Genomic DNA, 72,089 nt, shown 5'->3' on the forward strand with positions numbered 1-72,089 from the left:
ATTTCCTCTGTACCATATTTCCTTTGACAGTCATTTATATGTTGTCTTTGGTGTTTAGTGCAAAATCCCTCCTCTGCTACTTTTTTCTTGGACAGAATTGTGATTTCCTTGGTGCGAGGACCTCCTGGTATGGATACTCTATATACTATAGCATATTGGCAATTGATGCAATTAGGCAACCCACACTCTTAGGTAGTATCCTGGGGTTCTAACAAGATAGTTAACTTATCTATAGTGAGATTGCATTTTTAATGGCAAGACAAGGCAAGACTGTCTTTCTGAATCCAAGTCTGCCATTTTAGCCAGTATAGCCCATTGTCTCTTTCCTTGTCTTTTAGAATTGAACAACAATGACTACAGTGATCCAACAGTGTAATTCTTCTCTGTGACTTCCAATAAAGGTAATAATTTGCCTAGCAGAAGGGCAGGTTTCCTTGATTTTATTCAAAGTATAAGCCTCTTCATATAATTCCCTAGAATAGTACACTGTACTTAGCTCTTTATCAATTCTCCTGTATCTAAAGTGAAGACTTGTCTAGTGAGTTGTAAAAGGGGAAAGGGGGGAAAAAAAACTTTCCCTAGGTGAACTAAGATGAAATGAAGCCCAATTTTCCCATTTTAAAATGTCTTCCAAGAGAGAAAAAATAATGGCTGGTAAAAAGCTGTAGTTTTACAAGGATGAAAATCAATGGCGTATCAGAATTTGGAAACTGGGACACCATGAAGAATTCAGAATCTTTTCTCAATCTTACTGTAGTCAAGATTTTCTGCTGCTGTGTACTTATATACTGTATTATCAATACCCTCTTTTTACTCCTAGATTCTTTTTTTTTTTGGCTTTTTGCTGAGGTAATCAGGGTTAAGTGACTTGCCCAGGGTCACACAGCTAGTAAGTGTTAAGTATCTGAGGCTGGATTTGAACTCAGGTCCTCCTGACTCCAAGGCCAGAGCTCTATTCACTGTGCCACCTAGCTGCCCCTTAATCCTATATTCTTAATATGCATTTTTGTTACTTTGAGAATACAAGATGTACTGTTCAATTCCTCCTGACAGTGTGAAAATCTTATAAAAACTGTAGGCACACTCAATCAAGCTGATGGATAATTTAGACAGCTAAACAATGAACGCAGCACACTTTCTTGGGCATCTGAAGGTATCTCTATGCAGTGAAGGAGTTAATTTAGACATATTGCATACTTTTAAGGTTGACATATATTGTGTCTTTTTTTTCCTAGTGAAGTTGATTTTCAGTCACACTCAAACCAACATGAATTATTTCTTTATTGTCTAGTGATTGGCTCTTGGCATTACATTGATTAGTTGATTAATTTGATTGATTTAGTTTGCATTGAGTACCCACAAGATGCTAAATATTCTACAAAATAACCTGCTGAATTATATCTCCAATCTTGTTTCATCTCTGGCTGCAACATTTAATTGCAAGATCTATTCCTTCCTTTTCATTTCCACAGCCAAAATTCTGATGTTGGTCTTAATCTCATTCCCAGAAGACACTGCATGTCTGTACATTTCTTTGCTAGTTTTCTTATTTTTCATCTAACTCCCAACCAATCAATTCAAAGTGCCGTGGGCTTCTCTGTTCTCTGTACCTTGAAATATTTTGTATTTATGAAAAGAAGGCTATTTCCCCTGCTATGGTGTCCCCCAGTTTGTCAACCACATATAATATTTCTCTCTTCTATGCCTAAAAACCCACTATTTTTTAATTCATAGTATGTTTTTCTGGATCTCCAAATAATATATTTGAAATGAATTTATGCTTTTCTTATTAGTAAATGAATGCTTTTAGCAATGGCTTCTAATATAATTTTTTGGGGGGAACAACATGGCATTTTGGGTTGAACACTAGACTTGAAGTAAGGAAAATTGGGTTCTAATCCTACCTTTGACATTTACTAGTTTATTATTATATCAGTCAGTTGCTTAATCATTCTGGGCCTCAGTTTCTTCATCTGAAAAATGGTGATGAGAATATCTTTAGTAGGTGCATGCCAGAGTTATGGTCAAATTCAAATGAGAAAATACATATAAAATACATTGCAAACTGCATAGTGTTATATAATCATTATTTGTTTGTATTTTCATGATGCCTCCACAACTAATGACCATTTTATTATAGATCTCTTTTGGTAATTTTTATAGATTATTGTTGATTTTCTTGTAATTTTCAATATACAAAAATTTGCCATATTTATTATTATGTAGCAGGTCATCAACAGGACTCTCTCTGTCCAAATTTTTCTTCCAATTAAGGACAAATATTTTTACTTTTCTTTGTGGGCTCCTGAATGATTCATTAATTTGTCCTGAAAGAGAAGTTAAGTTTTATAACTGATTTTGGTTCCAGATAACAAATAACAAAGGATAGCTCTCTTCTCAGCAAGGAAACACAGGAGTCTGAATGTTGCATATTTTTTCGGTCATGGTCACTATATGATTTATTTTTGCTTAACTGTTTTTCTTTGTTATAATAGAGAGTTCTATTCCTTGAGGAAAGAGGTGTTTACAAAAATTATTATAGTGTCAAAACAATAGCCATTAGTAACTCATTTTTTTTTACAATAGGAAGTAGAAACACTGGGTAGCAAATATATCAGATTCATCTTTTGGTTTTTTATGTTTAAAATTTTGAGAAAATTATATCTGATGTTTTATTTTTATATTAATACAAAATACACAAAGAACAAAAGAGAGAAGGCATGGAATCTCAGAAGAGAGTTCCTCTGAGGATACATCATGTTTCTTACATTACCTCATTCTTCCCTGAACTAGTATTTCCAATATGTGCAACATGATATGGGTCATGTTTCCAGAAACCATGAAGTAAACATTCTGATGCTCCTTGTAGCATCCGAATGCATCAGTCTAGGCTGGGAACCACCTGCTCTACCACTAGGCTCCCTCAGAATGTGAATGAGCCAGATGAGGATATCCCTATAATTAGTAGTTTATTGTTCATTAATACACATCCCAACTCTGCATACTGTAATAACAAACCTTTTGATGTGACTCAGGAGACATCTCATCTTTCAGAACAAATAGAGAAACATAATCTCTACCTGAGCAAGCCTTTCAGAGGATTCCAAGAAGCAGTGGGAGATCATCTGAGGAAGACCTGGCAGCTTAAGCCAAGGAGATCACCACATTAAAACTGCAGCATACCAGCAGGAAAATTTATCTAAGAAGGCAGTCCATTTTATTTTAGATTTTTTCAGATAAAAGGCATTTCAATATTGTTTAATGGAATCCAGATTATGTTCTCCTGTCTTCCTTAGGATCTTACTCCGTATTTCAAGGTAAGGTATAGGAACTATTCCAAACTCTTTAGGAAGTTGTGCCCAATTATTTTGGATAGAAATAGTCATGCCAACCCACCTCCCCAATTCCTCTAATCATATGTTCTAGGATAAAACATAGAGCAAGGAAAAGAGCAATGGATTTAGATTCAAGACCTGAATTCTTCCACTGATTCTTTGAAGCCTCAGTTTCCTCATTAGGGTTTTAGGTGAGATCATGACAAGGTGGTATGGTGGATAAAGCACTAGATCTAGAATCACAAAGGCGTGGGTTCAAAACTCTTGGATATTTACTATTTATGTAACCCTGGGCAAGTTGCTTAATCTGTTTGCCCAAGTTTTCTATAGATAAAACTCTAATAGAAACAGGGGCCACCAAATCATAATAAGGATCCCTGTGGGCCTCTTATTAACTTAGAAAATAAAATATTAATATTATCTGTGTCCTAGTGTATTGTTATTTATTTTGTTAAACATTTACTAATTATGTTTTAACCTGGTTCAGAACACATGGGGGATTGTTGCTGCCAGGAAATGTATTTGACGCCTTTGTCTTAAATGATCTAAAGCACATTTCAAATCAAAAATATTTTAAAAAGAAATTGCAACCTTTATCTCTCCCTCAAAACCCACCTTTTTCTGAACTTTTTGTTACTTTCTAGGCTACCATCATCCTCCTATCACCCAGATTAGCAACCTTGGTGTCATTCTTGATTCTTCATTGCCATTCACTCCATATATCCAATAAGTTATCAAATCATGCCACTTATATCTCCACAAGATATCTCACATATACATCATCTACTTTCCATGCCCACGTTCCTTACCCTAGTTCAGCTCTTCATCACTTCTCACTTAAATGATTACAATACCCCCTTTTATGCCTCTACAAAAGGTGATTTTTCAAATAATGTAGGTCTGATCACATCATGCCATTACTAAGAAACTCTAGTAGTTCCCTCTTACCTCTGGGATTACATATAAACAACTGAGTTTGATATTTAAAGCTTTAAACAACACCTCACTTTCCCATATGTATGGGTTTCTTACACACTACAACTCTACACATACTCTACAATCCAACCATACTAGTCTGTTTGAAAAACACATTGTCTCCTGCTCACTAGAGCTCAATGGCAGTAACTGACGGATGTTCACTAGGATGAATTCCACACATTTTCCTACCATGGCAGGTGCATACTCTCACACACCCAATACTACCCCTCTGTTTTCCACCTTAATAAAATGATTTTTTCTATAAAACTTGGATTCAATCAAAAGGCTGCACCCAAGAACATAGAGGGCCACATATGGCCTCAAGGCCACAAGTTGCCCATCCTTGTATCCAGACCAAAACTCCTTCCCTATTCACCACTCTGCTATGTGAATTATTCCTCCATTAAAATATAAACTCGGAGGCAGCTAGGTGGCGCAGCGGATAGACTGGCCCTGGAGCCAGGAGGGCCTGAGTTCAAATTTGGCCCCAGACACTTGACACTAGCTGTGTGACCCTGGGCAAGTCACTCAACTCCATTGCCTACTCAAATATATGTGTGTGTGTGTGTGTGTGTGTGTGTGTGTGTGTGTGTGTATGTGTGTGTGCGTGCGTGCATATATACATGTGTGTATATCTGCATTTGCATATGTGTGTGTATATCTGCGTGTATGTATATATGTGTGTGCATTATATGTGTGTGCATGTGTACACATACATACATATATATACATACATACATACATAAATATGCACATACATACACAAACTCCATCAGAGACAGAACCATCTTTCTTTACATATTTGTGTATTAGCATATAAGAAGTACTTAAATATTTCATTCATTCATTCTATGTATTTGCCTTAGTTCCCTTATGGCTGAATTTCATTTCTTTCTCTTTTGCTTATTGGAATTCCTAATTTCCTTCACAATTTAGCTCAAATACCAACTTTTCCATGAAATTTTTCCCTGTTTCCCCAGATCTTGTGCTCTCTCTTCCAAAACTATCTCATATCCATTTTGATCTATTTCTATATACTTATTTGACACTTACAACTGTTTTTGGGTCCAAGGAGTTGTGGTTCAATACCCTTTCTCTATTCATCAGGGGCACTCATTAGCTCTGAACCCATGTCCTGAGGAAACCTAGCCTCTAAGATCAAATCTCAGGCTCCTTTTTTTAACCCTCTTCAACTCTTTGCAGTTCAACCCAAGAATTTGAAGGAAGACTACTTAAAGTTTAGGTTTGGCTCAGAGCTAGAGTATTCCCAAAAAGAGGGGAGGAGAAAGGTACCTAGTACATATTCTAGAAAGAATAAGGCAAGTATTTATTTCATTTACATAAAAGAAATGTTTAACAAAAAAAAAATCATAAGAACAAATTATCAACAGACCTATAACAATCTACAGTAACTTTTGATTGCTCATTCTCCTTGAAAGTTGAGGCTAACAGGCAAAGCAGTTTGTGAGACTGCTAAATTGACATGGTATATTTTACCCTCACTCTTGTACTGTTTAAATAATCCCCTCCAACTCCAAATCTCCTTGAGATGTAGTCCTGGAGTTGAGCTCTTTTGTCAGGAGTCATCCTCTCCAATGAAGAAATTCCTTGACAAGTGGCTCTGACCAAAGGATGCAGGATCTCTGTATCAAGCTCATTAGACTGCCTCCAAGTTTGCATATATCCATTTTAGTATTGCTGCCCAATCAATTACAATCAGGAAAAGAAACTCAAAGCAGAAAAATCAGCTGGAGTCCCAGGCTCAAGCTTTCTAACCTAAGTTCTAATTCCAGGTGCCCCATGAACCATAGCTACTATGTTTTGGAAATAGATGAAAGGGTACCATTCATTCAATTCATTCAGTCCTCCATGAAGAAGCTCAAAGACCCCTGCCATATTGGGTGGATAGGAAAAGAAAGACCAAAAGTAGGCTGCTCTTTTTTAAAGATCCATTGAATTAGTGGCCTTCCTCCTCAGTAGCCAATAAGAGGATTGCTTCATCGTTCCAAAGCACTCAAATCCTTCAATATTGAGCTATTTTCCAGAGAGTGGCCAAGGTAAATATGTAGGGACATCTCTTTCCATGCAGTTGAAACCAGGCAGGCCAATAGATGCAAGGTGGAGTGATCTAAGAGTCCAGTTCCTGGCCTCAATACAGTAATATATTGGAAGTAGTTTGGTACTCCACCCCCCAGACCTATAGTCAGAGGGCAGAGGAGGCTGAGGGAGGTGGAATCAATCAAGGCCTGAATTAGCAGCATAGTGGTGGGTTTAGAAGTCATGGGCTTATCCTGGGAAGGGATTCTTGTTCCTTGGACTTGAAACCAAGCAAAGCAACATATGCAAAATAGAGTCATCCTGAAAGGATGAGTACCCAAGGTTAAATGAAGCAGTTCTCTTTCTAAAATCATAGCAAGTCTTTACTAGTGTACTTTTAATAATCACCAATAGGCAGAATCGACTCAAAGCAACAAATTATTCACACCACAGATTTGGAGAATATTTCTATATCCTTAGGGGAACATACATAGAAAACTAACATGGTTCAAACAACGCACACACCTAGAATTGCAGGGCATCGATATCATTTTCTTTCTCATACTTTCCTCATGGTCCCCTGGGCCTGTTCTTTTCAGCTCAATTTCCAAAGGCTCAGACTAACTCTCTCTTGACTCACAAAGTTCTGCTGATTTTCCTCTTTGGCTCATTTGCTCTGTTCCCTGCTGTGTTCAGTGTCTCCTATTGGGCAATTAACTACACTGCAAGTTGTCATGGAAAACAGAGAAGAGAAAAAGAGAAATTCTTCTTCACATCTCAAGCTACAAGGAATAATTCTCTTCCAAGACCTGAAATCTTCTTAATAAAAGTCTCACTTTTCTCCAGCTAGACCTCACATTCATCAGAGTTTTCTTCTGACTAGCTATTCCCTAAAGAAACTGTTTTTCTTTAAAATTTTTCATTATTTTAAAACAAACTTATTATTTATTTATTTTAACATTTAAAATTTAATATTTATTTCATTAAATATTTCCAAATTACACGTAAACTTTTTAACAATCATTTTTAAAAAAAATTTGAGTTCCAAGTTCTCTCCCTTCACCACTCCATCACCTTCCTTTTGAAGGAAATCAATTTGATACCTACTATATATATGAAGTAATGCAAAACATATTTGCATATTAGTCATATCATGAAAAAGCAAGAAACATGAGGAAAGTGAAAAATTATACTTCAATTTGTACTCAGAGTTCATTAATTCTCTCTCTGAATGTAGATAGCACTTTTTCATCATGAGTTTTTTGGAATTGTCTTGGATCATTGTATTGATCAGAACAGCTAACTCTTTCCAATTGATCAACATTACAATATTGTTGTTACTGTGTACAATATTCTCCTGGTTCTGTTCACTTCACTTTGCATCAGTTCATATAGGTCTTTCTGTTTTTTTTCTGAAACCATCAAAATTTTCATTTCTCATAATGCAATAGTACTACATCACAGTCATATACCATATCTTGTTCAGCCATTCTCCAGTCAATGGATATCTTCTCAGTGTCCAATTCTTTGCCACCACAAAAAGAGCTGCTGTAAGTATTTTTGTATATATAAGCCCTTTTCCTTCTTATTTGATCTATCTGGAACACAGACCTAGTAGTGGTATTTCTGGGTCAAAGATTATGCAGAGTTTTATAGCTCTTTGTGCATAGTTCCAAATTGTTCTTCAGAATGGTTGAACCAGTTCACAACTACACCAACAGCGCATTGATGTCCCAATTTTTCCACTTCTCTTATTGGTTTCCCTTTCGATCACGTCAGGTAGGTAGGTTAGTTTGATAGCTATGAGATGGTACCTCAGAATAGTTTTAATATTCATTTTTTAAACAATAATGGTTCAGAGAATTTTTTATATGTCAATTGATAGCTTTCATTTCTTCTAAAAACTGCCTGTTCATATCCTTTGACCATATATCAATTGGGGAATAACTCTTATTTTTATAAATTTGACTCAGTTTGTTATGTATTTGAGATATCAAATTTTTATCAGAGAAACTTGGTATAATTTATTTAATACTACTTCACTGTCCATGGTATCTTTTAGCAAAATATCATTTCCCTGATTATCTATTTTAATTAGGTCTATATATGCTGTTGCTTTGTCTAAGATCATGATTGTTACCTTTGCCTTTTTTTTTTACTTCAGTTGAAGCATAATAGAGTCTGCTTCAGCCCCTTATTTTAACTCTTGTATATGTCTTTCTGTTTCAAGTGTGTCTCTTGTAAACAATGCATTGTTTCTAGTTTCTACCTAGTTTCTAATCTATTCTGTGATCTACTTCTGTTTTATGGATAAGCTCATCATATGCATGTGCACAGTTATTATTATTGTGTATTTCCTTCCATCCCATTTTTTTCTGTTTATCCTTTTCAGTCTTTTAATCCCATCCCTCCTCAACAGTCTGTTTTGCTTCTGACCACTGCTTCCCTTAATCTGTACTCCCTTTTATCATTTCCCTTTTTTCTATTTCCCCTTTCCATTCTATTTCCCTATTGGATAAGATAGATTTCTATACTCAACTGAGTATATGTGTGTATGTGTGTGTGTGTATTCTTCCCTCTTTGGACTAATGCCCATGAGAATGAGGTTCAGGCATCACCTGCTACCTCCTCCCATTTGCCCCCAGCCATATTGTAAAAGCTCTTCATAGTACACTTCTTTTATATAAGAACCATTTCCCCATTCTACTTCTCCTTCCTCCTTCTCCTAGTGCTTCCCTCTTTCTCACTTCTTCATTTTTTTGGATATCATCTCAACATGATTGAGTCACAAACATGGTTTCTATAGACTCCTTCTAAGTGTCCTAATAATGAGAAAGATCTTAGGAGTTATATGTATCATTGTCCTATATTAGGAGTCCCATATTAAACAGTTTAACTTTATTGAGTCCCTTATGATTTCTCTTTCATGTTTACCTTTTTATACTTCTCTTGAGTCTCATGTTTGAATGGTAAGTTTTCTATTCAGTTCTGGCTTTTTCATCAAGAATACTTGAGAGTCTTCTATTTTATTAATCATTCATGTTTTTCCTGAAGGTTTATGCTCAGTTTTGCTGAGCAGGTTATTGTTGGTTGTAATTCTAGCTCCTTTGCCTTTCACAATATCATATTCCAACCCCTTAGCTCCTTTATTGTGGAAGATTCTAATTTTGTGTGACCCCCACTATGGTTCCATGAAATCTTAATTGTTTCTTTCTGGCTGCTTGCAATATTTTCTCCTTGACCTAGGAGTTCTGGAAATTGACTATAATATTCCTGGGAGTTTTCATTTTGTGTTCTCTTTCAGGAGGTGATTGGTGGTGTCTTTCAATTTCTATTTTACCTTCTGGATCTAAGATATTGAGGCAGTTTCCTTGATAACCTCTTGAAATGTAATGATCAGGGGGGCAGCTAGGTGGTGCAGTGAATAGAGCTCTGGCCTTGGAATCAGGAGGACCTAAGTTCAAATCTGACCTCAGACATATGACACTAGCTGTGTGAGCCTGGGCAAGTCACTTAACTCCCATTGCCTCACCAAAAGGAAAAAAAAATGTAATGCCCAGGCTCTTTTTTTTTTTAATCACAGCTTTCAGGTAATCCAGTAATTTTTAAAATTGTCTTTCCTTGATCTATTTTCCAAGGCAGTTTTTTTAATGAGATATTTCACAACTTTTCTGTTTTTTTTTTCAGTCATTTGCCTTTGTTTTATGGTTTCTTTATGTGTCATGAAGTCATTAATTTTCATTTTCCCAATTTGGACTTTTAAGGAATTATTTTCCTCAATGAGCTTTTGTACCTCATTTTCCATGTGAACAATTCCTCTTTCTAAGGAGGTCTTTTCTTCAATGATTTCATGTGCCTCTTTTACCATTAGGTCATTTCTGGGTTTTTTTGTTTGTTTATTTGGTTTTGGTTTTTGGTGTTATTTTCTTAAGGTTTTTTTTTTGGTGTCTCTTTTACCAAGCTATTGACCTTTTTTCATAATTTTCTTTCATCTCTCTCATTTTTTCCCCATTTTTTTTCTCTATTGCTCTTATGTTTTAAAAAACTCAAGAATTCTTGTTGAGTTTGTGTACGATTAGCATTTTTCCTTTAAGGCTTTGCTTGTAGCTGTTTTCTCCTTGTTTTCTTCTAAGTTTTTGTCTTTGTTTCCCTGCCTCCATATTAGCTTTTTATAGTCAAGTTCTTACTAATTTTCTTTGTTTGGTCATTTTTCCATCCTATTTCTTGACTTTGAACTTTAAGTTGCTCTCTGTTCACATTGGGATATGGAGAGCACTGTCCCAAGCTTCAGGCTTTTATGTGCTGCTGTTTTCAGGAGTAATTATGCAGGATATGAATGCTTTCAATGTTGTATAATTCAGAGAAAGCTGTTGTCACTACTCTCTTCATCTTCCCTCTGGTCTTCACTTAGGAAGGGCCCCTGTTTCCCTTCAGCCACAACAGTTAGAGCACCTTTTGGCCTTGGAACTGTCACCAGGGTCCTTGCTACCTTGTGACCAATCAATCATAAGCACCCTGCTTTGCCTTGAAACTGCAACCTAGAACTGTGTATGACAATAAAATTGGCAATCAGTGCCAGTTGCACCCAGTAACAGCAATGGTTCCTCTCTCATTTCTTTCTGAGCAATTGTTTGACTGTCCTGCTGTCTCATGGCTGAGAGCACCTAAAGCTGCAGTTGCTGCTATTGCAGCAAGGTGTGATACTGGTGCTGCTCCTGGGCTCCAGCTAGCTAGCTGTCACAGACATTTCCTGCCAACCTCCTAAGTTTTCTTAGTCTAGAAAAATGTCTTACCCCAAACTTGTCTTGTCTCTGTTGCACCAAAATTTGATTTGAGGTGTTATTTTAAAGTTGTTTGGAGAGGAAAGTAGGGAGAGTTCTACTGAGTTGCTGCCTCTCCTCAGCATTCTTTACTCTGCCCCCTGTTTTCTTTCTTTTTTTTTAAAGCTCACCAGATGTTTGTTCAATTCTTTGATCAAACAATGTCTAGCCAACATCCAATTCCATTAAACTTGATTGAAGAACATCAGACCTTTAAAAGGGTAACCAATTTAGATATTTCTTTTTTACCTTAAATCTTTAATGTGTTATTTACTCTTTTGTGTATCTCTGGCCTAATATAATTTCATTAACTGAACTGAAGGTAGGGGGAACAACTGAACTTAGAGTCCTGATCAACTCCTCCCCACTTACCCTATCTCCAAAGAAATATGCAAGATTCTATAAAAATTACTTTAATATTCCAAAGGATCTATAATTTCCTTGATAAAACAGCTGCCTTTAAAAATCCAATTTCAACCCATTCATGCCTGCCCATTCTTTGAGATTGTTATTGACCACTATATCTTCCAGGACACTCGCCCTTCCCTTGGTTTTCATGACAATGCTAACTCCAAATTATCCTCTTCCTTCCCTAGCTAGCTATGCCTTGGCTTCTTTTCTGAATCATAATCCACATTCTGTTTTGCACTATTGCATGGCTAGGTTTCAGGTATTTTAGAACCATGGGCCTTCAGATTCATAAAAGACTTTAGAATTTTCAATTAAATTCAATAAACATTTATTAATCTCCTACTGTGTTCCAGGCCCTGTGCTACATGTTGGGGATCCAAAAAGATGCAAAAGACAGTTCCTGCCCTTAAGGAATTTACAATCTAACAGGGAAGACACCATGCAAACAAACATGTGCAAAGCAAGTTACATACAGGATAAATATGAAATAATTAAAAGAAGATAATTTTGTCCAAACACCTCGATAGATGAGGAAATTAAAATTCCTGGAGATAAAGTTTTCCAATCAAGATCATATTAGTAGCTAATAGCAAGTTCAAGATTCAAAACTCATTTTTCTGAGTTCAAAGCTAGTGCTTTTCCAATACTCGTTCATTCATTCTTTCAAGTTTATTATATGTGAAATGTTCTATGCTAGACATTGAGAGAAAAAGACAATTTACTTGTATATAACATTTTTAACTACATTGTCTCAATGTCTTCTAACAACAACTTAGTGTAGTAGCCAGATATGGTGAATGTGTTTATCTCCATTGCACAGATGAAGAAAATGAGACTGATAAATAAGATGCTATCAGCCCAAAGTTTTACAGCTATTAAATATCAGATGCAATTATCTGAGTCCAACTCCAGTGTTCTTCCAATGCTGCCTTTCTTCATGGGGAGCCTAATTTACCAAAGATGGAGAGCCGCATTATGAAGTAAGACATGACAACCCAAAGACCATATTCTATGGCTCTAATCCAGTTCTTTATGTAGAACTTGAAAATGAACATGAAGTACTAAGAGAAATGAAAAAAAAAAGTAAAGAATCATAAGCTAAAGAAGGGCAACAATATATTATATAAATGGCTAACATCTATTGATTGGATCTATTTCCTGCTGTAGGTCACAAATGTATCATTGCACCATTATCCAGTATTTCCTGGAATGAAGAGGAATCATTCTGCTCAATCAATTCACTCAATACGTTGCATTACATGTTCCCAGAGCTAAAGCTGTTGTGGAGCTTTCATTCTTTACTGAAGATCTTCCTATTTTCTATCCTAAGCCTCATTAGTTTTCTGCTACAGAACATGGCAATTTTCAGCTAATGTTCTCCCTAGTTCATTCTCCCTCTATCTTTCAATACCTGTTTTACATTTGTATCATCTCTTCCAGGTTTTAATGTTGTAGGACCATAGATTTAGAACTGGAAAGGTCTTAGAGGCCATCTAGTTCAAACTCTTCATTTTACCAAAAAAAGAAACTGAGGTAGGAGGAATTATTAACTGATTTTTTTAAAGACATGTATTAGTAACTGACAAGGTTGGGATTTGGACTAAGGTCCTCTGAATGTAAGTCGAGAGTCCTTTCCACTGCATGATGCTACCTATTCTAAAAATTTCATATTTGTGTTTTCAACACACTTCTTTTTCCTTTTTTGTAATACCTTCTGTCACAATCTCGGTCTCCCAAGTAGCTTTCGACCATTATTGCTCAATACATAGCTTATTTAATGCTTTTAATATTCTTGAAAGATCTGGTCTAATAATTCCAATCAAAGGCTTTAACACTTAAAAAAAACCCAACAACTTTGCTTAGGGCAACCCCATGAAGTAAGCAATGCGAGTATTATTATCTCACTTTTAAAGATAAAGACACTTAGGCTCAGAAAAGTTAGGTGACTTATAAAATGTCACAGAGAAAATAAGTTATATAACTGAACTCCACCCAGGATATCATTTTATCCTTTCCAACTACTCCCAAAGTTTTTTCCAACATGCATTATTTCCTTTTCTTTCATTATTTTCTTTTGCTTAATTAACAGTGATGTTTTCTTTGCCTAAATTCTTTACATTTTTCTATTAAAACCCATGGCTATGACTCCAGGTTTCTTTTCATTGGAAGTTAGATAACCTCTTCTTGGCTGTTATGTTATGGATCCCTTTTGTGTATGAGTTGAATTGGAAGGCCACCAAAGACTCTTCTACTTCCTAAATTCTGTGATTCCAACTTTATCCTTATTTTCCACTATTGTAATATCTGGAATTTACATAATACTTTAGGATTTGCAATACACTTTACATGCATCACTTTATTAAATCCATCTAGCTCTCTAGACCTCATTTTTTTTCATGAGATCTTTAAGCTTCCTTCAAGCTCTGATGTTATAATAATATATTATCTTATGATCCTAATGTTTTTAAAATTTTCTTTGTCTTTTCTGAACTTGGCAATTCATTGGTAACATAATCTTACAGTTATGTGATGCACTGAGAAGATAGATGACTTGGCCAGGCACACATAAAAGTTAGACTTGAACCCAGGTCTTTCTGACTCAGATGCTGGCTTTCTTCACTATACAATACTATAGGACATTTGTGGTGTGTAAACTGTTACTTTGTATGCTTTTATTTTTTTGACCTGGGCCAGAACTGGACCAGAAGCCCATAGGATTAAGTATCTTTTTTGAGGTGGGAGAGTCAGAACTTTCAGACAAAGGAAAAGCTTAGTTATCTTCCTAGAGATGCTTGAAGTAAAGCAAGAAACAGGGAGCCTGCCAGTCATAGTAATAATGACAACAGTTTTGTAGATACACGTAGAGAGTAGGCCAGGTATACTTGAGTGTGCAGGCACACCCTGGGACAACCATTACGAGGCCTCATCTTCCATGGGAAGTGGAAGATACAGTGGTAATACTATCTCCAAGCATGCCTGACCTGCATCCACACCTTTGGGTATTATAACCAATTGATATTTAGATAGAACTTCATAGTTACTATATACTGTCATATCACTTTATGGTATGCTTACAACAAATGTGTATTTAAGGTAGATTGTTTTACTGGGAAACTATGCATTTTTTTAATATCTGCTTGAATAATGTTTTATACCCATATTCTTATGTGGTCAAAACAAGCTTCAAAAGTCCTATTATGTAAGCAAATACAAGTCACTTCTAATCTGGTCCAGATTGATTCAGTAAGCTAGAAGTTAAAACAAAACAAAACAAAAACTAACCCTGTTCAAGGTTAAGTTCAATTGCCCTAAAGTCTTTACTGATACCCTGAACTAGAAGCATTCTTTCAAACTAAAAGTCCTTGAAGTAGCTGATTCAAAGGTTGATGTATTCTCTCTGTCCCTCCAAAAGCAGAAATTCATTCTTTTTAATGATGCTTAGGTAATATAATTGAGGCAGCTAAGTAGCACAATGGATAGAACACTAAGCCTAAAGTCTCCAGGAAGACCTGAGTTCAAATCTGGCCTCAGACACTTACTAGCTGTGTGACCCTGAGCAAGTCACTTAATTCTGCCTCCGTTTCCTCATCTGTAAAAAGGGGCTGGAGAAGGAAATGGCAAACCACTCCAGTATCTTTGTCAAGAAAACTCCAAATGGGGTCGTGAAGAGTCAGACACAACCGAAATGACTAAACAAGGTAACAGAAGTACTGAATGTTAGATCCAGGACTATTAAGAGATCATCTATTCTAACCCAAATTCTTATTTAACACATGAGAAAACTGAAAGCTTTGCATTTAAGTGACTTGTACAAAGTCACTCAGCTAGTTTGTACCAGTATGAATGACTTCATTTAATATTTTTTTAATCACAGAGAAAAGTAAATAGGAAATGAAGACCTTAGAGAGACTGGTACTCTAAGAGGTCACACAGAGAACAGACTTTCTACAGTTTATATTTTCTTCCTAGACAAATTGAAATGAAAATATTATTAGCTATTAGAATAGAATCATAGAAGGCTAAAACTGGAAAGGAATGTAGAATTCCATCCCATCATTTTATTAACTAAAAAAAAATGAATGACAGAAGGGTTGAAAAGACTTGCCCAATGCCGCGTTGTCAATTGATGCCAGAACTAGGTCTCCAATATCTTTTTTAGATTCTGAAGTTTAACATGACAGTCTCAAAACACATATAAAATTGCATATGACTTGTTTGTAGCACACTGGTACATTGCACATCTTATACTTCAATTAAAATTTTTGATTAAAAAAAAACAGTAAGCATGCTTAACAGCTAAGACGTTCATATTCCTCAGAATAGAGTGAGGCTTTAGTAAGATGCAATGAACATGAATAGCAACAGCATGCTGATGAAAGGAGAAGGAAATATATTTAAATGGAAATGATGTTGATATTATGCTAATAGAGAATGTTAGCTATGATCTCATGTCAGCCTTTGTAGGCATCATCTTACATTGCACGTGACCATTTCATTTCTTCTGTGTAAGGAAGATATACCAAACTTTTATTAAATAAAGGTTGTAAATAATAGAATCACAGCAGATTTAAAAGAAGAGGACATATAGGTGTCCCAGCATGTGTCTCTAGCTAGATCAAAGGGATTAGATATTATTTTAGTATTCATTTTTTTTCTTTTAAAGTTTATCTCTATAGAGAATCATGCAGAATCATCTTAACTTATTGCCTTCCAACTAGAATATTAGCACATACCAGTGCATCATGGAATCACAAAATCTTGGGGTAGTAGAACTCAAGAAGAACAAGTTAAAAAGGAGTTTATTAACACAACAAGGCAGAACTGCTTGGGTGGCGGGCCACTGACACTGAGCCTACCTTTTATAGACAGGAGTGAAACTTTTCCATATAAGGGCAAAGGGCTTGGGATTGGTGTTCTTTAGCTCCTCCCTATCTATTTTGATTGGCTCACATTTCAAATGAGGAGGTGGGGCAAGTGTGGCAGCTGCTGCTAAGTACTCATTATGAGGAGATGGAATTAGCTCTAAGGATATGATCAGTGCAATTCAGGGATTGCCCTCTCCTGCAGGCTTGCTACAGGTAACCAAAGTTAAATAAAGTTAAAACATGGTATTACATCAGAATAACTCTGCATTATTGACTAATTTTCCTCAATAGCAAGGGACATCAAAGGCCTCTTGGTTCCAAGTATGCTTGAACAAGAATCTCCTCTATCAAATATCTAACAGGTGGCTCTCCATCTTTTTTTTTTACTTTTCCTTCATTCATTTTCATCATTGATATATGAATCCCTAGCTTCATATTGTTACGAATGCAATTCAAATTAAGAAAATTAAAACTATTATTATATAGGTTTGGGCTTCCAATTACTTTTTAAAATATATATAATATTTTATTTTCCCCCAATTCCATGTTAAAACAATTAAAAAATATATTTTTTTAAAGTTTTGAGTTTCAAATTCTATTCACCCCTTCTTCTCTCCTCCCTGCAAAGGTAAGCAATCCAATATAGTTTATTCACATGCCATCATTTAATAGCCTTCTAATTACATTTAAAACCCTTCACAACCTGACCTCTGGTCAATCAAAACTTACCAGTATTCGTATATTTTACTTTGTTCCACATATTTTATCATTCAGTCACAGGGCCGACTTGTTATTCCTTATACATTGACCCTGCACAATGCATGAGCACTGACTCACACCCTCTTCACCTTCAACTCCTAACCTCTCTGGCTTCTGCAAGTCACAACTCAAATCTGTCCTTCTACAAGAGAACTACAGTATACGCTGCCCAGAACCCCAGGGTCTTCTCTCAAAAGAATGGATTGCATTTCATTTATATTGCCTATATCTCGTGTATGCACAGTTATTTGCATGTTGTCTTCTTATTAAAGTGTGAGCTCCTTGGGAGGAGGCATGGTTTTGCTGTTATTTGTATCCCCACGCTTAGCACATTATCTGAAAAATAATAAAAAGTTCCTAAATGCCTGTTAACTGGCTGCCTGGCAGGCCTTTATAAAGCAGTGAACACTCCAGAATGTATTCAAGGCTGGAGACAACTATGAGAAGTATGTTGTTGTTGTTGTTGAGTCCTATCTGACTCTCTGTGACCCCATCTGAGATCTTCTTGGCAAAGATACTGGTGTGGTTTGCCATTTCCTTCTCCAGCTCATTTTAAAGAAGAGGAACTAAAAAGACAAGGTTAAGTGACTTCCCCAGGGGAACACAGCTAGCAAATGTCCAAGGCTGGATTTGAACTCAAGTCTTCCTGACTCCAGGCCCAGCACTCTATCTACTGCACCACCTAGCCACTCTGAGAAGTTTAAGTTCTTTTTATTTATTTATTTTATTTTCAATTCGTGGAACAAAATAAGCATTTCCTTAACAGTACAATAAAAAAGATAATTACACATGAAACTGCAAATTTACAATGTACAACTTGTTACTTCCTCCAAATAAACAAAAGTTATATTTTTTTATGTTTTCTTTTCCTTTTTTTCTTCCCTGTCTCCTCTCTTGCTACCATTAGACACAAATAAGTATATATATATGTGTGTGTGTAAAATTATTCCATACTTACTTCTATTTATCAGTTCTTTCTCTGAATGAAAAATAGTACCTTTCTTCATATGTCCTCTTTTCTTAATTTGTGTATTTATAGTAGTTAAAATTATTTAGTCGCTCAGTGATTCTTAAAATAATATTGCTGTTACCATATACAGTATTGTCCTGGTTCTGCTCACTTTGCTTTTCATCATTTCATGCAAGTCTTTCCATGTCCTTCTAAGATCATTGAACTCATCATTTCAGAAAATAATAGTAAGGAGGAACTGAGGCCTGAGGCAACATTATCCACAACTCAAGGTTAAAACTTTATAATAACAGCCTGCTAGAAGTTCTTACAATGACGAAGAAAGTTTGCTATAGAAAAACAATCTGGCTCTTGAAACAATCATTCTTCTTCTCCATTGGGGGAGAGTGAAAGATTTCTTTCATTTCCTCATCTCATTGACCATCATGCTTTGCAAAATATCCAATTGCCTATACATAGCAGGGAACAAGCCCAGCAAGTCAAATCATGAGACCAGAGGGGTTTTGTGAGTCAAGAGAGAGTTAGCTGTGGCTGTCAGTATTTGAGCTTCCAACAGGAACAGGCCCAGGGTACCCATATTAGTAATCAGTCCAGCAGAGATGATGTGCCCAGGAGAACCAGTATAAGAACACCACCCAAATGAAAAGCACATTAAGTTCCTATAGTGCCCATGTCCTGAGTTGCCTAGAACATGTGTGTTCCCTAGGGATGCACCTGTCTGCTAGTACACTTTATATGTGTGTCTACTCTTCCTGCTGATGGTGGGTGTGGTTGGGGGAATACAATTCAGGCTTTGATACTCTCATTCTTATGATCCCACATCAATATAGGCCAGGGAGGAGAGGAGGGAGGAATGTGACCTCAAGGCCACATGTAGCCTTTTGTCTAAGTCTAAGTTTTACAGAACAAATCCTTTTATTAAGGGAGTTTGTTCTGTGAAGTTTGGATTCAGTCAGAGGGCTGCACTTGAGGACCTAGAGGGCCACAGGAGGCCTTGAGGCCACAGGTTCCCCACCCCTGATATAGGCATTTGCTTTGAGCTAACTGTGTCCTTTCGCTGACTACTAAAGGTAAATTCATTGGTGGATATTGATGAGTTATAGTTTTAGAATTGTGGACCCCATGTAGTACCTTGAGCTTAGGGTAGTTCAACACCCGTTTTACACCCTAAAGTTTGGAGAGATCTAGTCCATCAGCATAAGTTGGAGGAGTAGCCTGGTCAGAGTAGACATACAATACTCTTTTTTTGTTCTTTGATTTTTGAAATCCTTGTGTTTATTATGTTCATAATAGAAAAGAACATTTGAAAAAAAACAAATGAGGGGGTCAGGCTAATAGCCTTCTTTGAAAAATCCACTATTTGTGTGCAGCCATTTAACCAAATGGCTAAAGCAAAGGTCAAAATCAATGCAAACTCATAGGAAAAAATAAATATGAAAAACATTGTGTGTGATTATAGAAGCACTAACCAAATTAGTTTAAATAAGTTATCAACTTTAAAGGATGGGAAATAGAAAGAAAGTAAAAACACTGATTGATCATCACAGCTTCTTACAGAAGCTTAACTGATGCAATTTAGTTGTCACATTGAGGAAGAAAAAAAATCCAGAATGATTGAATCTGCAAATATTTCATCTTTGTGCAAGTGGGGAGACATGGCAGGCAAAAGTAACACTATATATAATAGAAGTTCTCTTTTAAGAGATCATGAGGAAAAATAATAAGGGATTATGAACAATATTGCCTCCCAAAAATTGAAAAGTTGTGGTTAGAAGATTAGTGATTAAGGGTGTGGGAGCAGGTGCTCTTAGGAAGATTTTTGGAGTGACATAGACTTAGATTACACTGGCTAGATAGGTAATGGTCAACAATGATATGCATTAATGGGGAGAGTACAACTGCCCCCACCACCAACCAATGAAATCACAAATACATTAGAAACTACAAAATGAACTAGTTGGGAAGGTCACTTGAAATCACCTTGTATCACACTCAGCTAAAGGAATTAGAGTTTTTAGTTTAAAAAAGAGGAGATTTGTAGGATATGTAATACCTATGAGAAAACAAAGCAGGAACAATGTGGGGAAGTGAAGAGAGGCAAATTTGGGCTCAATAATAAAGAAAACGATCATAATCAAAGAAAATTCAAAGTAATATCTCTTGCCTTAGAAGTAACAAGATCTCTGTCACTAAAAATATCTAAGATAAAGCTGAATGGTCACTTGCTGTGAATATGTGGAAGGGATGAATACATTTATTTGATAGAAGGATTCAATGACAAGATGCCGTTTAAGGTCTCTTCCAGAGAGAAGAAAATTCTCTAATTCTATGAATAAGTCTAAATCATAAAGGTGGGAAGTAGGGACCTCCAAGAAGTCACTTAAATATTCAAAATTCCTTTATTTACTTTTTTTTTGCACAAGCTGAATTTCTATTTGTAGCAAATCTATTCACCCGTAGACTAAAATCAAGTAACTATGTTTTCCTCAGTCAGAAGCATGTTTTCTAGTTCATTTGATCTACAAACATTAAGCTTTCCCATAACAACTGGTATTTGGCTTTCATCTATACTTAATTGGTCCCTTTATTAAGTAGCTCTAACTTATAGTTTTAGAGACAAACTGTTGCCTACATTTTTTTTTGTTTGTTTTTGGGGTTTTTTTTTTGGTTGGGTAATGGGGGTTAAGTGACTTGCCCAGGGTCACACAGCTAGTGAGTGTTATGTGTCTGAGGTCATATTTGAACTCAGGTCTTCCTGAATCCAGAGCTGGTGCTCTATCCACTGCGCTACCTAGCTGCCCTTTATTGCTTACATTTTTAAGACACCATATCTTCTTTCCAGCTAATATTCAAACTTCATATAACATAAAAACATTTCAACAAAATATACTCTGACAGTGTGTGTGTGTGTGTATGATAAAAATTTCATTGGAGGGAATCCTCTTTATCAATGCAGGTCAGTACCTTCTCTGCAACTTACCATCTCACAAAGCTGCCCATAACACAGAAACATTAAGGGACTTCCCAGAGTCATATAGCCAGTATAAATCAGGTGGTATTTGAATCTCTGTTTTCCTTGCTTCACAGCCAGTACTTTCCCCAGTAGGACACAAGCATATGCAAAACACACACACCACACACTACACACCACACACTACACACCACACACACACACATGCACACACACATGCAAACATGTTTCCTCATTCTACTCTACAACGAAAAAAAAATGGGAAAGGCTGCTCTAGTTTTATATCACTGTGAAACTAAGAATCATCCACTTACCTACATGAACTAAATAAAGTATACATGGGGTCATTTGAAAGTGAATAAAAATTAGTAAGCCATACATTTCATATTCTGGTAGCAACTATTACATTACAAAGGAAAAACACGATTGGCTAAACTTTTGCGTCTTCCAAATGTTTTGTCCAGTATAACATGCATTTTAAAATTCCATTAGCTTTTCTCTATAAAAAAATCTGAAGTCATTGCATGGAAATAAAGCAGCTGGATCTCAGGCTCTGAAAGTCCCTGCTAGATAAGAAAGGCTTCATGATCCAGGAACAGAAAACCTGCTATCTAAGGGCCAGGTGACTAAATTCAGAGAGATTTATCACTTGAGGAAAAGCCAACAGATGAAATCTCTACCTACATCTACACCTACAGTAATTTTATATCTCTATATACATATACTATATGTGCATTTCATAAACATATTTAGATAACTATATACACATATATAAGCCATAGATAAAAATGAAATAGAGATGTAGATGGAGTTTAATGATTACTCCTTCGATAATGATTCCCTATGCATACATGTATAGAATCTGTGTGTATATTTGTTATAACAGTCCATTAAAACTTGGTGCAAAGCATGGAGAGCTGTAATCTGCATCAATAGAAGACCTACAGGGCTGAATTTTGTGATCCCTGAAATACTGAAATCAATGTAAGAAGCGCTAACAAGATCAGGCAAATGTGTTGGTACTCGGAAGTACCAAGACAAAATATTTTAAAAGAATAATGCTTTCTTTTAATAATAATAACCTCAAAAGATTAGAATAACCTTCAACCTCCTAACAGTTTCCATTTTTCTTAATAATATTATGCACATATTTATGTTTAGTAACTACATAATGAATGATTGTTCTATTCGTTTATCTAAACCTTACTTGAACACACATGCACATGCAGAAACACATATCCATGTATGTGTCTATCTACAGCTTCATACACAATACCCTTTATCACTTTTGATAGGGTAATAAATTTAAAAAGTTAGTTAACCACTGTTTAAAGAAGTAGTTCTTTTTGTTAGTCCTAAAACTTCCTTTTTAAAACTTGAAGAGGTCTCCCATAATTCTAGGATATATGTATATGTATGTGCATATATAATACACACATATGTGTACATATGTACACACACATATACATATAGGTATATAACTATAGACAGATATGTATGTGTGCATGTGTTCATGTGTGTGTGTGTATCTTGGTGAATAAGTCTATGGTGTCCTTTTCTATATCCTTCCTTCTAATCATAAATTAGATTAATTAGATTAAAGTTTAATCTTTCCTCCTTTTGGCCTTTATCTTTTCAGACTAAAAAGTATTTTTGTCTTTTCCTTATGCAGAAACTTGTGTATTCCCTTGATCAAGGGTATCAGGGATATAAAGGACTCACTTTGTAGAGGAAAGAGTGAATGAATCTGATAGGAGACAGCTCAAGTCAAGGATTATTAATCAACATCATTCTAGAGATTTTGAAAGAAGTGACTAGATATACTGCATTCTTCACTTGTGCTTTTCATTTTTTCCTTTCTATTTTGAGCTTCATAGTTTAAGAGAAATAGACATTGTTACTAGCCGGAGAGAAACCAGTAGTATCTCTGAATAAATATTGCAGTCGACATCGTACATATAGACTTTAACTACAGTAGAACCCAATGATAGCATTTTTAAAAAATAATCTGTAAGCTAAATTTTGCCTCCTGAAATGTAAGAAATATATGCAATAAATTTTGTTTAAAAAGTTTGTCTTTAAAGGTTATTCATATTTTACAGTATTGGCATTCAGAAAAGGTCTTTATTGCATATGGAGATTGACAAACTGTTTCTTCTTATGGGCTTAGAACAAGAAGAATTGAGTTCAAATAGTAATGCAAATGACTTCAGTTATATCTAAGAAAGCCATTTTTTAAAGTTGAGATTTTGGAGTAGGCTCTTTGAGAGATTATGCACCTGAACATCTGCTGGGGAAACTGCAGAAATACATTTTGTAAAAATTTCTTGCAAAAAAAAAATCCTTCAAAATTCTAAAGATGGTGGTGTCTTTTTGCTAATGTAATTATTGCACTATTTTGGGGTACCTGCACCTTAATCATAACATGTTGGTAAATTGTTCAAATAATCATACTTTCTTAAATTTTCAAAAGATAGTAATTTCTTCTGTCCATCCTTAACAAGAAGGATACATCTACTGGCACAACGGCTTAGACAAGCAGTGAGACAACTTATTCTTTTCTGTTCTTATTAATAACATGATTCTTACTTTATACAAACATCCCAAAGAAAATAGTACTGAAATTCGAAAAATCAAGTAGGATTTCACTCAAAAACTTGATGTTTCTACTTCAATGAAGAGGACAACTAGCCCAAATATCAATCTTAGCATGTATTATCTAGAGAAAGAATGGGAGATGATGACAGCATTACATTTGGCACAATGGCTGTAATGGCCAATGTTTTAGCAATTGAAAAGTAATCTGAGAACAAAATTATCTTTAAAATAAATTTCTTTTCCTCTGAGTCTATGTTATTAATGAAGACCATTTCAGTCTTTCTAAATTTGTCTTCCTATAAAATCTGGATTTTTTTAATACTCTCAAAATTTATTTCAGATTTGATTATTTTGTTTTTGCTTTTTTTTAAATTAAATTAATTTTTTTTTTGTTGAGGCAGTTGAGATTAAGTGACTTGCCCAGGGTCACACAGCTAGTAAGTGTCAAGTGTCTGAGGTCAGATTTGAACTCAGGTCCTCCTGACTCCTGGGCCAGAGCTCTATTCACTGCACCAGCTGACCCAGATCTGATTACTTTGAAGAGATGATTTGACTTGACCAAATAGTAGGGGTTAAATAAATTATTTTTATTGTTTTCCTAGTGTACTTGTTTCTCCCCTATTGGCTACCAGAAAACATAATCAAATTAGAGGAAGTGTGCTGTAGTGGAGAGAGAGAGAGCCAGTCTTGAACTAGAAAAGTCTAGGCTCAAGTCAACATACTATCAGTGTGATCCTGGGCACATCATATAACTGCTCAGTGGTATAGATAACTAAGACAGTAAGTTACAGAGAAGGGGCTGATTGCTATTGGTAGGAGGTTCCTCATCAAATAAATTCCTTGATTCCTATATCAATGAAATCACATTTCCAGTCCATATTGATATCTCTCTCCAATTTCTGCTAATGCTTCAAGCAAATCTCTCTTTTGTTTATATGTTCATAGCTTAGTAACAAATGATCAGGGGTTATTTAATTATTATTATTATTGTTGTTGTTGTTATTGTTGTTATTGTTTTATTGTACTAGTAGTAGCAGTAACAGCAACAGCAGATACAGCAGCAGCAGCAGTAGAAGTAATAGTGGTAATAGTTGTAGTAGTAATAGTGGAGGAGGTGGTGGTGGTAGTGGTAGTGGTGGCAGCAGTAAAGTAGTAGCAGTGGTAATAGTAGTAGCAGTTTTAGTGAAGGAGATGGGTTTCAGAACTGTGATTGCTTTGTAGGGAACTCCTAGTATAGTAAAGTCCTCTATCGAAGATGATCAGTGACTGTCTGCAGTTTGTAATCTTAAAATTTCCTGAAGATACTGGGAAGCTAAGTGATTTGCCCACAATCACAAAGCTAATGTGTGTCAGAGAAAAGACTTGAATCTAGGTCTTCCTAACTCCAAATTTATATAGGCATGTAAATATATTTGAACATCCATGTACATATGTATGTATTGAGATAAACATGCATAAATATATATTGTACACACTCATATGAACTTTATATGTGCATATTCACCTGAGAATATCTAAATCGAGTTCATAAATAAAATTGAACTAAAATTTTTTTAAATACACTTATATTTAAAACACCTACATTATGCAAATGACTGAAGGCTCAGATGAAAGTTCATATGTTATATAATAATCTTACAGCCTCTTCAAAATGCTTTCTCTTCATGGTTGATTAAATTGTAATAAGCCAATGTATCAGGGAAAAAAATAAACTACAGTGCAGATTTTTGAAAGTACAGTATCCTTTCAAGGACAAAACTTGACAATAATTATTATATCTTCCATTTATATCATGTCATGATTCTTACTTGATTGCAGAGTTAATAATTCTGAACGTTGAACAATTCTTTCAGCAAGCATAGTCTAAATCATGGGAAATGGAAATATTAGCAAATACAATTTCTAACAAAGCATGAGAAATGATTGCTGGGCTGAAGCATTCAGAAGTGTATTAAAATTTAGATTTGAAGCTCCAGAGCAACGATCTGCTAGAAAGGCAATGCTGGCTCAGCCAATCGCCAAATAACTGACTTTGAAGCCATTTAATTTCCAGCAGACCTGGGACTATTGGATCTGTTTTCTCAACCTGTGAAGAAACTCATGAACACTCATTTACAGGAGCAATCAATATTTATTGTTACAACCCTTTTTATTTTGTTTCTAAAACTTGCAAGGATTCACGATAATGAGAATTTAAGTAACTGCTTGAAGGAACACATTTTCCCATAAATAACAAATTACCTGGCACAAAAAGAGCTGCATGTTAAAATACACACATGCGTGCTCACTCACACACACACACACACACACACACACTGGACATCTGTTTTAGTTTTCCTTAACCCATACAGTTATGTTAGGTATTGCCATTATCACAGATTTTCTGGTAAACTTCTAGACTTGTGAGATTCACTTATGAAATATTTGTAACCAATTTCACTTTAGTAAGTTGCTGAATATCCAGCTGATCTTTAGGTACCAAAGTTATCTTCTCAGGTTAATAAAGCACCTGAAAGCCTTTAGCTAATGCTGTGTTATATTTGAACTGTTAAATTTTTTAGAATTCTTTCTTACTTTGGAACTGCAAAGTTCCAAAGTCATTTGCTGCAGGAGTCTCCTCAATGATCTTACTGCCTCTGCATCTTCAAGACAGGATATAAGACTTAGAGAAACTTGCTTACAATTCAGAGATGGTTCCATCTTACATTAGTTCCTATTTTAAATGAAAGACTACTTACTTTTTTTTTCCAATAAGATTAGAAAATATGCAAATATGTACACACAAGATAAACACAGAGAAGATGGCAGGTCACCTGAAAGAAAGAGTCATTAGTAGACAGGAGACAAGGAAAGACCTTCTGTGGAAAGGAGGATTTGATCTGTCTTTAAGGAAGCCACAGGAGCCATTAGGTAGAGGTAAGAAAGGAGAACATAGCAGGCACAGAGATAGTCAGTGAAAAGGTGAAGTCTAAAGATAAACTATTATTTTTGAGAACAACAAGGAGGCCAGTATTGCTGGATCATAAAGTATGTGGAGGGAAGTAGTGTAAGAAGACTGGAAAGGCAGGAATGGGTGAAGGTTTAGGAGAGTTTTAAAGCTATGCTATTTTCTATAGTAAAAATCCAATTTTAATTTTCTGGAATGAAATTGAAATTTCCATTACAGTTAACACTAGAGAAGGCCCTGTTTCATGGGGGAATCTTTTCTCTAACTGAGGGCTCTCTCTCAGGTGTAGGTATATTGTCTTCCTACATAGATAAATAGTAAATTTAGTTTCATTCATAAGGAGCTAAGAGAATTTTATCCAGATGCTCTAGGTCTGTCTGGAAGTAGTAGATATAAAGCAATATAACATCAATCAATCACTGAGCAATTTTATGTATCAGGCACTATGTTAAGCACTGGTACAAAGGAAAAAAAAGTGACATCATCCCTGTCCTCAAGGGACTTCCAGTCTAAAAGGAAGACTAAATAAACATCTATAGGTGTATGCATGACACATCAACTGTAGAGAAGAAGAATGTAGTAGTTGGGGGGTACCTCCTGCAGAAGAATGAATTTGCACTAAATCCTTAAGGAAAACAAGTTTTCACGAGGTAGAGGTGAGTAAGGAGAGCATTGCAGGCATGGGACATAAACATGGGAGATTTAATGTTGTTGAAAATAACAGCAAGAAGCCAGCACAACTGAACCCTAGAGTGCCTGAAAGGAAGTAATATGTAAAACAAGCAAACAAACAAACAAACAAAACCCTAGAAAGATGGGAAGAAGTTAGTTTGTGAAGGGCTTTAAATATCAAAGACAGGAATTTATATTGATCTTAGGGGTAATAGGAACCACCAAGTTTATTCAATAAGAGTAGGGTGACATGACTAGATCAGTGTTTTTGGAAAAGCACTTTGGTTACTGTATGGAGAACAGATTATAGAGGGGTAAGATGAATCAAGGAAGCCAATTAGTAAGCTGTTTCAGTTCTCCAGGCAAGAATCGATGAGGACCTGAATGAGGGTACTTGCTGTGTCCATGAAAAGAGAGGGATTTATGAGAGAGATGTTGTGGAGGTACAAATGACAAGGTTGAGAAATTGACTGAGAAATTGAGCAAGATGAGTTGAGGATGATAGTAGGGTTGTAAACCCGACTAAAAGAGTGGTTGGTACCCTCCTTAGTAATAAAGAAGTGTGGAAGAGAGATGAGTATTGGGGAAAAAAAAATGTGTTCTGTTTTCAGTTTGAGATTCCATAGGGGAACCAGTCTGAAACTCTTAATAGGCTATTGGAGATGTGAGGTTGAAGCTCAAGAGAAAGAGATTAGGGACGGATAAATAGATCTTAGAGCCATCTTATGGAGATGATAATTGAAACTTTTGGAATTCATAAGGTCACTAAGTAAGAAAATGTAAAGAAAAAAAAAGTCCCAGGACAGAGTCTTGGAATAGACCTAATTAGTGTGTATACCATGGATAAGAGTGGGAGTAACCATTTATGAAGAGCTTTAAGGTTTTCAAAGTGTTTTGCATAGATGATCTCATTTGATCCTAACAACAACCATGTGAGTTAGGTCTTATTACCACCCCTGTTTTACAGATGAGAAAACCGAAACTGTTCCCAGAGTCATAGTTAGCAAATAGCTGAGGTGTACTAGAACCATTCTCACTCCTAGAGCACTTCTCTATTCCTTACACTAGACTACACTGACTGAGTCTGAGGAGAATCATGAGAGAATATAGTATCTAAGAGGAGAGGATGGTCAGCACAGCAAGCCTTTCCTGATCCCTCTTAGTCCCTCTAGTGCCTTCAGGCTCTTGATTATTTCATATTTATCATGTACATACATACACACATACATATGTGTATGTGTATACATACACACAAATATATGGAATGTATGTTACATGTGTATATATACACACATGTGTATACTTAGGTGTATAGATGTGTATATGTGTATCCACACACACACACACATAAACATACATATACATACATATACATATATATATTTATATATATGTATATATATATATATATGTATATTTTATATTTATATATGTAGCTTGTTGGCAGATTATCTCCCCCATTGGCCTATGAGCTCCTTCAGCATAGAGACTGTCTTCCTTTCTTTGTATTCTCACCCCTTAGCACAGTGTCCAGCACATGATACTTAATAGATGTTTATTGACTGGCTGAATAGAGGTCAAGAAAGAAGTCTGAGAAAAGGCTAGTAAAGTCCCCAATTAAGAGACCCCTGATAATTTTGAAGACAGCTTTTTCAATTAAGTGAAAAGGCAATAGATCGGGCAATAGAGAATTTGGAAGAGAGGAAGAGGTGAATAAGTAGAAGCAAAATAATTTAATATAGATGCTTAAGTAATTATTCCCTAAGTTACTAAAAGTGAGAAACAAACGAGATAATAAGTATGAAGAGGCCTAAATACACTGCATTACACGGATTTTCTGCTCTCTATCAGGTTATCTTCTTGAAATGAAATAACTGGATACTATCATCTCAATGGTTTTCATATCTAATAAGTTGTAGTCCTTTGGTGCTTTGGAACTCAGAACACTTTTCTCCATAGAAACAGAATTTAGAATTGTGCTAAGGTTCTCTATTCAGTGTACAAAAGACCACTGAACCCATAATGGACCTCAGCCATGATCCTATTAATATTCGCTTAAATTCTGTGTCCTTAGGGCTGGCATCCTTATGGTATAGATATCAAAATAGGATAGAAGAGGATAAGGAAAATGAGGGGGGAAAGAAGCAAATAAATGAAAGAGTGGAAGAAAAGGTAGAGAATGAAGAGTTAAAAGAAGAGCATGAAGGAGAGGTAAAGGAGAAAAGGGAAGAAGAGGAGGTAAAAGAAGAAGAGGAGGGGAAGGAGGAGATGGAGAAAGAGGAGGAAGTGGGTGAGAAGGGAGAACAGAAGAAAGAAAAGCATCTGAAAGAGAAGGAAGAAGAGGACAAAGAGGAGGAGGTAAAAGTAAAAGAGGATTAAGAAGACAAAGAAGTAGGTGATAAGAAAGCGGAGGAGGAAGAAGAGGAAGAAGAAAAACATTTCCTTCCCCTTTTCCTGTGTGGGGGAACATTTTGGAAAGGATGAAGTTTATCTTGGGTCCCCTCATTTCTTTGTCTCCATGCCTCTATTTCACCTCTTAGTGTCCTATTCCAACAGTTTCTCATCATGCAGCAATATACCTTCATTAGGTAAGTCATCCCTACCACAAAAAGTTCTGCATACATTCCCTGAATTGAAATTCCCATTCCTTTATTGTAACTATTTCAGCTAGATAATAGAAAGGTGGAGGGGAGGGCAGTCCATTTGAATGAATTTCTCATAAATTGTCGCAGTGGTATTTTCATTTTGAGAAGAGAGTTTGTTAGCCTAAATAAATATATAATATGTGTAATTATTATTGGCAGCTTAAAGAATCATTTCAGATGATGTAATGAAGATATTTTGGGATAGGAGATTCAAAATGTGGATGAAGTTGATCTTGCCTAAGAATTGGTTCTTAAGACCAGTACCTATTATGCTGAGCATATATTAGCTGCCTTCTCCCTGTGTATACTTTCTTCTCTCTGAGTTTTCATGATTCTGCTCTCTCTTTGTTTTCTTCCCATCCTTCTCATTGTTCTTTCTCAATCTCTTTATGAGATCAGAAACTCTTTGCAGATGATTTCTCAATTATTTATCCATCCCTAGTCTATCTCTTGGGTACCAGTCCTAAAGAGCCAATTGCTTCTCGAGAATTTCATACTGGATGTTTTGTACTATTTCAAACTTAATATTTTCAAAGCAGAACTCATTAACATTTCCCTAAATCCATCCCTCTCTCCCATTCTCCTCTGTTACTATTGAAACGATAACCAATCTTTCAGGCATCTAGATTTGCAACTTTGATGACATTCTTTGACTCTTCTTGATTACTCAACTCACTCAACCAATAAATTGACAATTATCACCATAACATATCTTCAAGTTGTCTGCACCTTTCTGTCCGTTCACATAGAAACCACTCTAGTCCAGGCCCTCATCATTTTTTTTTTGCCTGGATTATCACAATAATCTAATTAACCTCCCTGTCAAAAATCTTTTCCCACTCCAATCCATTCTCAACATAGCTACCAAACTGACTTTCCTAAATCACTTGTGCCAGCCAAAAATGTATTTTATAAATTCCAGTGACTCCCTATTATCCCATAGGATCAAATATAAATTCTGCTAGTTGGTATTTAAAGTCTTTCAAAACCTGGTCCCTTTCTACCTTTCTAGACTTCTTATATATTATCCCCCTTTACTCACTCTGCCATAAGTACATTGGCCTATTTACTTTCCTCATACACATGCCACTCTGTCTTGGCACTGGCTGTCTCCAATGCCTGCAATGCTCTTCTTCCTACCTCTTACTATTGTTTGTTTCTTTCAAGACTAAATTCAAATGCCATTTCCTGCAGAAAGCTCTTCCAGATCTTCCTCTCACCATTCAGCTTCTAATGCTTTTTCTTTTTTTTTAACTTTTTAAAAATTTTATTAATTTATTTTGATTTATCAGCAATCACTTCCATATTCTTTTGAGTTGAAATTTTTTCTCCCCATTCCTCCCCCCCACCCTCCCCAAGATGGTGCACAATCTGATATAGACTTTACATTTACATTCCTATTAAACATATTTTCACATTAGTGAAGTTGTAAGTAAAAATTAAACCAATAGGAGGAACCATCAGAAAGATGAAAGAAAACTCAACAGAAGGTAAAAATAAATGATAGCGATTCAACTTCCATAGTTCTTTCTTTGGATGTGAACAGCATTTTCCATCCTGAGGCCTCTGGAGATGTCTTAGATCCTTGTAATGCTGAGAAGGGTACAGTTTAACAATATTAGTCATCGCATAACATGGCTGTTATTGTGTACAAAGTCCTCTTGGTTCTGCTCACTTCACTCAGCATTAGACCATATAAGTCTTTCCAGGTTTTTCTGAAGTCAGCCTGTTCATCATTTCTTATAGCACAATAGTATTCCCTAATGCTTTTTTCCTATAATACTACAGTCCCTGCAATCTCCTATCGCCTTCTTCCCAGAGACCACCATCCATTTATTTTTAATTTAATTAATTTTCCCTTTATATGCAAAAATAATTTTTAATATGAGGTTTTTTTTTATTTTGAGTTCCAAATTCTTTTTCTTTGTCCTTCCCTGGCCCGCACGAAGCAAGAAATTTGATGTAGATCATGTGTAGTCATGCAAAACATATTTCCACATTAGCCATGTTGCAAAAGAAAACATAGAACAGCAACAACGAAAAAAAATCCAAGAAAAATAAAGTTAAAAAATATGTTTTGATTTGCATTCACACTCCATTAGTTCTTTCTCTGGAGATGGATAGCATTTTTCCTCACAAGTCCTTTGGAATTGTCTTGGATCATTATGTTCCTGATAATAGATCCATCTATTCTTTTCTTGATTTTGTAATTTTGGCTTTCTCATCCATTTGACTGTAAGCCCCCTGAGGACAAAAACTTTTTCATTTGAGTTGGTATCCCCAGTACTTACTACAGCACCTTGTACATAGTAAGGATTTAGTTAACACTGATTGATTGATTGCTTTTCATCTTTAATTGACGTATACTATTGCCATTAAGTACTTTTGCTATTAAACAACCTGGCATTGTTAGAGACAATACTGGAGACAGGAAGGTTGGCAAACAAATCAAGAACCCTTTCTTTCTATGATAAATACACATACACACACACACACACACACACACACATGCGCGCACAAGTGTGTGTGTGTGTGTGTATGTGTGTGTGTGTATATATATATAATATTTGAGAAAAGAGGAAGGAATAAAACAACACAGCCATTCCTTTCCCATTATTGTGCTTCCTCAGCCACATTTGCAGAAAATCACTACAGGATTCTCTTCTTTCTATGAGGCACTAGCTCTTTAGAATGGGAAGCATGCTAGAGGGGATGAAAAATTAAAGCTGGACAAATGAGGTTAGTGCTGTGTGACTCAGACCATAAAATAGAAGAATATGCCAATGCCCATGTGATATGTTTCCCTTCACGCTGGCTGAGCCCTCGAAAGTCAGTCTATTGATTTCAGAGTGTCTGAGCCGGCTCAACTGACAGAGAGATAGGGGTTGTGTTGCCATCTCACCCATCATGGAATATTCTGTTATAGCAGCTCCAGTTCCCTTCCCTATTCTGTGGCATGAGGGATTTTGATTCTCTTGTCTATTAATTTGCAGTTCCTGGATGCAGCTGCATTACAGGAAATGTCTAAATTAAGTATGAAGGTCATTTCCTAGTTTCTGCTTCTTCAGGATGGTACACCATCAATTACCTTCCATAATTCAGAATAGCTTCTGCCCTGATGCCTAGTCATATGATTTCAGACAAAAGAAAAACAAGTATGTATGTCACAGGGAGAGGCTGGACCAACCAATGTGGTACAGAGATTATTTAGCACCTATGGTAGAAAGAAGCTTTATACCTCTAATGGGACACTGAAGAATGCTGCCCACCTCCAGTCTCCATTGACTATCCCTTACATAATGGCAAGCAGTTATCCTTGCTTTAATTGTGAGGAAGCTGCAATGAGGACAAAGTGCTCCAACTTTAGTCATAAAGGTCAAAAACAGAGATAGGAGGAGAGAGAAACCTTTCTCAGTAATCAGATCAACTGCTACTCTTTTCTTCAATGCTTCCATGGGCTTATCTGTTCATTTCTAGTAGTAGTGATGTTGGTAGTGGTGGTAGATATAGTATTAATAGTGGTAGTAGTCATGGTGGTAGTAGTAGTAATGGTGGTGGTGATGGTAGTAGTAGTAGCAGTAGTAGTGGTGGTGTTGATGGTGGTGGCATCAGTAATAGTGGAAGTGATGGTGGTAGTTGTAACAGTAGTAGTAATAGTAACAGTAGTAGCAGTAGTAGTAGCAGTAGCAATAGTAATGATTTGGCAGTAATAAAAGTGGTGGTATGGTAGTAATAGTAGTGGTAGCAGCAGCAGTAATAATTACAGAGTAATTTATTGTTTGCAAAGGACTTAAAAGGCTTTATACACACACACATACAAATAAAATAAACAAAATTCTTAAGAACAATAAAATTTATTTTAAAAAATGTTAAAAAAACATACTTAGCTCTGAAACAGGCCACAGGCCATAGTTTGCTGACCCCTGGTCTAGTGGCAATAGCACGGGGTAAAAATTCCAAAGACTTGGGTTTTAGTCCCAGCCCTGTCGCATGCTGATTGTTTAATCTTGAGCTAATCAATAAATCTCTTTTCACATCAGTTTCCTTGACTGTAAAATTGGGGTCCTACCTTATCTACCTACATTATAGGATTGTTATGACTATAAAATAGCATATACATAATGTACTTTGAAATAGTTAATGTGTATACATTATAATTTGTATACAAATGTAAGGCATCAATATTATACCCCATTCACTGCATACAGATATGTTCCCAGATGTATGAAGAGGGCAATCAGCTTCAGACTCATAAATAAAGCCCATCAGAAAATAATGAACTTCTTTGTCTGGGCCTGGAAAGGAGTCATAGAAAATACCCATCCTTTTTTCCTTCCTCAGTTCAGGGCCATGGAGAGACCACTCCATCCCTGCCCAGTAATTTTCTAACTCTCTGTAGGAACATTACGATTCTTTAATACGCCGATTGTTTTAGGTTGGTGATGTAAGTCTCTTTAAGGAGTCCCTGAAAGATGTTTTGATACATTTGAATCTGATTTAATTGGATTAAACAACAACAACAACAACAAACACTCTAGAGTGGTAGTTCTATTACTCTATTATTATTTGTGAATTACTGATTGCTTCTTGGCACATCTGAGTCAGAGGGAATAGTTATGTGGATATTAAGGAGGAAGAAAAACTCATGCTATGTACAGACAGTTCTTGCTTTAAGTGAATTAATAGTATACAAATTCTACATTGTGTAAAAAATTCTGAAAGAAATCCACATCCTAAAAAACTAGCTATTTTGACTTCACTGTACAGTATTGTGCTCTCTCTCTACTGCTGCCTCTCAGAATGGCAGGGTGGGCGGGTGAGTGGGGATCCAAGGCTTCCCATCCCTACCCCACACCCAAACACTAAACATACAAACAAGCAAACAAACAAATAAATAAATAATCCCCCAAATGAGACCTCTGCCTAAGAGGGAGGAGACCTCTGCCCACCCACCTGCATGTCCAGCTCCTGGTGTCTGTCTTAGGTCCATCTGGGCTTTGCTACCACGTGTCTGTCTCCAGTCTGGTCACCTGTTGTCTGCATACCCCAATCCGTCTGTGTTCTTCCTCCCTCTTCTAACCCCCACGTGTATGGCCCCACCCCCATCTGTTCCTTCTCACATTCTCCTTTGTCCCTGCCCCCACCCCTACTCCCACCCCCACCCTCATGTCATTGAACTGAGTCCTCTCTCTCCTTCCCTTCCCCACCTCCACTAGCAAATTTGCAGTTTTACCTAGAGGTCCACTGAAGGGTCTACTTTTGTAAAGTGAGAACTTCCTGTAGTTCATTTCTATGAGGTATGTATAAATGTAACCTTATCCAATGAGAGATTTGTTGGGATTCCACATGTCCTTGAAGTCTAACACAGTGCAATGTGTGTTTGACTATGTAGTAAAAACCCAGCGATATGGGGGCAGCTAGGTGGTGCAGTTGATAGAGCACCGGCCCTGGATTCAGGAAGACCTGAGTTCAAATCTAGCCTCAGAGACATAACATTGTGTGACCCTGGGCAAGTCACTTAACCCCATTGCCTAGCCAAAAAACAAACAAACAACAACAACACAACAAACCTGATGATGATAATGACCATACCAGGGAAAATCTTTCCTGTTTTGCATTTGACATAGACAATAATAAAAAGCTTAGTGAAAGACCAGAGTGCTGCTAGCCTTCAAGTAAGGAGAATCTAGGGGGGAATTCTGTGATTGTCACTTATAAACTCTCTGAACCTTGGCAAGTCACTGAACCTCCCTGAACTTAAGGTTCCTTAGCTATAAATGGAAATAATAATGATGCCCATTTCCAGATTGTTGGGAGAATCAAAGGAAATATCACACATAAAGCACTTCGAAAACTTTAAAATACTAGGTAAAAACTGCTATTGTTATTGTTATAATTATCACTTATATTGTGATCCTAGGTTTGCCAATACTTACATTATTTCATTCTTCCCAGAAGAAGCTCTGTAAGGCATAAGAAACTAAGGCTAAAAGAGACTTAGCGACTTGCACAGGGACTAGTAAGTGTCTGAAATGAATGTGAACTGGTCTTCCTTTCTCTAAATTCAGCAAGCTATTTACTCCGTTATATGGATATTGAACAATCACTATCGCTACTATCATATTACTAATACTGTTATTATTTCTATTACTGAATAATAAGACCTGTAATGTCTTGAAGAAAAACTCAAAAAGTTTTTTGTTTTGTTTTGTTTTTTAAGCAGGAAGATTAATAATCATATCAAACCAAGAAAAATTAAGATTGAGCTGATCAAGGAGGGAGATTCTGTTAACATGATGAATTTTAAAAAGAAAGTGACTCAGGACAGTAACCATAGTAGAGGATGTTTGTATGGGGTTCAGGATACAGAACAGAGGTAGCTAGCACCTAGAGCACCCTTGCTTAGAGTAGGGGAAATAAACTTTCAGATTTGTGAGAAAAATACATTGTTTGATTTTTCACATATTTTCTGGGATGCCTTTCCTATTCATGTCACCAGGAAACTTGAATAAAAATGAATTAGAGTTTTAAAAGCAGAGAGAGATAATTATATATATATATATATATATATATATATATATATATACATATAATATTATATATAATATTCTCATATGTATATAATATATATATATACATAAACATATAATTTGTGGGTGTCGTGTATGTTCAGGGAAGACAAGTACCTCTGGTATGATGGCTGTCAAGCCCTTTTTAGGGCTGCTTTCCATATTTGGTATTCACTTGTTCTACCTAACCCTTACCTGTAGCTCTAAGAAGCTGTAGCATGTGCACCAGTCACACCCTGTGAATATTTCAGAAAATGGGCTAAACCAGGTTGAGAGTAACCAAGGGGTCTTACACCCATTGGTAAGTTGGGGAGGTGTCTACCCCAAGCATGTGAAGACTTCCCCTGGTAGAATGGGCAGATGAGAACAATTTGTTCCAATGGCCATGAAGGCATCTGAAACAGGTGCTGTGGAGTGCTTAGAGCTTGGTTAGACATCAGAGACACTAAGGTCATCCACTGCATCTTGAGCCATCACCAGTTGTCTTGATTCTGTCCTGCCACTGGTCTATGATGACTCTGGAGGAGACAGTGAGGTAGACAACTTCATGCAACTCTGCCTCACTTAAATCCAATTTACACAGGAATCAAAAGACATTACCTATACCAAATATATATACATATACACATATATGTATATGGAGCGTGGATATACATATGAGACACATTTTGTATATGTTATATTTGTTTATGTGTGTGTGTGTGTGTGTGTCTGTATAAAATATCAAAACAACAATTAAGTGAGTCTTGGCAAGCTAATGGCTAGGAGCAGAGATTACTATCCTATTCAATTGCCTTGATGTTGGTCCTTCCACTTGGGGAATGGAAAAGTCAGCATAGATGAGGTAGCAGTGGGAATAGTGCTTCTAATTTTCTCAATATGCGGGTGTTCTTTATTAGAAACAGCTGCATGATGGGCAGGGACTCTTTTTTGTCCATTGTATACCCTTCTCATCACATAACTGAGCATAGTGTTATGCTCATTCTGAAAGAACGAGTGAATAATGAACAAAAGAATGACTACTTTTATAATTTCTCCCTTGTGTTCACAGATGTTTTGCGGTAAAATTAAAGTAAGGTCAAGGTCACAGATACAAATGAGGAAGTATCTCCAGCAGCAATGTAGCCCATCAGCGGGTTCAGATCGTCATACTTCACCTCCCAGTTTACCCCTTTCCCTAACAGTAGCAACAACAGTTCCCTTTTAAGATTTGTTAACTTGATTAAAAGGGGCTTGAGCAAAGACCTGCTACCTAGAAAACATTGACTCATCTATTTTCTTTGAGCAAGATTTCATACTTTCGGTGCTCAAACTCGACACTTATTGCAGGGGGTATGCAAGGCAGAAAAAGAAATAATTCTTGAGTGCAAATTCAAAATAATGGGTCATGGGTATGGATATGCTATTCCTTGGCCATGTACTATTTAAATTAAGATGACAAGTTACTTAAACAGCATTAACCTTCACATATACTAACAGCAACAACAACAACAAACTTTCACAAGACCAAACTTACTTTTGAAATCATTTATTCCTAATCTGTTTAATCATCAATTCCATGAATAGTTGTTGATCTCTAAGGCCATATATCCCACTTGGATTCCTCATCATGTCATAGAAATGACCCTGTGTCCTCAAAGATTAGGCCAAAGGAATACACCATTAGGTACATGTTAAAGATCTGGAAAGACAACACATTTAGGCCTCGTGATTAGCTCTGTGTGCATGTGTTTATGTCTGTCATCCGAGAACCAAGGCATATTTGGAGAGACTCATCAAAAAAAAAAAAGGTTGAAACCAGGTATGGAATCTATTCCACCACAGCCAGCGCATGAACATGGATCGATTGTTCAGGTATAGCTGGGCTGCAAGGTATATTCCTGCAGTTAGTTCTTTCACCAATGAAATAATTAAACCTCAAATATTGGATGAATAATAATAGTGAGAACAGATTATATCTCCATAGCACTTTAAATTTTTCAAAGCAGTTGATTTAAATTATTTGATTCTCACAAAAAAATCTTTATGAGGTGCTATTATCCCATTTAACACATTAGAAAACTGAGGCTCACAAGGCTTCAATGACTTCCCTATGGACACAAGACCAGTAAGTGTCAAGACTATTAAGTCTCAAAGGTGTAATTTGTATTCTTGTCTTCTTGACTTTAGTGCTCCAGCTACTATGCCACAAGTAACATTAAGTAGTATTCATTACTTTCTTTATAACTGCACCCTAGAGACTCTTGGACCTTGCCATCTAAAATCTATATCTGTTGCCTCTCTCATCCCTTCTAGCCCCACTCAACTACAACCCAAGCTTCTTGAGAGCAGACTGTCTTGCTTTTCCATATGTATCCCTAGGGCTTAGTACACTAAATTATACATAGCACTTAAAAATGCTCTTTCCCCCTTTAATTCATTCATATAAAACTCTTTCCCCCTAACCTTGGGGCTCCCTCCTCCTCCAATACACATATGATCTTTGAGAAAAGTGGACAGAAACCTAAGTTTAATGGTAGTGAGTCATACATGTAAGGAACTCCTGTGGCCAAGGCAAGTTCCACATATGTTACTGCAGGGCCATAAGCCTTTTCTCTCCTTATCACTTTGGTCATTCAGCAGAGGTGCAGGGGTCTACTCCTCTACAGCTTTCTTCTCTGCTGTCTGATGTCTCATTCCTTAAAATTACTTCCTGCTGGGAATACACTTTACATTTTTCTCTCCATACTGAAATGTATCTCTTCTTCCCGAGAGCTACATCTCGCCTGTATCTACACCTCTCTAGAAATGATGAACTCTCCATCAAACTTTGTCTACAGTTGTCCCTAAAAATGAGACAAAGACAATTTTTGGCTTAACAAATTGACCAGGTCCCTTTCTAATTCACTCAGGAAGTTCCTTTTTTGTTTGTTTGTTTGTTTTAGTTTTGCTTTTTCCACCACACATTATAAAGTAATCCAGGGTGTATGCGGAACTTTCTACTTAGCTGATCATTTTTGCATGTCATTATAAATACATCCTTGGTTAAGGAAGTAGGATAGGTCAGAGTCTGGCTGCCCATACTACCCCCTATATACTATTATTCTCTAATTCTCCAATATGCATAGCATGATGCTAGACTTTATGGGAGAATGCAAGGAAGAATACACAAATCCATGCATGTATAATCTGCATATCTATATCTACCTACCTATAAATAATAGCAAACATTTATAAGGTGCACATTGTGCCTAGGGCGCAGGGGTCCTGGGTGAAATACAAAGTATAGATAACATACGATTCTTGACTTCATGGGATTTACAGAATGATAAGAAACAAACACAGCTCATTATAACATATAACATTACATTATAAATGTATACCCATTTCAGAATAAAGTATTACATGTGATCCGAGCAAAAAGATCGTTTATAGACAGATGAATGTCAGAAGGTCACATAAAGGTCATGGCCTGTGAGCTGTGCTTTAAAGAATGTGGGGGGAATAGAGAGGACGGGGAACAAAGTTAAGGAATGCTGCGGAGATTGAATGAACAGGATCATAAGTTCTTAGATTTATAGGTGGAAGGGAGTTGAGACGCCATGTAATCCAGACCCTCCATTTAAGAAATGAAGAAAGTACAGTTCAAAGAGTGACTTGGCTAAGGTCACAAAGGTAGGGTCAGGAGTGAATTTGAACCCAGGTCCTCTGGTGTCAGAGACAGCTCTCCTTCCACAAACACTATTGCCTCCTGTTTTTTGAACATGAGTGGTGAGGGGGAAGGAAGAGCCAAATATAATACCAAGGTTGTAAATGTGAGGGACATGATGAGAAGTGGTGAATCAGGAAGAAATAGGAAAGTCAGAAGGAGGAGAAGGTTTGGGGGAATGATGAGATGTTAAGTTTTGGAATTATTGGATTTAAAGTGCTGGTGGGAAATAAAGGACAAACATGAGGCCATCAGAGATGTGGATCTGGGGCTCAAAAGAGAATTCAGGGAAACAGATACTGATTTGGGAGTAATCCTGTCCAGAGTAGTTGAAACTAGAACCTGAAGGAGGCAAGAAAGAATAGAATCCAGTTCACAAATTGGCCTTAGTGGGGCAAAGGGATGGATACTTCTGCAAACACTCATAAAGAGGAATTAGGGTATGACACTGAGAAATTTAGAGGAATGGTTGTGTAGAATCCCCACTGGGCTCCTCCTTATCCTCACTAGCATTGGCAAGTTGGGTCCCCAGACGGTTTGGGTATTCTAGTACTGTCACTGGGAGCCCCCATCTGGTGACCTCCTTCATTTCAAAGTAAGCAGTTGATGTTTTCCCAATATCAATTACCAACTAATATTGATTAGCTGTTAAAAAAAGGAAATATATAGAGACGGTAGAGCAAGGAAAGAAGTAGAAAAATATACCCCCCTACCTGGAGGTGCTCTTTTTGCTCTATATACACTGAGTTTCTAGGGGTGGGGAGGGGAAGGGAAGGAACAAACATTTATTAGGTACGTCCTGTGTGCCAGGAATGGGCTAAGTGCTCTACAGATATCTCATCTGATCTGAGGATGATCTCGAGAGGTAAGTGATATTGTTGTCCGCATTTTACAGTGAAGAAACTGAAACTGAAGCAGAGATTATGACTTGCTGAAGGTCACACAACTAATAAATATCTGAAGCTGGATTTGAATTGCTCTACCTAATTTTGCCTGCTTGGGAATAATGGTACCAAATGTAAAGTAGTGGGTACAAGCTGTCCCTCCTCACATGGAATTGGGTAGGGGGAAGGCTTCCCAGACCTGCTGTTCTCTTTCTACCTTATTTGAGTACCCACCAACTTCACCTTGGGGAGAGGAGTAATCAATACATGAACCTCTTTGCTCGGCTGAATTTACTCCTTTCTGGGCTGGCTGAAGCAAATCACTCAAGTCTGGCTCCTCTGAAGACTCAATTGCTGAAGCTACAGGCAGAATCTAATACATACTCCGATTGCTGGGAATTTTGTAGTTCTCCTGACCTTTTGTAGCTCACAAGGTAATAACGTGGTCTTTTCTGTCTTTATATATGGATTCACCTAAGATCAAGAAAGAATAAAAAACCTTGAAAAAGAAACCAAAGTGCAATGCATTCTGAGACCCACTGGGGCTAGCAGCAAATAGGTCCCAGTGTCCCTCACCACCCATGAACCCATAGGCCCACAGAAGTTGTTTGTTACTTGAAGGGAAGACAAAGACAGTTTCTGCAAACCTCTTGTTTTCACCTTCAGTTCTAGCTTAGTAGCTGATTAAGACAGTTTTTTTTTCACCATAATCACCATGCTGTGAAGTGAGAAGGGAGGGACCTCATGTCACTATATATGCTTAGAAACAGGTTGGCCAAACATGCAAAAAAATTGCAGAAAGGCAAGATATATTTTGTATGCCCTAAGAACTTGTTGGCCATTCTCCCACAGCAGAACATAGAGTTGAGTGGCCTAGTGTCACATACCCATAATGTTCTCAATGAAGAAAAAACTAAGTGTGAGCATTTAAAGTGAGCTTGGAGATAATATATAGTCCTGATAATGACACTGCTCCTACAGAAATTTTTTTTAATACTAAATGTCATGAACACAGGGTCTTATGGCTTTAGAATAGGTGAATTTTGTCAGATTGTACTTAACAATATTCTTTCAAGTCTTGCTTTCAAAGCAAGTATGTAAATTTAGTTCACAGCAGTAATAGACTTTAATCATATTTAGAAAGCTTAGTTCATAGACAAATATGTAAATTATTTTTCATCAAAAAGAATTAATTTAGACAAATAATTCCTTTGCTTTAGGACTCAGTTTTAATATTAATAATCTCTAATAATGAATCACATACAAATTATGATCAGGCAAGAAAGACACATTCAGAAGGAAGAAAAGATATGAATAGGGCTAACAGTTCATAAGAGGGATATAAATAAGGAGGAAAAAAAAAGAAAGAGGGGGCAGTTTGGTAGTGCCGTGGATAGAGCACGGGCCCTGAAGTCAGGAGGACCTGAGTTCAAATCCGATCTCAGACCAAACACTTGACACTTACTAGCTGTGTGACCCTAGGCAAGTCACTTAACCCCAATTGCCTAAAAATAAAAAGAAAGAAAGAGAGGAGAGAGACACATCCAGGGAGAAAAATAGAGACAGATAACAGTCTGACAGTCACAAACCTAACAAAATTCCTGGAAGAGCTAAAAATGATTGTGAAAATCAAATAGTAGTGTCAGAGACAAAATTAGGTAAAGAAATATAAACAAAGGAAGAAAAATACGAAAAGCAATTAACAGCTTAATAAAAGAGGCACAAAAATTTTTTTTAAAAACCTTGAAAAATATAATTGGCCAAATGGAAAAAGAGGTACAAAAATTGACTGGTGAAAATAACTCCTTAAAAAAGCAGAATTGGCCAAATGGAAAGAAGAAGTACGAAAACTCACTGATGAAAATATTTTCTTGAAAATTAGAATTGGGAAAGTGAAAGCTAATGACTCCGTTAGACATCAGGAAATGATAAAACAAAGCAAAAAGAAAAATTTTTAAGTAGTAAAAAATGTGAAATATCTCACTGGAAAAATAACTGACCTAGAAAATAGGTTAAGGACATATAATTTAATAATTGTGGGATTACCTGAACACCATGATCAAAGATGGGGCACAGGAATAATATTTCAAGAAACTGTCGAAGAAAACTGCTCCGTGTCTTCAAACTAGACAGTAAAATAGAAATTGAAAAAATCACCACCTGAAAGAGATCACAAAATGAAAATCCCCAGGAATATTGTAGTTAAATCCCAGAGCTCACAGATAAAAGAGAAAACATTTTAAGTGGCCAGAAAGGAACCAGTCAAATATCATGGAGCCACTGTCACAAACATACAACATTTATCAGGTACCACATTAAAAAAGTGGAAGGAATTGGATTACGGTATTCCAGAAGACAAAAGATCTGGGATTACAACCAAGCATAATGTATCCACAATCACAGAGTATAATTTTTCAAAGGAAAAAAAATGGATTTTGAATAAAATAGAGAATTTTCAAGAATTCCTGATGAAAAGACCAGAGCTGAATAGAAAATTTGACTTTCAAATAAAAGACTCAAGAGAAGCATAAAAAAGGAAACATGAAAGAAAAATCATAAGGGACATAACATGGTTAGACTATGTACCTTTCTATATGGAGAGATGAGACATCTTATAAGAACTTTATCATTATTAGGGCAGTTAGAAGAATTCTATATAGAAAGGGGGGTATAGGAATGAGCCAATTATACTGGGATAGTGAAAAAAGGGTTGTGCTGGGAGAAGGGGACAGGAGAGGAAGAATGGGGAAAATTATCTCACATAAAAAAAGCATGAAAAAGTTATTTTACTATGGAGGAGAAAATTGTTGGGAGGGTGGGCAATACTTGAATCTATGTGTGTGTGTGTGTGTGTGTGTGTGTGTGTGTGTGTGTGTGTGTGTGTATGTGTGTGTACATACTCAATTGGTAATAGAAATCTAATCTTACCCACCAAGGAAGTAGATGGGGAAGGGGATAAAAGAAAGAGGCAGGGCAGACCTATTAAAAGAAGGCCTGATGAAAGAAGGCAGTGTTAGAAGTAAAACATATTTGAGAGGAGGGATAGGATAGAAAGAAAGAAAGAAAGAAAGAAAGAAAGAAAGAAAGAAAGAAAGAAAGAAAGAAAGAAAGAAAGAAAGAAAGAAAGGACAGACAGAAGAAAACAAGAGGGAGGGAAATACACAATAATCATAATTGTGAATGTGAATGGGATTAAGTCATCTATAAAATGGAAGTGTGTAACACAATGGATTAGAAACCAGAATTAAACAATAAGTGGTTTATAAGACAAGAACTAAAGGGGGGGGGAAGAGAGAGTAAAAGGGGCTAGAGCAGAATCTATTATGTATCAGCTGAAGTAAAAAAGGCTGGGATAGCAATCATGATCTTTCACAAAGCAAAGGTAAAAATAGACCTAATTAAAAGGAATAAGCAGGGAAACTACATCTTGCTGAAAGGAACCACAGACAATGAAGTAATATCAATACTAAACTTGTATGCATCAAATGGCATAGCATCCAAATTCTAAAAGGAAAAAGTTAAATTAATTATAGGAGAAAGTAAACAGTAAAACTATACTACTAAGGCAGTCTGGTAGGGGTGATGAAAGAAAACCCAGGTGCGCCATCAGCCACCACCACACCATCCATACTTGGAACCATTGGTTACAGCAAATGAAGAAGTTTTGAATGTTGTGGATAAGGTCACTCACCTTGGTTGTATATTTTCTAGGGATGTACACATTGATAATAGGGTTGATGCACACATTGCCAGAGCTAGCTCAGTGTTGGGGAGAATCCAAAGGAAAGTATGGGAGAGAAGAGGTATTAGACTGACTACCAAACTGAAGCTCTACAGAGCCATTATGCTGACCTCATTGTTGTATGCTTGTGAAACCTGGACAGTATACCTGCTCCATGCCAGGAAACTGAATCCCTTCCATTTGAGTTGTCTTAGGAAGATTTTAAAGATCACCTGGTAGGATAAGATACCAAACACTGAGGTCCTTTTTTGGACTAAACTGCCAAGCATTCAAACTCTGCTTAGGAGAGTACAACTACGATGGGCTGGCCACATTGTTTGAATGCACAATGTAGCCTTGCCAAAAAGACTATTTTATGGAGAACTCACACAGGACAAGCATTCACATGGTGGTCGGAAGAAGTAATACAAGGACACTCTCAAGGTCTCCCTTAAGAGCTTTGGAATTGATTGTGCAACATGGAAGACGCTGGCACAGGACTGCTCAGCATGGTGTACCCATGTCAGAAAAGCTGCTGTGCTCTATGAGAAAAGCAGAATTCAAATAGCTCAAAGGAAATACAGGATGCAAAGATTTACAGAAACAACCCCAAATGTTCACATGGACTATTTGTGCCTGACCTGTGGTAGAGCCTTCTGAGCTCATATTGATCTGATCAGTCACAGTCAGATGCACTGAAACTTGACTCTAGCACAGTGATGTCATTTTGGTCTTCTTTGAGAATGAAGGACAACAAGCAACCAAGTACTAAGGTACTCCAACTTTTCTATATCAGAGCTAGTTAAATTTTATTATGAAATGAATTAGAAAGAAATAAAGGATATGAATAGAGTCTTAGAGATGATGACAGACCTATGGAAAAAGCTGGTAATAGAAAGGAGTATACATTTTTTCTCAGCTATACATGACAACTTCACAAAAATTGACCACATATTAAGGCACGAAAACCTCACAAACCAATGTAGAAAAACAGAAATAATAAATGCACCATTTTCCAAACCACAATACAATAAAAATTACATTTAATAAAAGGTCTTAAAAGCATAGATTAAAAGTTAATCGGAAATTAAATAATCTAATCCTAAAGTATGATTGGGTCAAAGAACAAATCATAGAAAAAATCAATAAAACTTTATTAAAGAGAATGACAACAATGAGACAATATTTCAAATTCTGAGGGATATAACCAAAGCAGCACTTAGGAGAAATTTTATATCTCTAAATACTTATATCAAGATAAGAGAGAAAGAGCAGGTCAATGAATTTAGGATGCAACCACAAAAAAAAAAATCTAGAAAAAGACCAAATCAAGAGTTCCCAATTAAACTCCAAAATGGAAATCCTGAAAGTCAAAGGAGAGATTAATAAAATTAAAGTAAAAAGAAATTGAGCTAATAAATAAAACTAGGACCTGGTTTTATGAAAAAATCAATAAAACAGATAAACTGTTGGGTAATTGATTCAAAAAAAACATTACCAATATCAAAAATGAAGGTGAATGCCTTCCATTGAAATGAAATTAAAGCAATTATTAAGTCATTTTACCAGTAATGTATGAGTAAATCTGACAACCTAAGTAAAAAGGATGCACATTTACAAAATAAATAAATAAATAAGCTTCCCAGATTAACAGAAGAAATAAAATACTTAAATAACTCTTTCTTAGAAAAAGAAATTGAGGGGCAGCTAGGTGGCATAGTGGATAGAGCTCTGGCCGTGGAGTCAGGAAGACCTGAGTTCAAATCCAGCCCCAGACAAATAACACTCACTAGCTGTGTGACCCTGGGCAAGTTACTTAATCCCATTGCCTCATCAAAAAAGAAATTTAAAAAATTTAAAAAAAAGAAAGAAATTGGACAAGCAATCAACGAGCTGGCTACAAAAATGTCCCTAGGACCAGATGGATTTACAAGTGAATTCTACCAAACACATAAAGAACAGTGAATCCCAATACTATACAAACTATTGGGGAAAAAATGGGTAAAGCAGGAGTCCTACCAAATTCCTTTTATGACACAAATAAGGTTTTGATATCCAAACCAGAAAGAGCAAAAACAGAGAAAGATAGCTATAGACCAAATTCTTTAATAAATATCTATGTGAAAATTGTAAGTAAAATACTAGCAAGGAGATTACAGCGATATATCTCAAAGATCCTCCACTATCACCAGGTGGGATTTTTACCAGGAATGCAGAGCTTGTTCAATATTGGGAAAACTCTTAGTATATTTCACCATATCTACAAAAATAACAAAAATAATATGGTTATGCACATTTTTCAATCATTTTTCAGTTGCTTCTGACTTTTTATCACCCATGTTAATAGATTCAGAAAAGACATTTGAAAAATACAATACCTATTTCTATTTAAAAAAAAAAGCATAAGAATCAATGGAACCATTCTTTTTTTCTTTTTTCTTTCTTTTTTTTATTTTGGCTAGGCAATGGGGTTAAGTGACTTGCCCAGGGTCACACAGCTAGTAAATGTTATGTGTCCGAGGCCGGATTTGAACTCAGGTCCTCCTGAATCCAGGGCTGGTGCTCTATCCACTGTGCCACCTAACTGCCCCTTTTCTTTTTTTTTTTTCAGCCAAAGACAAGGTTTATTAGAACATCCATCATATTGGGCAGACTCTTGAGGAGTCTGAACATTAGTGAGCTATTGGCTAGATTGTAAGAATCTGAGCCCGTGGCTAGATTATAAGAATCTGAGCTTCTTAATGGAGACAAGATGGATTTTATATACAGAAAGACTATGGGAGGGAGCTAGGAGTGGCCAAGTAGTCTGAGGTAGTAGAACTCCAGGGACCTGGACCACAGGCCAAGGGAGAATCAAGCCTAGATAGGATTAGGGGTGGGAAGTGGCCTGGGGCCATAGGGAGGTAAGACAACGGAGGGCCAGGCTAGGTTAAGGGTAATAGAGATTGGGCATATCCACAATAAAATGCCAGTTGATTTGATTCTAGCCTCAGGCAAATGCGAGAGATTTGGCCATGTGGGAAAGTCCAGGGTTTTTCCTTTCTGGGGTCCACATCCCATCCTCATCATTCCCCCCCTCAAACAAATGGGACCCAAATTCTTTTGGGGTAAAGTGCAAAAGTTTCAGCTTCTGAAACTGCTTCCTGCTGGCAAGGGGTGTAGAGCTGTCCCAGCCTCAAGGGGGTCCCAAGGAGGAGGTTGACTGGAACAAGCACAGGCTGCATCCAAGGAACTATGGGAGGACATTGTCTGGTATCCAATGTTTGCTATCAATTGTAGGTGAATGGCTTATAGTCTGGAATACATGAATCTGACAGGAAAAAACTGCAGGGCCCAGATATGACAAGATAAAACGTCCTTAGTTCTGTTTTCCAACCATGCAGTGTCAAATCCACCTCATAGACAGACTCAGGAATAGCCAGATGGATATCATTCCTTTTCAAAGGAACATAATGGGGAAACTGAGCTAGGAGGATCCCATCTAAGACCATGGCTAAAATTGTCCTCTCAGCCTTTCCTGACGCTGACTTCCCACCAGTATCATATTCTCTCTGAGTAGCTTGTGGCATTTCTCACAGATGGTTGATTATTGATTAGCAATGGATTATTATGATCCATCAAACAATTCAAAATAAAATCCTATGAGCTTTTACCTCACACAGCAAGTTACACTAATCATAGCTTAGGAAAAACTTTTCCAGGATTTACATCTCAAACTTAAATTTGTCCTGGTGTAAAAAGCCAATCATTAGAGATTTCTATACACTTGCAAATTCTCAGTAAGCCATAACCCAAACAAGCTTTTTGACAAGTTTACACATTAAAATGATAACAACACTAGACAAATGATTTTAGTGGCAACCAAATTATGATAAGTTGCTTGATATAACTGATACAAAAAGTTCACCAATTTGAAACTTGAAACAAACCCATTGCCAATCAGGTGATTTCAGTTTTGTTAAATGCATTTCCAAATTACTTTACATAGAAAATCAGCATCTCAGAATCAATATCTCATCATTAACAGTTAAAACTACAACTTTAAAAGAGCGTGCTTACCCAGGTTCAGAGGCTAGCTTCTTTATCTTGAGCAGGATGTGCTGAACCTGGGTGATGTTTCTAGGAAAAGGCTACCCCAGGGCCCAAGGCCATTGCCAGTGGGACCCATGCTGTAGCTTCTGTCCCTCCCCACTCCATCCTTTCCCAGGTGGGGGAGGGTGAAATCAAAGATGAGGGGTAAAGGGTGAAACTCTCTTCTCCTATGAGTGGGGTTAACAGATCCCCCTCTTGACTCAAGGGAAGGGAGTGGGGAAAAGGATTGACCAGGGTTGTAAGGAGGAGTTTCAAAACTCCTTAATGATCAATCACAAAACCTCTAGAATCTGCCAAGTTATTTTTAGTAGTTCTTACTTTCCCTGTAACCTCCATGAAGGAGGATTCAGGGGTGTAGAGGGAAGGGAGCAAGATTCAGGCAACCACAAAGCAACTGCAGTTTTCCCCAATCCCCTAGTGCTGAGAGGATTGACAGAATTGGGCATATGTTTCTGGATAGGGAGTCTGTCCTTGTCCTCTATGCTGTGGAAGGTGTAGTCAGGTCCATGGCCTTGAACTGACGTAGTGGACCAATAGCCTGAGAGCATCAGGCCGAGTGTGAGACAGCCTCATAACTGTCTGCCTGAAAAGTACCTCCAAGCTTTGGTGCTTGGAGAGTGACCCCAATTGAAGAGCAAGAAAGGGGGAAGGAGAAGGCTTACATACCTTCCAGTCTTGGCTGGAAAAGAACTCGAGGTTAGGCAGTTTCCCTGTATGGACCACCAAAATGTTGAGGTTTAGGGGTTTTGGGGTGCTGGGACCCAAAAATCACAACACACAGGTCCTACCCAAAAGAATTCAACCCAAATCTTCTTTCAGCCAAAGAAAAGGTTTATTAGAACATCCATCATATTGGGCAGACTCTTAAGGAGTCTGAACATTAGTGAGTTATTGGCTGGATTGTAAAAATCTGAGCCCATGGATAGATTATAAGAATCTGAGCCTGGAACCTTTCTTAAGATGATAATTAGTATCTATATAATGGCAACAAACTTGAAGAAGGAAGAGTAGAGAGAGGAATCCATTAAAAGCAATGGCAGGCAATATAAAATATTTAGGAATCTATTTAGCAAGACAAACCCACCGACTATATGAACAAAATTACAAAACACTTTTCATAGGAATAAAGACTTATCTAAACAATTTGAGAAATATTAATTGCTTATGGGTAGGCTGAGTCAAGATATTAAAAGTGACAATTCAACTAAAGTTAATTTACTTATTCAGTGCCAGACTAATCAAACCAGCAAAGAATCGTTTTCTAGAGCCACCAAAAATAAAAATAGTAACAAAAATCACCTGAAAGAAGCATAGGTAAAGAGTATCAAGGAAATTAATTAGGGAAAAAAGAATGGGAAGGAAGGTAGCCTAACAGTTCCAGATTTCAAACTGTATTACAAAGTGATAATCATCAAAATAATCTGAAACTAGCTGCGAAATAAAGTGGTAGGTCAATGGAACAGATTAGGTACATAATACACAGGAGTAAATGAGTTTAGTAATCTATTGTTTGATAAACCCCCAAATCCATTCTTTTGGGATAAGAACTCACCACTTGACAAAAGTTTCTGGGAAAACTGGAAAGCAGGGGCAGGTAGGTGGCGCAGTGAATAGAACACCAGCCCTGGAGTCAGGAGGACCTGAGTTCAAATTTGGCCTCAGACACTTGACGCTTACTAGCTGTGTGACCCTGGGCAAGTCACTTAATCCCATTGCCTAGCCAAAAAACGACAACAACAATAACAACAAAAACTGGAAAGCACTTTGGAAAAAACTAAGTATATGCCAACATCTCACAACACATACCAAAATAAAGTCAAATGGTTACAACATTTAGACATAAAGTGGGATATCATAAAATAATTGAAAAGCATGGAAATTTTTACCTGTCAGATCTATGAATAAGGGAAAATTTTATGACAAAATAAGAGAGAGAGGATCATAAGAAGTAAAGAATCATCATATAAATAAGGGGAGAAAAAGAGAGAGAGAATCATTTGGCATTTGGAATTTGCTACATCATGTTGTAATTTTTCTTATGTTTATGCTCTGTCTCTTAAACTAAAATGAAAGTACTCAAATGGCAGGGGTAGTATTTGTTTGTGTGTGTGTGTGTATCCTGGGTATAACATTGTCTTGCACAAATGATGCACTTTTAATTTAAGTGTATCAGTGATGATTCCAAAGAGGATGATCAGTGTCAGAAGGAAGAGGCTGAAGGAAGGGGGGAAAGAATAAGCATTTATCCTGTGTCTACTGTGTGCCAGGCACTGTACTTAGTGCTTTACAATTGTCATCTCATTTGATCCTCACAACAACTCTGTGAGTTAGGTGCTGTAACTACCCTCATTTTATTAGGCAATGTCAAAAAATTTTAATCACACTGAAAATGTAATAATAATCTCCTAATGTTTTAGCAAGCTGGCTCCAGCATATGCTTGGATGGAATTATCATGAAATTTCAGCAGTAGTTGAATTATGATTTCTCCTGTAGGAGAACAAGAGAACAAAATGAAAAAAGATAAATGAATGAAGGATCAAAAGCTCAGCTTAAAAGAAGTAAAGGGATGAATTTGAGAGTACAAATAAAAAATGTCTTGGGAATGAGAAGAGAGGTGAACATTTAAGTGGTGAGAATAGTAAAAGATCTTCATCCAGACCATTGTAATGCTGTGTAGCTGTTGCTCCTACTGTGGCACTCTCCTGGGAGATATTCAAAGACTATTTCCTGGAAGAACTAACCTATTCATCTTCGGAATTGCAGCCCTGGGATTATGCTCTGATGATAAGTGAGTGAAGGCAAACTCATACACTTCATGCAAACATATATGTATGCATAAATGTCTGTAAGTATGGTTGTGGATACATGTCTCCACCTGTTGAGTATAAACTCCTTAAGTCCATGGGTTCTTTTTTCATTTTTTTTAAAATTTGTAGAATGCTGAAAACTATCTTTATATGTAATTGTAAAAAAATATTAAAGAAAATTAAGGAAAAAAGAAATTGTATCCCTAGTATTCAGTACCCTGGTACAAAGTAGGTACTTAATAAATGCTGTTGCTTGCTTGATTGATGAAACAGAGAAAAAAGTCCAACCTCAGCTATTAACTTGTAGATTAATCTTGGACAAATCCCTTCATTTCTCTCATGTGTAAAATATGAACTTAAATAACATTTATCTTGTGAGACTGTTGTGAGGATCAAATCAGATAATAAAGAAATCACCCTACAGTACCACTTGAATGTGGGATAATAGTAGTAATGGTGGTAACAGTAATAGTCAAATGAAGGGATTGGACTAGATTAACTCTCTGCCCCTTTCACTCTTAATAAGATGAAAATCTTAGACTTAGATAGGATGGAGACTTAGATACCATCTAAGCTACTTATCTCATTTTACTGATGAAGAAAATGAGTTCAGAGAGGTTAAATGGCTACTTTTTGTTCACACAGGTGATAAGATAGAAGAGCCAGGATTCAAACTGAAGTTGTCAGCTTCCAAAACAAGTATGCCACAATGTTATCTCTTCAGACTTAATCCATTTACAATTTACTCATTATGATCAAAGTGAAGAATTAATGAGTTGTTGATAGAAATCTTTGTTTTCATTGATTTTCCAAAATAAAACCCATGGAAAAACATAAAAATATTTCATACTCAAATTATTATAAAATACATTAAACAAATATTTTTAGTTAAATCCTAGGTCCAGTGAGTTAACACCAGCTGTTACTGTTAGAAAAGAAGCACTTCCTCTGAGCTACTCTTTTGCATCTCTGCAAGTTTGTTCACACAGAAGGAAAAGGGACATGTCAAGATACCTTTTCTTTGCTGCATGTGAAACAGTGTTTCACAGCTACCCTGCAGTTTCCAGATGTCTAAAGGGCAATGAGACTGTATACTGATGAAACAAATCTGAGCATTTGGGGAATCTCCAACGGAGAAGTCCCCTGAAGGAAATGAATGTGTGGTTACACTTCTACTCCGTAGCAGGGCACTCAGAGAGCCATTTCACAATTTACAGTGACAGTGTGTTGTAACCCCTGTGGCGTGTTCCACCAGGCACCACAACTACTTAGAATACATGTACATGGGGCAAAGTCAGATCCTGCATATCCTTACAACTGAATCCTGAAGCACTTTGTAGAATGAATGGGTGGCCTATTTTTCCCAGTCTACATTTCTTGGAACCGAAGATGATTCCAGATGGGAAGAGAGACTAATTTTTTAATGGGTTCCACCATTTTCCTAGTAGTAATTCAAAGACCAAGGCAGACATTAGGTGAAAGGAGTGAGAAGGAGACATCACCAATTAATCCCCTGAAAATAGGCTAAAAAGAGATGATTTCATACCTTGAACAGTCTTTATTGATTTTAAAATAGTCTACATGAATTTAAAGTGGTAGTAACTAGGCTATAGAGTTGCTTAATCAAAGTGTGTTTTCTCCAAACAACAAAATCTGTAATAAAGAATAAGAGATAGGCCGGAACTGAGAATTCATTGGTATATAGAACTCTCAGACAGGGAAGCTACCTCTACTAATGCAAGCTGGCACTTTTGCAAGTTGTAATTTTGGAGAGTTACCAAGAGCACTGGAAGTTTAAGTGACTTGCCCAGGATGACACACCCAATACGTTTCAGAGGTAGAACTTTAACCCATGTCCTCTTGATTTCCAGGTCTCTACCCGCTATGCATTCTGCCTTTCAAACAGACAATCACATGAGTGAAATAATCTTGTTTTACTATTGGTAGGTAATTATTTGTTTCTAACTGCAGAGTCAAACTCAAAGGTTTAAATTTTTATAATAATGTTGATATGAGTAGGCCATCAGTAGAAGTAAAAGCAAGTTGTCAGAAAGCTTACTGGGAGACTCAATCAACCCAGGTATTCCCAAGAACATTTAGAGATCAAATTGGAAGGTGAACAACAAATGGATGAAAAAAAAAAATCTGTTCTCTATAAATGATAGTGGAGTTACAGCATTTGGACTCAACATTATGATCCCTTATATGCTAAATGAGGACTTGGAAATGGTACTAATGGAAATAAAGACAGTGTTCTCATACTCTTCTTACTGTCTTCTACTTATATTAAGTTCTTACCATTTTTGTGTTTCTTTGTGACCATTTTTGCATGAACAAATTTCTAATTTTCTTAAAGAGATCTTTTGTATTTGGCATTCTGCTGTTTTCTTTTATTTGTATCAGAAAATCTTAGCTCTCCCTATTTCTGGAATTCTGCATTCAGTTGGGTATATCCTTCCCTTTCTCCTTTACCTTTACCTTTTATTCTTTCCTCAGATATTTATAAAGCCTTATCAGACAGCCATTTTGCTTTCTTGCTGATTTTCTTTGGAAAGTTTTTTGCTGCTGCCCCTTGTACAATATTATTAAAAACAAAATGAAGAAGCTGCCATAGTCAGCCCCACGTCTTGTTTTTACTGACTGTGTAGAGCTTCTCCACCTTTGGTTGCAAAATATATAATCAATCTGATTTTGATAGTGATATATGATGCCTATGCATAGAGTCACCTTTTGGGTTGCTGAAAAAAGAGTGCTTGCTATGGTTAGTGAGTTATCTTGACAAAATTCCATTAGTCTTTGCCCTGTTGCATTTGCATTTTGTGTGCAAATATATATATATATATATATATATATACATATAGGAGTGTTATCTCTAGAAGTTGTAGGTCATAGAACTGATCAACTCCAACTTCATCATCAGTGGTTGGAGCACAGACTTGTGTTACTGTGATGTTGAGCAGCTTTTGAAATGATTTTGAAGTGATGTCATTCTGTCATTTTAGAGATCATACCCCAGTATTGTTTTTTTCGCCCTTTTATTAACTATATGGATTATGCTCTTTCTTCTAAGAGATTCTTTTTTTCTGTTTTGTTTTGCTTTTAGGCAATGGGGTTAAGTGACTTGCCCAGGTTCACACAGCTAGTGTTATGTGTCTGAGGCTGGATTTGAACTCAGGTCCTCCTGAATCCAAGGCCAGTGCTCTATCCACTGCGCCACCTAGCTGTCCCCCTTCTAAGAGATTCTTGCCCACAGTAGTATATGTAAAGCTCACCTAAATTAAATTCACCCATTTCCATAATTTGAGTTCATTGATACCCAAGATGTCAATGTTTAATCTTTCAATCTCCTGTTTGATCACATCCAGCTTACTTTGGTTCATATAAATATAGCAATGAATTAAATTTCTTTTAAAGCCTTTTTTTCCTTTTCTATCATTCTATGAATCTCTAGTACCATAAGCACTTTAGTATAGATTTCCATGGGTTATACAATATACTTTAATATGTTGCTGAGTACATTTGTTATATGCATATGAAAATACATTCCTTTGTTTGTTATTTGTTATGAATGTCAGAAAAGAAATCCAAATTTAAGCACCATCAGTATTTTACCACATTGGTAAAGATCTATGAATAAACACTCATTTTAGTGTCTTCATGTTTTTAATAATAAGATAGGTCTTTATGTTGCCAAATATTAAAATGATATGATAAATAACAGACAGCAGCTTCCATTCAGTGATGTTCCATTAAATGAATATATATTATTCATGGTTTACGCTCTGTGTTATGCTTAGTTATCTAGAGTATTGATGCTTCTTTCTCCTTTTCCACCACATCTCCTCTCCCACAACAAAACAAACAAACAAACAAAAAACAAGATGACCAAAGGCTCATCCTTAATTACAGGAAAACTTCTGATATGCTTAAATAAACAAGAAAAATCACAATACCATGCCATTTCTATTTTTAGGAGGGGGGAAATGCAGATGTATACAAAATGTTCATCTGTCTTAAATCAAGTAGAAAAATACAACCCTAAATTAAGGCAGATAGTTCCCTGAGCTATCAACACTCTGGAAGTGAAATAACTAGTTACCTACATTCCAATACTGTTTCACATGACTACAGGAAATCGTATGCCACTTCTGATATTTATGAAGATGTTTTATTCATGTTCTGATCGATTTCTGTCTTTGCATATAGGTATCTGCTGTGATAACATCTTTGGAAATGAACAAACATTAATAATGCCTGAAATTAACAATGCAGAAAGACACTTTTTTTTAGATATGATATTAAGTGCCTAGTGGAATGGTGTCTACCAGTGGGAGCTCAATAAATATTAATTGCACTCATTCTTTTAAACCATAAAATACAAAATGTTAAATTATTTTGGGGAATATGTTTGCCTCTGAATTAGTTTTTCATGTCTGTATGATTTTCTGTGTTTCTCTCTGTGTATCTATTTTCCTAGTGCATTGAATATAATAAAATCGGTATGACTCAAAATGTAAAATGCATTGTTTCTCATGCACATGTCATATTTTCCACTATTCTGTATCCAAAAAATCCATACAAGAGCTCTCATTTCTCGCTTTTGTCTCTGCAAAGCTGGCTCCCATGCCCTGAGTACTTTTCCTGTCTTTTGGAATCCCAAGTTCCATTCATAGCTCAAATAAAGTAGCATCTTTTCTTATCCCAATTCTTAAGATTTGCCCTCATGCTTCCCCCACTCTATTAACTTGTTTTTTTAAAATATATATTTTGTATTTATCTATCTATCTATCTATCTATCTATCTATCTATCTATCTATCTATATATTATGCCTGCCAGTAGAATACAAGCCTCTTGAGGACAGGAACTGTTTCCATTTTTAATTTTTATCATTAGTGCTTTCATTTTTCTGCTTTGTCTCCTCAGTGTATCCTAGTACAAGAGTTCCCCCCAATAACTCCCTCCACACTTTTTAGCTGCTTTTTTTTATGTTGTCTTCCTATGGGCACTAGAAAAAAATTTTTCGAATTTAATTAAATTTAATAGAAGACAATGAAAATGATACTTTTCAGAATTTAAGATTTGGGAGATAACACTGTGGTATACCTACATAAGTATGAATATCTTCTCCAAGATGTCATCAAGTGGTCATTTAGCCACTGCTCTCCAGTGAGGTGAAACTTGGCTTCTTTTGATACACTTCATTCCCCTTTTGCATAATTACAATTATTGGGAAGGTCTTTATATCAATCAGAAATTTATCTATTTGTATCTTCCCCCCATTGCTCCTGACTCTGTAGGTCTATCAGAAAAAAAAAAAAATTCTTCTATACAATAGCCCTTCAAATACTTGAACACAGCCTAAGTCTTTTTTTTCCCCCTTCTCTTAAAATTTTCAGCTAGTCTTTTTATGATGAGATCTTCAATTCCCTGTCTTCTTGGGCCTGCTCATCTGAACAATACGTTCCCATTTGTCAATGTCCTTCCCAAAATATGAAATGTAAGTCAAAGCTCAATGTGAGAGACTGGAACAGCAAGAATATCACCTCCTCCATTATGAAGGCAATGCTTTCCTTAATGTAGCCTAATATTGTTTAACTCTTTCAACTACTGTGTCACATTGCTTAATCATACTAACCTTCCAGTCCACTAACATTCCCAGATTTTTTTCATGCAATCTGCTGTCTATTCATTACCACTGCATCTTGTCATTTTCCATTTCATTGTTTTAACCTAAGTATTAGATGACTCTTATTAAATTTCAGCTTACATAAGCCCAACATTCTAGCTTGTACTTAAATATTCACATGTACATACACACACCTACTCTATCTATCTATCTATCTATCTATCTATCTATCTATCTATCTGTCTATCCATATGTTGTATATGTGTGTTATTCTCTCAGTACAATGCAAGTTCCTTTAGGACAGGGCTCATTTCCTTGTATGTACACAATAATGCATACATTCATATGTGCATGCATGTATACATGTATTATTACTGAAACTGTTATCCAACACATTAGTTATCCACTATACATTCATGTGTACTTTATATGTGGTAAATTGCCATCTATATTCATCCAAATTGGCAATAAATGTAATTATTTCAAGGGCCTTCTCCTCATCCTTCCACATGCAATCACCACAAAGAGTTTTCTGTGTTGTATTTCTGTGGAGATCTCTTTATGTCACCCTGCAGGCTAAAGAAGCTATAATATAAAAACAAATTTAAGTAAAATTCTATAAACTAGATTGTCACTTTTCCTTTTATAGACAACAAATCACCCTACAAATATGATACAAATCAGGCTTGTATCTTTGCAGTCATTACCAGAAACAAAACCTTTCTAGATTTTAAATATTACCATTCTACAAATGCAGGGCGAAGGATACAAATTCAGTTCTGACAAAATTACTTCTGTCTCCTAGAAAGGCTTCAGAGAAGTAAATGCCCTAAGGCTTTTCACTTTACAACATAGTTTCTCACTGTTTCTTGAGCAAAGGAGTTATCAAATGAAGTGATGAGAGGTGAAGGGAGAGGAGGAGGTGGCTGTTGCTGTCAGCTATTTGTGAATGCCTCTGAAGCTGATCAAAGAATCTCCCCTTGGCCACAGAATTAGCCTATTGGAACTAGTTATATGTGTATGCATGCTCCATAGTCCCTCCAAAGCACTTCCCTTATGATTCATCATGATTCTTTGAGATATAAGCTCTCTAGTGAAGAGGTTGTATGCAGCCTCACAAATTAATGTGATGGCTACATGGGCCAGAATTCAATTACATATGGTATGGTTATTTGTATATTCTCTTTCTTATTAGAATGCAAGTTTCTTGAGGGAACTTTTTGTTTTTGTCTTTACTGTATTGTCAATAGGCAGTCATGACTTCATGAAACTTGTGTGAAAACTAGGTTTATTACAAGAGAAATGAAGATGCATGTGGAACCCAAAGAGTTCATAATCCATACAGAAGTTTGCATTTTTATAACAGCAAGGCAAAGGAAGGAAGAGATACCAGAAGTCTCCACCTAAAGGGGGGGGGCATGCGAGGGGGAAAGTGTAGTAATGATGGACAGAGGACAGAACACCTCTTGAAGGGGAGGAGCAAGGCTTTGGCAAAAGCCATGTTCTTTTCCTTTGGGAACTGTTAGACCATGAAGATGGGATGGTCTGCTTATCTGCGAAGGTCTAGTGCAGACTGACTGGAGCTTGTCTTGACTCCCAAGGACACAAAGAGAGAATCCAGTTTGGGATGCAAAAACACATTGTGTCAGCTGGGTGGGGATGGGTGGGGAGAGGGAGGACTTCATCTTTGACACATTCAGGGCCTTCTGTATGTACTAGGTCCAGCCTTTCTGGAAAAATATAGCAACTCAAAAAGACAAGTTCAGGGGACCTCTTCACATTCCTTAAAACAGTAATTAGCACAGTCCCTGACATGAGTACACACTTAAAAAAATGCTTTGATTGATTAGATAGGTCAGCCAGTTATTTAGAACTATAAGATTCAAGGAGGGACGAGGGGATGAATGAAGCACTAATACTTGGTACAAAGGTTTTCTTAAACTTATTTTTTAAAAAAAATTCTACATCAGGTTAAAAGAAGGGAATTGTGAAATTGGTGAACTGTGAATCACCAAAGGCCACCAGTGTTTGGGACTATAAACTATGAATTATAATTGGTTTTGTTCAGTTACTGTTTAGTCTCTTTTCAGTCATGCCTTTTCTTGGAAAAGATACTGGGATTATTTGCCATTTCCTTCTCTAGCTCATTTTGCAAATATGGAAACTGAGGCAAACAGCATTAAGTGACTTACCCAGAGTCACAGCTAGTAAGTGCCGGAGGTTAAATTTGAACTCAGGAAGATGAATCTTCCTCGCTCCAGGCCTAGTACTCTATTACACCACCTAGTTGTACTATGAATTATAAACAGATCAATTTATGGAGTCATAGAATTTTCAGAGTTGGAAGGGATATTAGTGATCATATAGAATAATATATACCTGTAAAAGAACTTTTTTCCCCCTTACAAGTGGTCACCTGGCCTGCCTCTGAAGACTTCTAATGAGAGGGAAATCATTACCTTCTGAAAACAGCTATTCGCCTTTGGACTGTTTTCATTACAAGAAGTTTCTTAGTAACACTGAGCCTAAATATAGTTTGCCATACTGTCTTATCACTGCTCTGAGCTCTGCCCTCTGGGGCCAAGCAAAACAGGCCTAATTGCTCTGGTATATGACATTTCTTCCAGTTCTCTAAGATTACTCTCATGCCTTCTTCAGACTAAACATTCTCAGTTTTTGCAACTGATTCTTGTGTGGTGTGATCTTGAACCCTTGACCATTCTATTCCTGCTCCTCTGGATGCTCTCAAATTGATTTATGGCCCCCAGTTGCCAATTGACCTGAGCAGAGCACAGAAGGACTGTCAACCACCTCATTCTGGACATCGTGTTTCTCTTTTTAAGTAAAAAATACTGAATGCATTTTGTTTCTACTGTACAAATACTACTAAATAAAAACTCAAAGTCCTCACACAATACATTCCTCTGAAATGGCTGAGAAAAAACACTAATAAGTGATTGCAACTTCATTTAATTTTCTACCTTTCTACACTGTTGTCCTTAATTCAGCCCAAGATCCCATTCACTTTTTTCATTGACATATCACATTGATCTTATAGTCCACTAAAATTCCCAAATCTTTTTCAGATAATTTGCCAACTAGGCATAGCTCCCCAAACTTACACTTAATTTTTTAAACCTAAGTAGGAAATTACATTTATACATATTAGATTTCATCTCATTGATGATTCAGCCCAAATTTCCAGCTTATTGAGGGCTTTTTGGATCCTGTGAGCTAATACACGAGCTATTGACCTCATTTAAAAAAAATCATTTACAAATTATATAAGCATACTTCTTGGGTGTTTGTGATTTACCTACTTTAGTGTTCAGTTTTATCTGCAGTGACACATTTCAAAAAAGTTGTTTATTAATATATCTCATTAATTATCTTGCCTTCTTATGATACTAGAGCATAAATCAATGTCACTCAAACTACTTGCTTCCATTGCAAGTTGATCATCATAATGGGACTCCCTTTCCTGACACTTACTAGCTGTGTGACCTTGGACAAGTAACTTTACCCTGTGTGCCTCAATTTCCCCATCTGTAAAATGAGCTGAAGAAGGAGATGGCAAATCATTCCAACATATTTGCCAAGAAAACCTCCAAAGGGGTCACAAAGAGTCTGACTGAAAAACAACAAAACAACAACCAAAAAATTGTCCAACACTATGCAGCCCCATCTATACTTTGGCTTGTAAAATTGTTGTCAGTTTTTGCATTACTAAGCAGAGCAAAATGTACCTGAGCAGTGGATGCTGTTATTCTCATATGAATCCCAAAGAATACATTGATTATTCATGTTAAGATCAGAAGACAAAAACAATGCCCACTGCTCAACATCTTGTTAAGTTTAGATTTTGGTCTGTCTTCAATTAAATATATACTTGAGGCTAAACTACATGCTAAAAATGGTAGCTTGGTAACAATGGCATAAGAGTTGAGGCTTCTTAGTGCTCTGTTCTCCTAAACAACCATATGGGGTGGCTAATACACCCATGAAGAAACTGGGCTCAAAGATGTTTAATGATTTGCCTGTAGTCACAAAACATTTAAATATCTGAGTTATTTCAAATACTGTCATCTTAATGCGAAGACAAGGAATATTTTCACTGTGCAGTACTGACTTTTTTTTTTCTTAATTACTTTTGGATAAATAAAACAGTGAAAAATCCTGTACCACAGAGCGATCACGTACTCTTTATAGGCAAACTATCCCATGTCACTGACCGCCTCTCCACCACTGCTCTAGCATTCTTCTTATATTGGCCACACTTCCAATGCTATGGCCCCTTCTACTGATTATTAAGTCTCACCTCCCCCCAATCTGCATTTGTGGAAGAAACTACACCAAGTATCATGCTACCTTTAAACCATGACACCCCAGACCACTTTTATCTCTGGTCCCTTGACATATGTTCCCTGTGCCTATACTCTGATTTCAGCTCCCTTTTATGTGTTGACTTCGCACACAATGATGTAAGTGCCTCGAGGGCAGGGACTATCTTTTTGCTTGTATTTGTATCCCTAGTGCTTAGCGCCTAATAAACATTTATTGTTATTGCTTGAAACTATCATGAGGTCATGAAGATTTGGGCTTTTCTTAGCAAAAAATACTGGAGTGGTTTGCCATTTCCTTCTCCAGCTTATGTTTACAGATGAAAAACAGAGGCAAACAGGGTTAGGTGACTTAGCCAGGGCCAGACAACTAGTAAGTGTCTGAGGCCAGTTTTGAACTCAAGAAGAATCATTTTCAGGCCCAGCTCTGTATTCTTTGTGCCACCTAGCTGCTCTATAAGTGAATATTTACTTAAATGCTTTATCTTGAGTATTCAGCTCTATCCATATTGACTACCCTGATCCTCCTACCGGAAAGCTAGGTATGTTATATTTCACCTCTTTCTTGGGTTTTTCAGTACCCCTAAAGGAGTTTAGGGTGTCTAAACTTTCTATCAATGATTCCAGGCACCATCAATTTTGTTTCCTCAAGTGCAGGACTGGGTCCCATGGACCCCAGTTCCATTTAACCATTAACAGATTAGTTTTTACAAAGAAATATTTACTTAAACGGCATATTAACAAATACACAAATAGCTTATCCCACCCCACCTCACCCCATCCTCCAATGTGTGGGGTTAATCTCCTCTACATTGCCTTATATCACCTCAGTCTCTGGAAAGGGCAAAGGGAGCAGTTTTATAGCAATGCTCAATTCCAATAGAGAATAGTCCCATGTTCCAAGTCCAAAATCCCCTTGTGTTTGAGGCCCAGGCCCCTTGGCTTCCCAAGGCTTCCCTACCAGGCTGGCTGGTTGCAGCATCCTATCTGGAATCCTGGCTCAAGATCACCATGTCTTGAACTCCTAGATTCTATAGAGAATACTGCTGGCACCTGAAACTGAGGAGTAAAAACAAAACCAAATGCAATAAAAAACACTCTAGGCCCATTTCTTGGAACTTGAGTAAAAGAGACAGGGTGGCAGAGGTATCCCTCCTCCTAGTTCAGTTCATGGAATTCATGCTGTGGGTAAACTATGTGTAATCTTCACCATCTGGACATAGCAAGAAAAAGCATAAAAGAATGAAAGAAACTCTTCCAATCTGTCCGGTTTTAAAGATATAACCCGTTCTGGCTATGGAGCCAAGTGAAGGAGGCTACTACCAGTAACATGGTAGGGAAACACAAAGAAGCAAGTTATCTCTACATTAAGAGATCTGGACATGTGCAAAACAAACCCTATATCTATCTATCTGTCTATCTATCTATCTATCTATCTATCTATCTATCTATCTATCATCTATGTATCTATCTCTGTATCTATCCATCTATCTATCATCTATCTGTTAATGATTGGTTTCATGTAATTTTTTTTTAAAAAGGAAGTAGCTTTTATGTGAGATTTTTGGCTGAGTAGAGATATTTGTGAACCAGAAACGTCACTAAAATTTCACTTTTAATTTCTGATCTACTGTGTTTTGGGGAGGACAGTTGTGAAAGAAAGCCAGGCCACTGAAGCACATAACCTAATGTGGTATAAGAGAACAAGCATTGGAGTCAGGATAGACCTAGGTTGGAATTCTTGTCTGACAGTTACTAAGTATACAACACTGGTTAAGTTATATAACCTCTGTAAGCCTGTTTCCACATATGAAAAATGGAGATAATAAATATAGTACCTAACTCATAGGTTCCTGTGAGGATTAATGACAATGAATATCAAGTTTCCTAAATTCTTAGCCAAGTTTTAACTTGTTAAAGGTTAAAGGCAATCAATGAATAAATAACAAAAATTTATTAAGTATCTCTTATGGGTCAACCACTGCGCTAATTGCTAGGGACACAAAGAAAGTAAAAGACAGTCTTTGCCCTCAAGGACCTCACAGTTTAGTAAAGGAGACAGTAAGTAAACAACTATGTACAAAAAAAATTATTTAGAGGATAAATCGGAAATAACAGAAAAAGGGAAGTCATTAGAGTGAAGGAGAATGAGTAAATGCTTCCTGCAGAAGGTAAAATTTTAGCTAAGACTTGAAGCCAGGAAGCCAGGAGGCAGAAATGAGGAAGGAGAGCATTCCAGGAATGGGAGAGAGACTTCTGGAGCAAGGAGGTAGAGTGTCTTGTTCAAGAAAGAGCTAAGAGGGGGCAGCTAGGTGGCACAGTAGATAGAGCACTGGCCCTGAGGTCAGGAGGACCTGAGTTCAAATCTGGCTTCAAACCAAACACTTGACCCTGTGTGATCCTGGGCAAGTTGTTTAACCCCAATCGCCTTTAAAAAAAAGAGAGACAGAGCAAGAGAGAGAGCTAAGAGACCAGAATCACTGGATTCCAGAGTATGTGTGGGGATGGTAGGTATAAGAAAACTGGAAAGTTAGTGGGCCCGGGGGCAGGTTATGAAGGACTTTGAACACTAGTGGATTTTATATTTCATCTTTCCATCCTGAAGATGATAGGGAGCCACTGGATTTTAATTGGGAAGTGGGGAGGAGGGGGGGTCAGATGGGGAGTGAAATAGGGAAATCAATTTGACAGATGAATTAAGGATGGATTGGAGTAGGGGAGAAAATTAATAAGATCACCAAGTGAAAGAGTATGGAGTGAGAGGAGAATAGAACTCAGAACCAGAGACCCTGTGAGATGTTCATGGTTAGCAGGGATTATTTGGATAAAATCCAGCAAAGAAGACTGAGAAGGACAGTCATATTGGTAGGAGAAGAACAAGTAGAGAACAGTGAGACCATCAAGGATAAGAGGATTGTAGACTATGCCAAAAGCTGCAGAGAATTCAAGAAGAATTTAAACTATGAAAGCTTACAATATTTGGGACACTGTTTCATGCTTCACACACTTTAAAGTTCCATGGAACCTTAAGTGTCCCCCATCCTTTATTCTTCTCATCTGCAATGTCAGAACCTATTGGGAATATTGGGGTGGAAATGTACGGACAATTTAGGAAGTCACTGGAAAACATGTACTGGAAGAATGAAGCCTCTTGGAATCAAGTGCTGCCCCAAATACTTTCTGAAATTATTAGATTACTGGAGACAGAGGAAATATCATGAGAAATACATATTACAAAAATAAGAACTCCAAATAACAACCTTGCAGCATTACAACCTACAATTTCCCTCTTTAAATTGTTTATTCATACACTTAGATTGCAATTGGATTTTGTATTCAGAGAAGATCGTAGGAATATTTTCTATCAATTTTGTGTCAAGAGGCAATCTTACTCTGTAATCTTTCTTTGAAGAGGAAGATTTATGCCTAATCCTTCAACTTTTCACATCTCTAGTTTATCTCAGAAAGAACAACAGGAGAGGAAAAGGATGAGCACTTTGAAAGAACGTCAGGGTTACACTTTTCAAAAGATCCCTGCTCTGGCTTGCTTACTCTGTGAAAAGAAAGAAATGATCAGATGTTTGAAGTGTGATCTCTTTTGAAAGCTGCCTAGAGAGGGTTGTGTGAACACTAGCTTTTAGGCTGTTCAAGCAGCAGTTTCTTCTCTGAACTCTCTGGTCTCTCATTATCTCTTTTCTGTTCCACCTACTGAAACCAAGAGGAGCTTGGGTTGGGGTCAAGCTGTGGTTGGGGGAAACTGAGCATTATTCAGGGCTCTTTGGCAAGCCAGTTGTCAGTGCTCTTGGTGGTGCTGTTAATCAAGGATTAAATTGGAGCAGCTTTTAGCTATCTTTTGTCAAAAGTCCCTCAGCAACCTAGTCATCCTATGTTTCACGAATACCTATTTCTTAATGACTTTTAGGAATTTGTTCCACACGTGTATTACAGTGTTTGGTTGTAAAACAGTAACTAGTCTTTATGACTCCTTTAAGTACTTTAAATGCCATAGGCTAACGTGAAAATGCTCAGGAAAATTCTGATCCTTAGTAACTCATGCTGGGTTAAGGCAGCACAGAACAAATTAATATGATAGCTAAGTGATTATTTGAGCATTGTGTGCAGACAGCTTGAGTAATTCTTTGAAAGGCTTTATGTCTTATTTAGGTGAATAATCTACTCTGAAACCAGGTTACCTATAGCTAACAAAATGGGCTTTAGGACAATGAAAATGATGTTCTTTTTGGCTCCAACAATTTCCTTATGATTTAAAGGGGCTCCCATAACCAAAAAGGACATGCAGTGATTCATGCCAATGATTGAAACTTCAGTAATGGTCCAAAGATGCAGTGCTAGGCACAGAGTGAGAATTTGATAAATCCCAACTCATGGAGTTCAGATATTCTATATTTATATTCCACAATGGAAGAAAGCTAAAGGCAGGTATTTGGTCAGTCAGTAGGATAATTGTCAATAGGTAGAATCTTTGAGTTTATAAATCTAGAAATCACAATTTTAATATTTTAGCATCATATCAGGAAGTTACTTTAATTTTCTATTAACATAGACCAGACTTTAGATTTCTTTATATTTATAAACTATGGCTGAGTGTTCCTCAAAGATTATGGGCCCACATGGACTAGGGATAATCTTAGAGGCTAACTACTAAGGCTAATGTTATCTCATTGGCTCTGAACTATCTGAAGTTATTCTAAAAAATCTTCTGAAAATAGTTTTCATTTTCCCTATGTTTAGGTTTCTTCAAATGGGGCCAATAGGGTCTGGAGTTCTAATCAAAATAGCAATGCCTATAGGTTGGGCAGAATTTCCATTTTATGATACAAAATAATGCTGAAGTAGAAAAGAACTCAAAGAAATATGAAAAGTATTCAAAGAGAACATTTGCTCCGTAGGGAAGACTCTGAACTGGGGGGTTGCCAGAGAAATCTTTTGACATTCTGGTAGATCCTAACCCTTATTAAAAGAGTTTTATATAACTCTTCTCAGTTAGTGTCAGTCTGAGGTTTGAATAGCTGAGCAAGCACACTTTCCTTCATATCTGACCTCTGAATCTCGCTAATGTTAATCCCCAAGTGAGAAGTTGCTTAGAAACTATGTGGGAGATGCTCTTCTCTCTCCAAGGTCATAGTATAAGGAAATATCTTTTTTCCTTTCTAAGATCTGATTCCCAGAGCTTCAAATTTGGGAACTCTCAAACTTGAGATTGTCAGTGGGATAACACCCAAGGTTAACACTATCTAGTACATATCTAGGAGTGTTCTGCTCGATATTTAACAACTAGCTCTCTTTCCCCAAGAAAAATGTTCCTACAATACATTTTTTTGGGTGGTTAGGCAATGGGGTTCAGTGACTTGCCCAGGGTCACACAGCTAGTAAGTGTTGTGTCTAAGGCCGGATTTGAACTCAGATCCTCTGGAATCCAGGGCGGTGCTCTCTCCACTGTACCACCTAGCTGTCCCCCTACAATACATTTTGAAGTTTAATTTTCATTGTTTATATTTTCTCCATCTTTTTGTTAAGTGTGGACCACCAAGAAAGTAAGAAAGCAAGACCTGGTTTGAAGCATTTGCCAATGCTCAGTGTGAGCATTTAACAATCAGCTCTCATCAACTGGTTCAATCTAGCTCCAGAACATTGCGGAGATATCCATTTTCTGTCTAGAAAACAAGATTCTAGCATTATACTGCTTAGAAAATTGAAAATCCCTCCTCCTATAAAGAGGAATTTGGGATCAAAGAACACTGCCTTCATGAACCACCTTCTCAGAGAAGGTGAGCATGACCATTTATTCCACTCTTATGTTTCTGTGGGAATTCTGTCAGTGACCCAGTTGCTGCCTGAGCAAGCACATGCCTAAGACTTCTCCTCTAAGGCATCTTCTAAGCAAATATAGTGCTGCCTCTGCTCCAAGGCAGACCTTTCCACTTCCTGAAGGGAGTGCTAGTGTGACTATGCTTGCTTGAGATAGAACTATATATGAGTCTTCCCTCACTTCCATGACCAACCTAATTCTGTTTCATAATGACTGCCTTCTGAACACAGAATGAAAATAAAAATGTCTAAAAGAGAGCCAATTCTGGCCTGTCAGATCACTTTTATAGGCATCAGAGAGCCATGGCTCCCTGTCCTCAACCTCAGTCAACCTTTCATCTTGGCAGTTATTGTTCGTTTTCATGACTCCATGGACCATACTGTCTGTGGGGTTTTCTTGGCAAAGATACTGGGGTGAAAAATCATTTCCTTCTCCAGTGGTTTAAAACTAAGAGAAGTTCAGCTGACTTGCTCAGGACCACGTAGCTAGTAAATGTCTGAGGCCATAGTTGAACTCAGGTCTTCCTGACTCTAGCTCCAGTGCTCCATCTACTGAGCTGTCTAACTGCTCCATTCATACTGAAGCTTACCCCAATCACTAGGAACAAATTGGGAGTTCTATGTGTCCTTCAACAAGGTACCAGTGAACATCGCAATATCACTCATGGGAAGTGCCTCTCAAATGCTTTCAAAGGCTCAGTCTCTGAAACATCAAGTTGATTAGGGAAATCACCATACTGCTCAGAAATTCCTCTGGAGTCTCAGGACTCTGATTCAAATTCTTGTTCTGACATTTACTAACCATGTAACCTTGAGTGAGTTATGTAACCTCTCTTGGCTTGTTCCTTCATCTATATAATGAGGGAGTTGACCTTTAAGATTGAAACCAGCTCTAAATATATCATCTATGATTCCCTGAACCCACTTCATACATTATTCTGTCTCCCTTTCCCCCAAACCAGAGGAAACATAATGGAGAATCCTAAAATGAATTCATTTGTACCAAATACCCCAAATAAAAAGGTAAAAGTTTAAGTGAATCTTTATGAAACACTTCAACTTGAAAAAAAAATGCTCATGATCATTTCATCTCCTGAAATAAGTAGATGCAGATGTTCTGTTCCACTAAAAATAGACGTGTTTAATTTAGAGATATTGTACATTTAAAATGAACAGGAACAGTTGCAAAGAGATTGACTTTTTTCTCACCTCATGGGGATATTTGCTTGGCTTATCTTATATTTCTTGCCTGCCTTGGTTCTGTAGGTTGTTCTTGGATCTCCTAATACTGGAGCCAATTAAGGCTCCTCTACAGAATATGTGAACCTCAGTTTTCTCAAATGTGAAAAGGGCAGCCCTTGCTCAAATGAATTGTTGCCGTCAACTCTTGATGTTAACATCTTGGAAGTATCTAACTTTCTTTCTGTTAGGACATTTCCTGGGAAAGCTATCATTAGGCAAGTTCAATTACAGCTGGACTAAATGGGATTTCTAAATAGAAATGATCTATTTTGGTGCTATTTGTGTGGCATTGAATTAGCTTCTTTTTATGGGGCAAACACCTTTATCCTAGGAAAGTATAAAGAGTAGCTGGACCAGCTCATCAGCCTAATAGTCTTCTACAACATTGCATATTTGATGGTGTTGATTGGCTTGCTTTCAGACTAATGCAGGAGGATGAAATTGTTCCTCTCTAGTTCTCCCTCCAAAAATAGAGATTTGTACCCAAGGAGATGTCTGTTGCTCAGTACTTCTATTAGGGTAAGTTAGAAAGCAATTAATGAGGCTTAAGATGCTGTGAAGATCAACTGCTTACAAAAGATACATAGATGTCAGTCAAGATCTGATACTGTCTCCTAATGTTCAGTCATTTCTGCTTTTGACCTGCTTTAGAAGAATGAACTGCCAACACTGAAAATGTAGAAACCTGCTTAGTGCTTAAAATGGGAAAGTGGATGGTTTTCTCTTTCTGTTACACAGAGAATATCTTCCCTTCATATTGCAAATAACTTAAGGGCGGGGATTATTTCTAGTTTACTCACGTTTTTATGTTGCCGAGTGCTGTGTTATAAAGATAGAAGTATTTAATACATCTGTCAAATATTAACTATAATTATGGAAATGCTTTCCTCCAATAACCAAGATGTCATCCCTTTACCTTCCTATGTTCTTTAGATATTAAGACTTTATGCAATTATTTCTTCAAGGTTTGGTTCATTTAAAAGGCAGAAGACAAGGCATCAGTTAGAGAAAATTCAGGGAAATCAAGACTGATGAACCCAAGAAAACAGAACATGTACCATCCTTTAGAATGAGTACTAAAGTATTGAAAATGTGGTTGTCCGCTTTTTGCTTTGTTGTTTATTCATTTTAAGTCATGTCTGACTATCTGTGATCCTTTGGGGTTTTTCTTGACAAAGATATCAAGTGTCTTGTGTTTCCTTCTCCAGCTCATTTTTTGGATGAGTAAATTGAGGAAAACAGGGTTAAGTGACTTGCCCAGGATTACACAGCTAGTAAGTATCTGAGGCTAGATTTGAATTCAGAAAAATAAGTCTTCCTGACTCTGGGCCTGGCACTTTACCCACTATGCCACCTACCTGCTTTAAAGAGAAGCAAAGGTAACACTAAACCTTTTTGGATCTATAGAACAATTTTTGGAACGTTGCAATAGATTTGAGGTGCTTTCAATAGGAGGATGGAAATCCCTAAAATAGGAAGAAGCTTCATGCTCTCCATGGAATGATAATGAGAATCTACCAGTGCCACTAGACAAATGACATTTATTAGTGGTCACAAGAAGAAGTGACAATTAGTGGTGGTTGGAACTCTCTTTTGAAGAGTAATAATTGAAACAGACAACCAATTGTAAAGAATGCTCCTTTTCTATGGTATGCATCAGGGATGTGACATGTCAGATGACCCCTAGCCACTTCCAATGATTAATATGGGAATAAATGATAAAGAGAAAAATCTAGAATGCATAACCAGGGATTATGAAATTTCTCTCTAACAAAAAATATAAACAAAAACTACACAAAGAAGAATACCTTAGTGGTTATTTTCTTTTCCTTTTTTCCCTTAAGAATTGAAGGAAGAGACTTTAGAAAAGAAAAGAGGATATGAAAGTACAGAATTTTAAAGAATGATGTCAGAGATTAGGGCTGGAATTTCTGCACCAGAACTTTTTGAAAACATTTTTATGAAGGCTAGAAATAAATTTCTTAACTAGAAAGCTAGCTAAGAAATCAATTGATAACACATTTATTAAACATCTACTATGTTCTAGTTATCTTCAGTCAGTCAGCCAGTTAACTAGCATTTAGCCAGGTGTTGAGGAATCCTTAACGACAAATAAAGGGCAGTCCATTTCAGTGCCCTACAATGTAGGGGCAAAAATGTGATGATCTCATCTGATGGGTTTTCTGCTTCAGTGAGGCCCCATGATGTAATATGACCAAATGTGTTATAGTAGGGCCTTAACTAATGGGACTTTAATATCTATACCACCAATGACTAACTCATCTAGCCCTGTGAAATGCCCCTCCTTCTCTCTGGGTTTGTTCTCATATGAGCGGGTCAAAATTCCCATAGATAGACTGCCACTACACAGTTACATTCAAACTCTCTTAAAACAACAGGAAGTAATGTCATTAAAGAGAAATGCATTTCCTGTACTCAGCTTTCTAATTCTTATGCCATCATCTAATGTGTTTTTCTATTAAAATACCTAAGCATTCACGACAAAATAGATCCATGCAATGTATGATATTTGCACAGCCAGCCACTCACAATAATGACACTTTGGGATCTTAAACATAACCATTTGCTTAAGGAGAAACAAAGCAATATTTTTGATCCTAACACATTAAGGAAAATACCTAGTTAATAAGATACATCACAATGTACATATATAAATCTAGAACACATTTTCCTCAATGCACTCAATAGCTAAAAGAATGGGTACATATTTAATAGGAATCTTTCAGAAAACACCTGACAGAAGTAAACTCATGCACTTAGTATATCTCACAATACTAGAGAACAGGTTTCAATGTCACTGGTTTATTCAGAAACATCTGCACCAATTTATACTACTCTGCTCACAAATTGACTATTGATCCTCAGAACTCTTCAGCTAGGGAAATCTTCTTCTCTACAGAGACAGCCTTTATAAATTATTTCAAAAACCATCAGCTTTAAAAGGACATTAGAAAGTGTTAGCTTTCAATGTGAGCACCAACTATACAGTGGACTAGCATTCATTCAACACTTGCTATGTGCCTGGCATTGGGAATACAAACGCAAACAGATAGCCCTTGTCCTCAAGGAGCTTACATTCTAATGTAAGGAGGGGGAGAGATAACACAGAAAAGGAAGTGGAAAAGTGGAGAGGGGTCACAAAGGTACCCAGTGTAGGGGGATGGTAGTCCTACATGTAGGAATTAGTGGAAGTCCTACAAGTAGGCTGGAGAAAAATGAGACATGTCTGGTCTAGGTGCCCTCCTTAAATGGAGATTCTG

The 72,089-nt window shown here is 36.8% G+C and overlaps 1 long non-coding RNA gene across 1 annotated transcript; it reads left to right on the plus strand.

Annotated features, from left to right (window-relative positions):
• The first annotated feature begins 29,371 nt into the window (after positions 1–29,371).
• Positions 29,372–37,837, plus strand: LOC110196722 (uncharacterized). Its single transcript, XR_002321294.2, has 2 exons — positions 29,372–29,951; positions 37,629–37,837. It is a non-coding gene; the product is annotated as an uncharacterized LOC110196722 (long non-coding RNA).
• The last annotated feature ends 34,252 nt before the right edge of the window (positions 37,838–72,089 follow it).

This window comes from Phascolarctos cinereus, unplaced genomic scaffold (genome assembly GCF_003287225.1).
Source record: "Phascolarctos cinereus isolate Bilbo 61053 unplaced genomic scaffold, phaCin_HiC Scaffold_4;HRSCAF=312, whole genome shotgun sequence".
NCBI lineage: Eukaryota > Metazoa > Chordata > Mammalia > Diprotodontia > Phascolarctidae > Phascolarctos > Phascolarctos cinereus.